At 42.2% G+C, this 60,948-nt stretch overlaps 2 protein-coding genes across 3 annotated transcripts; one reads left to right on the top strand and one right to left on the bottom strand.

The window, feature by feature from the left end:
* Positions 1-733: 733 nt before the first annotated feature.
* Positions 734-15,547, top strand: ALDH5A1 (aldehyde dehydrogenase 5 family member A1). Its single transcript, XM_083187836.1, has 10 exons — positions 734-1,555; positions 2,547-2,630; positions 3,403-3,573; positions 4,542-4,658; positions 4,741-4,884; positions 5,599-5,742; positions 6,888-7,046; positions 8,628-8,797; positions 10,769-10,827; positions 12,366-15,547. Exons 1-10 carry the CDS (start codon positions 1,283-1,285, stop codon positions 12,569-12,571), a joined length of 1,527 nt encoding a protein of 508 aa, XP_083043962.1. The 5' UTR covers positions 734-1,282; the 3' UTR covers positions 12,572-15,547.
* Positions 15,548-17,394: 1,847 nt separating this feature from the next.
* Positions 17,395-36,442, bottom strand: LOC146080481 (dyslexia-associated protein KIAA0319-like). 2 transcript variants are annotated; one of them, XM_083187834.1, is made up of 6 exons: positions 36,255-36,442; positions 22,756-22,876; positions 21,461-21,583; positions 20,397-20,487; positions 19,830-19,921; positions 17,395-18,389 (listed from the first exon to the last, which is right to left on the bottom strand). In XM_083187834.1, the coding sequence occupies exons 3-6, from the start codon at positions 21,507-21,509 to the stop codon at positions 18,211-18,213; spliced, it is 411 nt and encodes a 136-aa protein (XP_083043960.1). In that variant the 5' UTR covers positions 21,510-21,583; positions 22,756-22,876; positions 36,255-36,442; the 3' UTR covers positions 17,395-18,210. The 2 variants fall into 2 exon arrangements, with proteins under 2 accessions (XP_083043960.1, XP_083043959.1); XM_083187833.1 differs by having other exon boundaries at positions 22,734-22,876; positions 36,255-36,441.
* Positions 36,443-60,948: the final 24,506 nt, after the last annotated feature.

The raw sequence follows: 60,948 nt of genomic DNA, 5'->3' as shown, positions 1-60,948 counted from the left end.
TAAATTATTGAATATTGAAGGTACCGGTCATATACTTGTTACCAAAAATACATAAAAGTCTGACCCATCCACCAGGACGACCCATAGTGTCCGAGATAAATTCAGTGACCACTAATCTATCGGAATAACCTAACTTCTTTCTACAATCCTTAGTTCAAACTAATCGTTCACATTTAAAGGACACCTGCAGTCTTCTAAACCATCTACCCACGGTCCAGTGGGAGACAGTTTATTATTTAGTTACTGCAGAGTTAGTAGTATTAGTAGTAGTTGGTAGTAGTAGTAGTTTATTTATAAGGCGCCACAAAGTGTACACAGCGCCGTACATAGCAAACAAAAAAGGTGGAGGTAGAGCGGCGGGAGAGGAAGATAAGCCTAGCAGCGGCGTTAAGAATGGATTGGAGAGGGGCAAGTCGGACGAGAGGTAGCCCGGAGAATATATGCTGGTATTGCTGGCGGCAGGTTAGGTTAATTTAGGTGTGAACAGCATTAGGGGACACCTATGATGGGCACCATTAGAACCGGTATCTCTATGTTCACGCAATAAATGCAGCATATATTCTCCATTAGCAATACAGATTTATTGAAGTGATGACCTCCTACCAGCAGACGGCGCCAAATGTGCAAAAAAGGAATTTGGTCTACGGACACTTGATTCGGGAAGATGAGAGTGTCAAGCAGCTGATTGGAGGAGACCGAGGGCTGGAGAGCGGGGATTGGCGAAGGGGTGGTGACGCCTCCTGCACGGTTACCAAAGATTTTTCCGTGCCGGCATCTCTGAGTGGTTTGGAAAAAAGGATCTGCGCGCAGCGCCAGTGTGGTTATACAGACTCTGCTGCAGCTGCTGTCTGTGTGCGGTGCGGGACTGTGTCGCTGCAGTTGCGCCCATTATTCCATTGTCACGCGCTCATGTTATTGACTCTGCAGAGAGCAGGGGTGATCCTGTGGCTGCTAGTCTGTGCCCGGTCCCGATGATTTGTGTGTGGCAGTGAGAGCATTAGTAACAACCCTGTATTACTTCCACCCTTGCTTCCTCCTCCATGCTTAGAAATATGATGGCAGATTAATAATTACACTGCCTGCATCAGCTAGTTGCCATACATGGCCACTAACCACACTGCTGCATTGCATGTTATAAATGATTAATCTTCTGTATTTTGTCAGTTGAACACATTAACTATTACTGCTCCTTTTATTACATGTGCAGGTTGCTGTGCGCTTAGCAGGTGGAGTTTACCCTTTTGATCCCATTGCTTTGTGTTCAGGTGTGCATTGAGAGGTAATGCTGTCACATTTGCCCGTGTCTGGCATACTACACCTTCCATGCAGGATGGCCTCCTCTCTGGCCTCGGCGTTGCCCGCCTCTCTCTTGCGCCCTGCCGCCTATGTTGGGGGTTCCTGGTTGCAATCTTCTGACTCTGCAACGTTTCCAGTGGTGGATCCTGCAACTGGGACAGAGCTAGTGCGAGTCACTGACTGTGGCCCCACAGAATGTAGGCAGGCAGTCAAAGCAGCTGCTGGAGCTTTTCAGACCTGGAAAGAGGTGCCCAGCAAGGTGAGCATAAGATACTGTTCCTGGTATGTATGAAATCACTGGGGCAGGGACTGATGTGAATGTTCAAATATTCTCTCTGTAAAGCGCTGCGGAATCAGTATGCGCTATATAAGAAACTGTTAATAATAAAAAATCATGGCGATAGGGGCATAACTAGAACATTAAAGGTGTCCCCACCCCAGTGCTCCATTATGATGCATTGTTGTGCCCCCAGTTGACAGTGGTGGGCTCCTGCTCACCATGCTCCTTTTTTCTTTTTTTGGGGGGTCTGCGCCAAATCTGCTGCACACAATCCATTTTGGGGGGTCAGGCAAGTGGAAAGAGACAGTCTGCAAACTATTTTCCACTATCTAGTGCAGGCATGTCCAAACTATGGCCCTCCAGCTGTTGTGAAACTACACATCCCAGCATGCCTTGCCATACTTTTAGCATTCCCTAATAGCAAAACTGCGGCATGATGGGACTTGTAGTTTCACAACACCTGGAGGGCCATAGTTTGGACATGCCTGATCTAGTGTATTCAATACACAGTATACGCTTGGTGGGTCTTACCCTGCTGATGCCTATATGAGTAAATATTAAAATACTGAAATTATACTTAATTTACCATAGATTTGCTGCACCTCTGGTAACACACTGTAGCCCACTATATCTGCATAAAATAAGGAGTCAAGTGGGGTTTCCCACTCTTTAATTACCAGATTTTTATGGTTAATGTTCCTTGCAGCTTTTGAGACTACAAGAAATAGTGCACCCTCTGGTAATTAACTCCTGGGAATCAGCCGCTAATTGAATTAATCAGTGCCAACAATTGCTTAGCAATTAATTGGGTTTGACCCATAGTGCTGGGAAGACACAATGGCAGAAGGTCAGGAAGAATCAGTGTTACCACCTTCCTTGTGTTGCATTGCTGATGTACATCACTATTCGCCGTAATGCCTGTACGGTCATGTGAGCAGCAGATAACCCCTTGCTCTTGTCTTTTTCTTAGGAGCGAAGCAACTTGTTGCGGAAGTGGTACGACCTAATGATCCAGAATAAAGAGGATCTTGCTCGGATTATCACAGCAGAAAATGTAAGAATACGCAATTCTGTTCTTGTATATTTATGGAATATTTTGTACAGGGAACTGTAAAAATGTGTGCTATAATCCAGACGTGCTGCAATGGATGTTCCACAATCTGTTTTTGGTGTCCTTGAATTGTCAGATGTGCAATCTATTTATTGGCATTTCCTTATGGGGTCCGGGAACAATGACATGTTACCTCCTGTGCTCCCAGAATAATGAGCACTGACACTGGGGATCATGTCTTAGAAAATTCATAACAAATCCTAGAGTAAACACTACAAATCGTGCCACAATTCATGAACCATCAAATGATGTTTCCAGTCTGTGCAAATGTGAGTAAGGCTGAGCGTGACTGAGAGAGGCTGGAAGTAGTCATCGCTGATGTCACAGATTCTCCTGTAAAACACCTGGGCAGTTCTGTGTTTTTTTTCTGCCGCCCAGAAAACAGCAGGTTTCTGCCCAGAACTCCAGCTTCCTGTCAATCAAACTGCGAGTGCATAGTGGTCAGGATTGTTGATGCTATTTGCTGCTGTGCATGCGGCTGATCTGCAGTTGTTTGATAATTGGCCTAATTGCAAAGTTGCTGATCAACGAGTTTGGGAACCACCGTTGTATGTAATATTTGGTTATAAGTGTCATATACTGTACCTAGTGATTGTATTGTATAGCTCACACAGGTTTGGCTTTCATATATATGCCAGGCCTTTAAGTATTTGATTTAAAGAAACACACTGGTTATTTGCAGCATGTGCTGTAAGATGTCTGTTTTTCATTATAGGGAAAACCTACAAAAGAAGCGATTGGGGAAATAGTTTACGCTGCTGGATTCCTGGAGTGGTTTTCAGAAGAGGCTCGTCGCATATATGGAGATATAATTCCTGTGCCTATGAGAGACCGCAGAGCTTTAGTCCTCAAACAGCCAGTTGGAGTTGCAACTATTATTACGCCAGTGAGTATACGGAAGATATAGAAAATGTCATGTACTCCCATTTAATAAGCTAATGTGATTATTTCTACTCTGGGGAAATGGTTTCCAGAGCCCGAAGCTTATGTGCTCTCCAATACCAGGCTCTGCTACTGATTACAGACTCCATGCCAACATTGTTTTTAGTTTTGTAAATTATTTAATATACAATATTTGCTATTATCACAAGTTTGATATTAAATTGCCTTTTACAAAGATCAATAATGTACATGCCAGATTTATGATGGTCACTCAGCACCCATATTTGTCTTTCAAAAATTGACTTCACATTGTGCGCTTTGAATGTATTTATAGGGCGGTATTCAATCCCAGGTGCTATCCATGTCCGTTTTCGCTGACACGCCCACTTTTTGCCACTTGACTGGTGGAACAATGAATTCCTCCTGCCGAGTCTCTGTTGAGCTGGGCGAAAAAATGGCTTCCAGACAGACAAGAACTGAGAGAGGCTGGAAGTAGTCATCGACAGTCGGAATCCAAGAATGAATACCCCCAATAATCTGTTCTAGAATAATCTAATCCTTATCCCAAAGGTATTAGAATACAGATTAGACCAGGCGTGGCTAACCTATGGTTCCCAGCATGTCGTGCCACAGTTTTAGCATTCCCTAATGGCACAATTGTGGCAAGGCAGGCTGGGATGTGTATTTTCACAGCATCTGACAAGACACCGGTTGGCCAGGCCTAGATTAGGCTATAAAATTAGCTGACTGGCTAAAGATGACTTACATGTTACTAAACGCTGCTCTGCAGCTGTGGCTGACCTATGTAATAGTAGTATTTTGCTATCAGTAAAAAGGAATGATTTGCAGTGTTTAGTGGATATTAATGTATCTGGATAGCTGGTAAGGGAGATCATCATTTGGATTGAAACCATCCTATTTTTGTTTTGATATTTGCTAATAATCTATTCCTTGTTTCTCTTCTGACATCAGTGGAATTTCCCCAGTGCCATGATCACGAGGAAGGTGGGTGCTGCCCTAGCAGCTGGTTGCACAGTTGTGGTGAAGCCTGCTGAAGATACCCCATTATCTGCCTTAGCACTTGCAGAGGTATTCGCTATATGTGATTGGTTGTATTTATCAGTGTATGGTATTGCTACATGGTGCTTATCCCTCGTGTGTATTTGTATAGCTTGCTCACCAGGCTGGGATCCCAGCAGGAGTCTATAATGTGGTACCGTGTTCCCGGGAGAAAGCTCCAGCTGTGGGAGAGATTCTCTGCACAGATCCTTCCGTATCAAAAATTTCATTCACTGGGTCCACGGCAACAGGAAAGGTAACACATGAGATTACGCCCTTATGAGCGTTATTTACTATTAAGCTGTTTTAATTTAATCTTTTTGCTCTAACAATTTAAAGGTAGCCCAGAAAATGTAGTCTGCTCATATACTAGAACAAGTAGCATTAGTGAGATGCATTGTTTCTAATAAAGGGGCCGATTTGGTGTACCCATAAAAACGCCGGCTGTTCCCCTACGAATGCAGGCCTGGCGATGCCTGCAAGGGGTGGGTAGCTGACATCACATGATGTCAGTGCCCGCCCCAAATTCAGCATATCAAGGACCGAATGAAAGTCAGGCTGCAAACATACGAAGGCTAACAAACGGGTCTGAATCGGGCACAAAGTTGCTTCCAACATCGGAATGAATAGTCATATGCGAGGATTGCGTATGCACTGGCACAGTGTTAATGAAGCTCGCAACGATCATGTTCTGACCTTCATTTGCATACTACAGGTTGTTGGTGACTCCAGGAGTGCACAATCCTTAGTACGCAATGTAGGTGATATGTCGTTACGGAACGGCATATCCTGCCGACATAGATCTGCCGTCCTTGTGAGGTTATTGGTGGTATAGCTGAAAGTTAATCTGCATCTGTTCCTAAGTAGACCTAAATGAAAGGTAAACTAATGATAGGCTTGTAGTTATAGTAGTTACTCTTCATCACAGATGTGTATTGTCTCATGTGACTACATTTTTTCTTCCATGTAGATCCTGCTTCGCTATGCCGCGGAATCTGTGAAGCGCGTGTCTATGGAACTCGGGGGACACGCTCCTTTTATTGTATTTGACAGTGCGAATGTTGACCAGGCTGTTGCTGGAGCTCTTGGGTCGAAATTTCGCAATTCCGGGCAGGTGTGTGTGTGTGTGTGTGTGTGTGTGTGTACTCGTTGTTCACTATTTTGAACTTTATACTTTAAAAAGGATTATTATTATTTTTCATTTATTATTGCATTTTTTTTAATCTAACCATGCATAAATCCCCATTATTATTTTTTTAAAGCGGCAATCCTTTACCCTGGAAAACCAGGTTGATTTTGCCATGTAATTGATTGCCGCTTTAAGAAACTGGGAAAACTCCCCAAATCTCTCACTTTCTAATTCTCCCACCCTGTTACATCAGGCCCTGGATGATTTATGGTATCCAATTAATCCCTCCCAAAAGCGGAATATTCAGTTATTGGGGGGAAAACATTCGTTTTTTTGCCATTTCTCCGATGATGATTTTTTTTTTGGGGGGGGGGGGGGGGGGGGGGCGCTATCCTATTGGGTCATCCTTAAAAACAGAAAACACCGTTATACTGAAACTACGTAGGGGTTTATTTACTAAGATGGAAGTTCTATAGAAGATGGGATGTTTCTATGGGCATCCAATCAAAACTTCTAGAAGTGATAAAGAAATATATATACTAGATTCTGATTAGTTGCCCATAGCAACATCCCATCTTCAATAGAACTCCCATCTTAGTAACTAAACCCCATAGTTTGTGTTTTTCCTGAGAAGCAGACCCATTTTTACTTACAAACGGGGCTGTCTTCGTCGGGCGAAGCCAAATCTCAGAAGGCAGAAGAAACCTGATCCCTGCGGCTCATGCATACCCCCATGAGCTGTTGGATCCTCTGCTTCTCTTTTTCCAATATTGTGAGGAGAAGAAAAACTGGCAAGTGTTGCTTGTATCTGAGCTACCAACAGTGCATGTTTTGCAGGTCTCCTCACAGAATCACAAGTGAGCTAATTAGCTCCATCTGTGGATCTTTTAAAATGTGTCAGTGATTAATGAGTGCAGCTGTGCAGCAGCTAGGTTGTCTGGACAATGTGAACTGTTGGTAGCTCTCAAGGGCTAGGGTTGGCTACCACTGCTTGTATCATTCAGTGGTTATGGTGTCTGCTTTACTTGTAAGCTGGGTGCAAGGCTTCGGATCTGCTAGATCACTCCCATTTGCCTAGTGTTCTGACACTGCACTGCCTGTCTTTATATCTCTTGTTGGCTTTGTTTCAGACATGTGTATGCACAAACAGGTTCCTGGTACAGAAAGGGATACATGATGTCTTTGTGAAAAAGCTGTCTGCATTGATCAAAAAGGACCTGCGTGTTGGGAATGGTTTTGATGAAGGGGTTACCCAGGGACCACTCATTAATGAGAGAGCTGTGGAAAAGGTATTGGTTGTTGTCGCCTGCATGATAGTGGTGTATTGGAGTTATAGTGATGGTGATCCTGTAACATGAAATAACTAATAGTCTGACTGCAGCACAGTTTGTTTTCCGTATTAGCTATAGCTAGATAGACTATATTAAAACGTGTGTTACTGTATAATGATAGATATCCCACAAACATGGTGGACGCACCAGATCAGATGACTGAGCAAATCACTCCACACATGTACCCACTAGGAACATTCAGAGAGACACGACTTACAGAAAAAAAGCACATCCCTGCTTGGTCGACATGGTCAAAATGCCGACACGAGCAATAGGTCGACATGGAAACGGTCAACATTGAAATGTTTGTGTACTTGCATGGCTCGCTTCTGGTACACTATTTATTCTGACTCTATGTTCACATGGATCGTTTAAAAATGAAGAACCCTTTTTTTTTTTTTTTTGTGAAAAACTCATGACGACCTTTGACCATGTTTACCTTTTTGCTTGTCGGCCAATAGTGGTCAACCTATTGACTGCATCTGTGCACAGGACCTGACATCTATTCTCGCCAAAGATGATTGGTGCATTTGTGATCTGATCAAATAACATGAACAATTTTTTCCTTCTTTTCGGTATCTGTTTTACCCTACAACATCTCACATAGAACTATTTCAGAACAACAAGGGACCATCAGTAAGTACCTGTGTTTGAAGACAGGTGGCGTTGCTGAGGAAAGTTGGTATTCCTATCGTGTACCTAGTCCATCTTTTAAACAACACCATACCAAATTTCAGATTGATTCACCGGTTAATTTTTTTTTCCCACCACAACAATTCACCAACTCCCTCATCCGGAATTGTTGCGGCCAAATTGCATTAATTGCTTTATGAATTGTTGCTGCATTCATCGTACTTGCTTGACTTGTCTCCCTGCGACTTCTTTCTGTTCCCTAACCTAACCTGAAAAAAATTAAGCTCAAAGGAGGTCATCGTCGAGACTGAAGCCTACTTAAGTTTGACAAATCGTATTTTTTAGAGGGTTTAAAGAAATGGCAGGGATGTTGGGAAAAGTGTATTGCCGTGACAGGAGATTATGTTGAAGAAAAATTTGTTTGGTGAAAATTTTTCGTTTTCATTCTTAACACAGGTACTTATTGATTCACCCTTGTATAAGATTGATATACCACTCTTTGCTATGAAATACATGGCATCATATATGGTTGAGCTTGAATAACAACCAAGATGATTTGGAAAGTTGTTTATTAAATTAACCAAGATTAGATTTAACCTTATTAAGAATAATGGAATCTAGTATCTAGACTTGAAATGTTTTTTTTTGTTTGTTCTTTGGCGGGGCGGGGCAGGGGGGGGGGGGTGATTATTATCTGTCCAAGCAGAGCTGGGTAATTCAGCTAGTGTCTAATATTCAGTATATGTGCCGTACTATACAACATACTTGGAAACTATCAAAATGTAGCAAAGTTCTGTCTTCCGTAATAACCTCACCTATATGCTTCGTAAATATGCAATATGTATGTGTTCTTTCAGCATAATGGTGGTCGTGCTGGGGGTAAGTTTGCTATGTGTTTGCCTGTAGGTGGAGCAGCATGTAAGAGATGCAGTGTCTCAGGGGGCACATGTTGAAACTGGAGGAAAACGATCAACATTTGGGAAGAACTTTTATGAACCAACGTTGCTCAGCAATGTTACCACAAAAATGCTCTGCAGTAGGGAGGAAACATTTGGGCCCTTAGCGCCTGTCATCAAGTAAGAAAACCTTTTATGTTGGATGTTTGCACCATTATTTACGTTTTGTGGAATAAAATGCGTATTTATCAGATAAAGGATTGCGCTGATCCTTGCGATTACATATGTACATATACATAATGAGCATTTTACACCTTGCTCAATCATAAAAAAAATAATAATAATTAATATATATATATATATATATATATATATATATATATTGGTAAGTGTTAGTATTTAAGGCAATGGTATGTCACTTGTAAAATGTATCCTGATGAAGGGGACATAGTCCCCGAAACGTCGCTACACACTGGATTAAAAAGCACCTTTTTCTTTAACACCTAACTGCAAGTCTCCGAGTGCCATCTGTTTTTTTGGACTATTTATTGGCTACAGCACTTTGCCTACAGGACGGCACCGGAGCAAGGGATCCCCACGGGGGAGCAGGAGTGCAGGGAGAACACGGTATATATATATATATATATATTCCAAATGCCCGGCACTCCTGTAGATGTCACTTCTTATGCTTCACTGAAAATCCGTGAGTGCGGCCTACCTCCATCCCAGAGTGTGTGTGTGTGTGTGTATATATATGTATGTATGTATGTATGTATGTATGTCAGGGCAGTGACTTTAGTGGCAAGCATTTACTAGCATAGTTCTTACTCCTCACATAATAGATATAACTTTTTATTATATTTAATTATCCCATAAGAGGTTGTCGGCATATATTTGGCTAAAGATATTGGCCTGCCCACCAACATTGAGGTCCCTAACACCTGGGGTTCACATCTGGAGTGCAGGGAATCCCTACATTTTCCTGCTGACACCATGGTTTTGGGTTTTTTATCGGCAAACTGCCCATTTCTCAGTAAAGGCCTACTATGCTTGGCATTGAGCTATTCCAGAGTGTGGTTGCTAAATATCTTGAAAAAATAGTGTCAGATTTGGACACTTTCACCTGGTTCCGACTGATCAGGCAGAGAAATGGGGTGAAAAGTGTCCAAATCTGAGGTATTTGACATCTGATCTGATGTGTGGTACTGTGCTGCACATCTGACCTCCGACTTGGCCCACCCTCCCGGCACCAGGGGAACACTATCCCATGTGATACGTCACATGCAGAAAGGCCGAATGCAATGTGTCTCTTGCAGTCCTGCTGCCCGGGAGCTCAAGGCGGATCAACTGGCCATACACTGCTTAAGTGCATCTTTTGATAATCGTGTGTTAAGGTGCCCATACACTGTACAATTGCTGGGTGCGATGCGATACACGCTTCCGTCACACATTTCATCGCACAGCTCAAAAAGTATTTGCTGCACGTACTTTTTGTACTAGATCTCATCGCATTGTATTGCAAAACCTATGAATTGCGATCTAGTCCAAATTGTATACAATAATTGTACGGTGTATGGACACCTTTTACTAGGAGAAGAGTTTACTGTTTATGTTTTATTCCAGTGACCTCCACATTATGGTGACGTGTGGAACCTAATGCATAAAGATGTGTTTTAAATTTTGGAGGCTTTAGGTGGTTATCTTGTTTTTGTTGGGATTCTTTTTACCCATTTCTGATGAATTCAACACTTTCAGCAGTTGTGTCCAATAGAGTTTAGGAGCAGTTGGAATACATTGGGGTATTTAGCAACAATTTGAAAGGAAGCCTGATCCCAGATAATTGTTGAATAGTGGAAGTGTTGCGAAAGCGAAGGTTTGATATCCATGTATTGAATACTACTATTAGTTGCTGTCTCCTAATAGTGCTTTATTTTTCTGTTTGAATAAATCTTAACATTTGTAGAGTTTGTTTTCTCCCTGCTAGCCCTATGTAAGCATGCGCTCCTTGTCCCAATGTAATATTACAATCTGTTGAAGGGCCTTTTAATACAGTCTGGTGCGCACTGTATGTTCAAGTATAATGTAAACCAATATATACCCATATTTCTAAATAAAAATTAATGTTGATATTGTGTGTTTTCCATATGCCAGGTTTGAAACTGAAGATGAAGCTATCGCCATTGCAAACTCAGCCAATGTGGGCTTAGCAGGTACATTTCTGATTATTTTTATTTTTTAAATAGAAGGGATCTAGATGCCAATTTAAGAGCTACTAAAATGTCAAATTGAAGTTGATGATTTCATTTCTCTCGAGTGGTTTCATAAATTGTTTATGGCCTTTGAAATCACTGCAGGAGGCAGGAGATCATTCCTTCTATAAAGTATGTACTATCAACAGGCATTACATGAGTTTGGGTGGGGGACAAGCTAATTGTATGAATTCTTTCTAGGCGAGTATAGTGCATTGCTAAATACATAATAAAGGATTGTGTGCAGTCCTAATCTGGCAATGTATGTGAGAGCAAAGGTCAATTGACCATTTCCTCCCAAATACTGGAAGTCAGACAAAAATGGACATTCAGAAAAATTGGTTAAATCCATTTGATTCAAGTAATTTATCTGAATGGCTTTTTTTTTTTTTTTTTCCATTTTCCAGAATTTTGGTGCAAATTGTTGATTTTTTTTAAATTACTCCCAAACCTTACCAGATTTTCACTTCAACCAGAAAGATTGGGAAATGAATCTTATACAAGTACACGACCTATAATCCAGCACCCTTGGCTCCAGCACTGTGCCGTATTATCCATCTTGCTAGATTATTGGTTGTACATACAGTGGCATCCTGATTGTTTACCCTCCCCCCCCCCCCCCCACATCATTATTTATACCCCTTTTATACCAAAAAGGTCGGGGCGCACCCAGGTTTTTGGACCCAGCTTCCAGCCGGGTGGGACCTGGCCTTTGTTACCTTTTACACCGGACCCACCTCTTGTAGATGACATCCTCTCTAAGCACCGGTCGCCGCCGGGACCTGAACCGCTGCGCTGGGGGGAATGCCAGCACTGAGGTTATCTGCTAGGCAGCCCCCTTGCACCCCCCCAGCCCTCGTCCGGGAGGTGAATGGATGCCGCACACAGGCATCCATTCACCTCCTCCGGTGCCCCACTGCTGTCTGCAGAATATAGCAGCGGAGGCTGTGTGTGCCCCCCCCCCCGTCCCCAGTTTTACGCCCCCCCCCCCATTGATGTAAACCGGAGCTGGGTCTGATGACCCAGTTTACACAGTCCTCTACCCAGGACCTAGCCGTGTTCTAGCCAGGTCAGGACCTGGGTAGAAGACCAGTGTAAAGGGACACGGCGTGACCCATTTACAACGCCGCTGACCCGGTATAAAAGGGGTATTAGTCTGACTCCATTCTGCAGCCTATCCATGCACTCGGGTGTACTGACCCCGCCCCACAGCATGTAAAAAAAACTGCAGTGTATCCGAGACCTTTTACAGCCTATCTTCCCCCAGCTTAAAAGATAAGCCATGTTGTACTTGTAGCGTGTATCCAGCTCTATTTTGTAACAGATCACTTATTTTAAGCAGCTATCCCAGAGATAGATAGATAGAGATATATATATATATATATATATATATATATAATTTCAAAGGCAAGTTCTCTAAGCTAATGCACAAGTGTATTATACACAGTAAGTTAAAAAATATATATATAATTTTTTTTTTTTTTTATATCTGGGTGCAGGTTACTTTTATTCCCAAGATCCAGCTCAAATCTGGAGAGTGGCTGAACGCCTGGAAGTCGGAATGGTGGGGGTTAATGAGGGCTTGCTGTCATCAGTCGAGTGTCCGTTTGGTGGAGTGAAACAGTCTGGCCTTGGACGAGAAGGCTCAAAATATGGCATTGATGAGTATTTAGAAGTTAAATATGTTTGCTTTGGGGGCCTATAATATATATGCTTCATTCTATATAAACCATTGTACCGGTAGTAAGTGTGATAGATGCATACAGAGATAGACACAGTGAATATGTAATGGAGTTGTATCAGATTTGACTCCTGAATCGGTTGCCTGTCAGTTGTGTGGGGAGAGATTGTCCTCTGACTCTTGTAACCTAATTGTATGGTTTTATATATCTAAACCTTAGGGATATTGTTTAATGCATTTCAAATCTGTTTTGTAACTCTTAATGATCTTGTGAAAGTAATGGGATCTCCACAGTCTCATGTATTAAGTGATGAGTAACAGTCTGTGTTTTCCTAGACTTCTTTTTTCCAACTTGTGGTACAAAATTGGATTCAAAATATTTGCAGGACTGTTGATGCTTTTTACCTCTGTAGCTGCAGACGGCTGACCGGGAGCATCTCCACCACGTGATGTCCAGTGCTGCAGGGTGCAGAACACCAATGGATTCATTCCGTAGTTATCATACCTGACTAGTTGTATAGTGATAAAAATGCTTCAGCATATAGTGATCTACCCAAAGTACAGCAGAAGTCTTCATGCAGAGATGATAAATGATTATGGTATTACTAGAGCTCTGATAATGAGAAGAGGTTCAGTTATGTCAAATTTTATTCACAATCCATTGTGAAATGTTATTTACTATGTGGATGGTCCAATCTTTGAATTATTTGTTTTATAGGTTTTTCTTCAACATAAGCACAATTAATGTTTATTGTTACTACCTGTTTCTGTGCCAAATAGCTATTTTCTGCTAATAGGAGTCTTTTTTTTCTCAGTTGGAGCGGATAGGACAATACAAAGTTTATAACTTTTATTTGTAATGCTGTTGTGAAACTACAAGTCCCATCATGCTTTGCCACAGTTTTGCTATTGAGGAATGATAAAACCACAGCAAGGCATACTGGGATGTGTAGTTTCACAACAGCTGGGGGCGCAGTTTGGACATGCCTGCCCTAGATTGTGCACTTTTTCCTTTGCTTTGCATCCTAGGTTTTTTTTTTTTAATGCACTAAGTATTTAGGAGCAGTGTTTTGGTGCAGCTAGATTGCAAAGTCTGTGGTGCACTTAACAGGGCTATTTGGCCTTGTTGGAGGATGGGTGTATGTGGGCACCTCTGCATGTTCTATGCATATCTTCCCTTGGTGGCACAAGGACAATGCATAGAGTGCACCAGGAGAGGAGACCATATTTTGCAAACTGAGAAGTTTCTGGGGCAACAAAATGTAAGGAATCTAAAATACGTAATTAATCAGAATATGGTTCAGTCTTATACTGTAGGCACTTGGTTTTAATATAAATATATGTTTTCCTCATGTGTTGTGCCAAATCTAGCGATGTCCTGCAATTTCTAACTTTGCACATGTTTATATAGTTACAGTAGTGCCATATCTATTTCTTATTCATAGTAAAAAAAATACAATAGATACGAGCCGGAGACTTTATGGCACATCAAATTGTAAATGAAAGGAGTTTAATGCTGCGAGCGTGCCACAGCTGCTTGTTAGACATACATATAGAATTTACTTGGCACAAAATGTAATTATTGCATACCAATGAAAATGCTCAGATGTTTTGGTGTGTGCAATGCGGGTGACCCTGTATTTCTGTACATCTTCTAGTACAGTCCATCTTGAGTGTAAGTTGAGGGACTTTCTTTTTTCTTCAATTTCAAATTTATTTTGGGCACATTTATCTTTTTGCAGTCTGCACTGTTCTTCTGTTTAAGGTCTGAATTGAGACTTTGCGGCTAGGGGGAGGAGCATGGGGCCGTAATTTAATATTTGTGCCTGCTCCATTGAACAATTCAGATGCTTCAAGCCTTTTGGTCACTTAATGGCTGGATAGTGCAGCTAAGAATCTTAATATATTTTCATAGTGTGCTGCAATCATACCATTTATTGTACTGACAGCAGTGTCAGGCCTCATGCTGCCAATGGCTCGGCCCGCCACCTCATGTGCTGCCAGAACCAACAATGTGCTTAAATGCTATACACAAACTATGTTGTGCATACACCCTTATCAATACTCTACCCAACATGTCTGGCCCCAAGAACTGCTAGTAATGTCATTGATGGCAGTTTCTTGGAAGGCACATGGGCCGGTCAGTAATGTAGACAGCCAGATGTAGTAGTAATATATCGGTATTGGCTGTGCTGCAGTAGAATCACAGGTACTTGTGTAGTTTTACGGCGCCAGTAAATCGCATGCAATTCCATGTGCGATGCAATTTAGTTCCTGTTCATACTCCCACTATCCACTACGGCATGGAGTTGATTATATAGCGTGTCGAGCCACCGAGCCCGAAGCGTGGGGAGCGGACACGGATTACTTGACATGTATTCCACTGCCGCTCGCCACGCTTCGGGCTCAGTGAATACATGTCAAGTAATCCGTGTCCCCTCGCGGGCCTCGCCATGCTTCGGGCAAATCGCATGCGATATCGGGTGGCGCCGTGAAACTACACAAGTACCGCATCACACTACACCATGTTGTTTAAGCAGATCTGTGCACACCCACCGATGCAGTATGAGATATGTCGTTTGTCGACTAAATGATCGACATATACTATATTGTGTTCCACAGTCTTATCCCAATCACTGAGTTACATTGAAGAGGACGTAGTCACAGCTTGGGATTTGCTGATCTGACTGATTTATGACTAGGTTGCAGAGATGAGACTGTTTAAAAAAACATAGAAATTTGGAAATGTTGCCTTATACAGAATCTTACATCTGTATTGCTATGCTACTAAAGAACCTAAATGACTCTTAATTCCCAAATCTATACTGTAATAATGTGAAATGACAGGTATTTCTCAACTAAAACTAATTGTAGATTTATCCTTGTATCTGTTTTTATGTATGTTGCTCACTGATAAATATCTGAACTGTCATAATAAATATTATACCGTACTCCTCCTGTCTAACTATGTAATAATAAACAGATTCTACTTTAAGGATACAGCTTTGTGTATTTTTGGTTATTTAATAATAATAATGGTGTTGTCTATCATTCCGTAACATCACTAGCAAAAACCTTTCTTACAATATTTAAATACTCCCTTCTGGTCGTCCCTCAACCAGGGCCGTGGAAATTGTACTCAAAAGGAATGGTAAAATCACTCCGTAATTAGTGTATTATCAAAGTTTTTTTTATTTGGATACAAAAATATGTACCATATTTTTTTTATTGTGATTGATAAAAATTGTTCACAGCTGAAAATAGTGCATGTTTGAGAGCACACAATGATACCCATCAAATAACTGCTTTATAGTAACTAGTTATACCTGTAAATATGTGACATCCTCATTCTTTCTAGTTCTTGCACTCTTACACCCCCCTAATGCCTGTTTATAACCTGTGCTTCCCCTCCTGTCAATACCTGGCTATGCCCTCGGCTCCTAGCATCTGATTGTTTTAATAAAGGCACAAAGGGCCCGATTCTGAGTTTAATGCAGTAGCAGCCATCATTTTACTGTTGTTTCATCTGCAACTGTATGCTAATGGCGCTACAAAGCCCTCCCCTGTGTGCAAGAATGTAGATGCCTGCTTACTGTGTCTATAGACTATTTAGGTACATGATCGTTCACACCAATGAAACTTGCACCAGCAGCATTGTAGGTGCACGTTCTCCCTCTTAGTATGGCCTCCTGTGGGAGCCTCATGGCTGGTGCACGTTCTCCCTCTTAGTATGGCCTCCTGTGGGAGCGGATGTGCATCTCTTATTTTTTTAAACTACTTCCAGAAAGGAACAAAAATGGACAATTATTAATTTCTCAATGATCGGACTAGAGCAGTGGTTCTCAAACTGTGGGTTCAGAACTTCTCAGCATGGGGTCACGACTCCATGTTGCTGACCATCAGGCTGATGACTTTTCTAATCTCAGTCAGTGATTCAAGGAGTCTGACATCTGTTGAATTGTCTACTATGTTAGACTCCTCCCATCACTGTGCCTCCACAATGCTGCCATGTATGTGCTGTCTGCTAAATACACAGATGTGATGACCTTCTTCAGTAATTTGCTGGGGTCCTGTCATTATTTTTATTGTCTGATGGGGTCCAGGGGAAAATAGTTTGAGGACCCCTGGACTAGAGTACATAAATCCTGTATCAATGTGTAACTTTTTAGATGAGAGATGATACCGCTATTTTAATAGATAAAAATGGCAAAATGTGACACATGACTGTCAAAATGCGGCTGACTGGCTAAACAATCCATCAGCCTATCTGACATATACACTTATTGGGCCAGTTGTAATGTTGGACAAAGTCCACCCCCAAAGCAAGTACATCTAGCACAATTCACCAATATATCGGCATCATTCAGACATATCCGGGTACACATCTACCAAGTGCCCACGATATGTCCGCTGTTTAGTTGTATTGGCCACCCAGCATTAGTTTAAGAATTGGTTGCAGCTGTAGCATGCATTATTGTAGGACAAATGTCTTAGCATGGGCCATTCTGGGAAATGAACGAAGTGTCCAGTCATGTGCTCTTCTGTTTTACAGCTCTATAATTTAATAATGCTATTGAATATAAATAGTCATTGTACAGTAGTCCACTTTAATGATCATTGTGTGAATATGCTATGTATCAGACATTACATCACAGTATTGCCATGCAATAACCAGCTACTGTGCAATTAGTTTATTTGGAAAATAGTTGAATTATAAATCGAAGGATAATGCAGTGAAGTAAAACCATATTTATAAATAAAGGGTAATAGTAACTGGGTTTAAATACTCTGAATTTCATTTAAATTATCATAGTTTGAAATGTGCAAAATAACACCAGAGACTTAAGTGGTAACAGTACAAACTTTTACTGAAAAACACCGTCCATTTTAGCAAATACCTCCATTGGATTACACATGTCTGTATTAACATGTAGACAAATTATTCACATTTACATTTATATAGCACAATATTATGAACATAAATATGGAGATTTTCTCACATATTCCTGTAGAAGTAGAATGTTCAGCTGAACCAAATATATAATAAAGTTGATTATACTTCATAAAAATCCCCTTTTGTCTGATTTGTCTCACATGTGCTTAGCCTCTCTAGGATATTAGGAAGCCATCCATTGTCAGTCTGAGAGGTCAATGTATTAAAGCTTCTAAAACTGAAAACTGGTGATGTTGCCCATAGAGCAGGCATGTCCCAACTATCACACTATGGCCCTCCAGCTGTTATGAAACTACAAGTCCCATCATGCATTGGCCACAGTTTTACTACAGGTATTAGGGAATGCTAAAACTATGGCAAGGCTGTGGAGGGCCACAGTTTGGACATGCCTGCCCTAGAGAGGCCCCTAGATAGAGAGAATCTGGTTGCTATGGGCAACATCAACTCTTTATACTTTTTTAGTAAACTTACTCCTTAAAATGGATGTGGCCAATGCATTCAGAAGAAGCAATGTAACAGCACATCAAAAATAATAGTTCTTCTAAAATAACTTTATTAACATCAGTTGCGATGTCATCCTTAGATATTTTAATAAAATGTTTAAGCATGTATTAATGTTTTAAAAATCTGTAAGGCCTCAATATTTTCCATTTTGAGTGCGATCAAACACCTGGTCCTGAAAATCCATTTCTGCTCTCGCTAGCTCAGTTTATCTGCACTTTGAGCTAAAGTTAAAAGGTGCCCCATTTTTGAGGGCTCCGCTACTGAGATTTTTTGGGTTCTCATGTTCCACCTTCTCACGACTGAAAATTGTATCTTGCTCACTGTCGAACTCTGACTCGGATACCATAAGACTTGAGTTGTGCTCTGTGCTCCTATGTTTTATACCTGTGAAATAGAAAGATTACAGGAGTCATGATTATAACTGTAGCCGAAGGGGTAAAACGACAGACAATCAACAGTCCTCATTAACCTGAAAGTTAAGCCGTGTACACACTGTGAGAAATTGGCTTAGTGCCAATTTTGACTAAGCAATTTAGCATTAGTGCACACGCAATTTTGATATAAATTTATTAAAGATTTAATTCAAAAGGGACTTGAGTTTCAATCATCAGAGGTGAAGGTTTAGAAGTGACATTTTGGAGTATCCAACTGCTTTCTCTGAAAAATGTACTTTCTATATCTCAATATACAATTGGGAATAAAACCGTAATAACACAGACATAAGAGACTGTTTTACCAAACACCAACTAAAACTTACCATTGTATTTTGAAAGCCGTGAAATCTGATGTCACTAAAAAGAATATCCAATTAGCAGCAGTAATTTAATGCTGCTAATGGATTGGCGAGGGGCTATCTTTTTACACCCGATGCTGGCACTTTTTGGGCATTATGTTTTACATACTTCCAGAAGCACAAAGCATAATCCCCGATAAGCAGCCTTAAGAGCCGCGATAACACATGGGTCCAGGAACTTATTTCGGATGCCACGCATTCTCACTCCAAGACGGGTGCTTTTTCAGGTGTGTTTTTTCGGCCGAAAAATGAATGGGCTAAAAGCAGGGCAGTTTTGAGGGCATTGTGAGCTAGGCAAAGCAATGCACTGGGGTCCCTACTTAAGCAAAAAGAAAAAAACATCACAACCTCCAGAGATGTCTCTCCACCTGCTTATCAGCCAACCAACAATTAGCATTAGCTTAAAGCCATTAGGGTGATATTCAATGCTGCCGTCGCAAGGGTGGCTTGTTTTTGGCGAGGATCGCTGTAAACAAGCCATCTTTGCTGTTTAACCACCGTGCCAGTTGCTCGCCCCATTCAACATCTGTCCATCAGAGGACAGCAAGGATTCCCCAGAATGGTGAGGTTCCCCGCTAATGCAGCGAGCCCACTGCATTTAACCGCGAGCCTTGCCGTTTTGGTGGCTGCACTCAATGTCTCAACCTTGCTGGAAAAGGCGAGTGCAGGGGGATCACTTGAATACTGACCCACGAGCTATCGGCACTGCTCGCCATCACAGCTCGCCATAGAGCATTGAATACCCCCCCCCCCCCCCCATTAACTGTTTGAATGTTTCCCAGCAGCTCTGATTTTGTGTCAATTACAACCAAGGCAGCCAGGGAGCAATCTCTACGAGCCTCACAAGACACTCCGGAGGCACCAGCAAACCCCTGCTTGAAGGCCCCTAGAATTATGGGGCCCTGGGGTAGCTGCCCAGTAAGCCCATGCGTTAAGATTGCCCTGGCTAATAGGACTTGGCCTCAACTGTTAGAGAATTATTGGATAATGATTAAGTGCTAATTAGTTATCTGCAATGTCTTCATACATACCATACTTTGGTCTCAGTGCCATTCTTTCTTGCTCGTCAAAGTTATTCAGGATTGTATATTTCGTTTTTTTCCGTATTCTTGTCCTTTTTCGGCTGAAGTTAAACAAATATGAATTTAATTTAAAAACTGAGGTACAAATGGGCATATATTAAGTATGAAATGTAACTAAACGATCTGTGCCAACAGCAAATATTAATGTAATCGTTTCAAAATGAATTAGCCAGTTGTGCAAACTGGCTATAAGCTTGGGAGATCCAGAAGATTGAATAAAAACCTCATGAAAACTCAAAAAAAGTAACTTATTTAGGTTCTGACCACCAAATTTTTTACTGTTAAAACTACAAAACAAAGCTAAGTGCCAACAACATATTTTCTATATAGTGCTGTACACATAGTCACTAGTAATGTGACTTATTTATGCTTTTATTTGCTGTTCTTGAGTCATCTGAGAGAGAACTGACAAATCATGTGAAGATTTAAAACAAGAGAACTGTGTGTTCTGTGCTATGAGGCCTGACATTTGATTATCTAAAGTTTAGATGCAGATTGCCTTTGTATTTTGTTTACCTCTTGTAACAGCAAATGCAAAACCATGTTAGACCCATCAAGATGGCAACCAAGGCAAATGTGAGCACACTGATATAAAGGACACTCCATTCTGTAACACAAACAAACAATTATGTAAAAAATCCGAAGGGATGAACACACACCAAATGACTGCCTTGCACCTGGCGCTGGAGGCTGGGCGACCCCCCCCCCCCCCCCCCCCCGCTGCCAACATACCTGTGTGCAGCCAGCGGGGGTCCGGGGAGACTGGTGTAGCGGCAGCTTTCACTCTGTCTCCAAGCGCTATTTGCCTGGTGGCGCGAAGCGCTGATGACTTTGAAAAGACTTGCCGGACGCTGATTGGCTCAATTCAGCCAATCAGCGTCCGGCAAGTCTTTTCAAAATCTGCTTCCCGCCTACTGCCCTGGACATAGCGCTAGGAGATGGAGTAAAAGCTGCTGCTACAGTGTAGCCTACACCCGTCCCCGGACCCCCGCTGCCCTGACCTCACAGCGCCCCCCCCCCCCCCCCCATGCTGCGCCCGGTACGCCTACTGTTACAGTAGGTGGATTAACAGTCTGATGTAGCAAATACCTGTGTTACAATACAGGGGTGCCATCAGACGGGGCCAGATGTAACAAGCTTCAAAAAGTGATAAAATGTCAACCAATTGGCTTCTAACTGAAATGTTACAGGCTGGGTTTGAAAAATGACATGTAGGAGCTGATTGGCTGGTGGTTTATCACTCTCCACTTTGTCACTTTTTGAAGCTTGATACATCTGACCTAGGAACTGTTCATTACAAAGACCTGCAGCTCTGCCTTTGCACTTTCGGTTTCATTTGGACTTAACAATTGATTGTTGTATATACTCAACATTATCACAAAACTTGTTGACTGTACTGCTTTAATTTATATTTTGAACATTTAAATAAAGTTGTTTTTTTTAAATGGCTTGCAAATACAAATAGAACATGGGATGTGATTAGGAGGCAGAGGAAGACCGTAATGTGGATAAGTGCTAAGTTGTCTGGAATGGGAACAGTAGTTGGGCAGTAGCAATTGATATTAATACAATGTACTCACCACAATTGCTCTCACAATCACTTATGTAACGCTGGATCAAGTTCTCCATCCAAAACGCATAGCACAGACATGATTTTGTGATTGGATCACAGTGTCCGTGGCCTGAACACTTCAAAAGACAGACTAGTAGAAAGAGTAATTAGGGTTAATATTTTTGCTGGCATTTTGAACTTATTGGTGGTAATTCAGTTGCGTTTGGTACCTCCTGCTGGGCATCTATATGAATGGGCACCTGATAAAGCAAATCAATAGTTTCTCCATTTGGGTGACAATACTTAACATGCGTGAAAGCAATGTGTTAACCAAGCTGCTAAATGGATCTCAAGTTCATGTCTGGGCACCTCAAATCCTACTATTGGGCACCCAAACTATGGACTAGTCAAAAAATGTGTCAGCCATGGCTAATGGGTGTCTGATCAAAGCAACAACTGACTTGCTTTGATAGATGATCAACATGAGGAAGGTTGACAGTCAAAAGTGTGACATGGGGTTTTTCACTTTTTTCTCTACTGAATGTCGACATGGACACTAAAAAAAAGTGCACCGCTGTGCTCACCATGCTTCGGGCATGGTGCCTCTATGCTTGGCACACTATTTTATTCTCCCACCATGCCCTAGTGGATAGAAGGGCATGAAATACCGCCTGTCGGCTCAAAGGAAAACCCCAAGTCAAACTGTTGACCTTCCCCATGTCCACTGTCAACCTTCAGGCATGTCGACCTAATGCTTGTTGACCTAGTGACCGTATCTCCTTCCACTATAGTAAAGCAGCAAAACTGGGGAATTTGGTCCTGATTCAGACCTGTTAGTGAGGCTCCAATTTTTGCAGATGGACAAAACCATGCTGCACTGCAGGTGGGGCAGATGTAACATGTGCAGAGAGAGTTACATTTGTGGGGTGGGGTGTGTCCAAACTGAAATCTAAATCGCAGTGTAACAATACAGCAGCCAGCAAAGAAACCAAATAACTTTCCCAAATCTATCTCTGCACATGTTACATCTGCCCCACCTGCAGTGCAGCATGGTTTTGTCCATCCGCAAAAATTGCAGCCTTGCTAACAGGTCTGAATTAGGCCCTTTGTAACACACACACATATAGGTCCTTATTCTGGTTGACTTGCAAGGATACAAATTTTGCATCCTCGTGAGTCCCCCAGACGCCGCCCATACAGCCATTCCGCCCCCTGAACCCCCGCAGGCATGCAAATGGTTAATTTGCATAATCGTCCACCCCCTACATTTAGTACAAAACAATGTGCGATGCAAGTCTTACCCGCAGCATCTACTCTGATCACCTTGTAGAGTAGGAAATCTGCCTTCTCCTTCAGCAGCTGTCGCTGCAGTGTACGCGCTACTTCTGCCGCCTTTCGTATTTTAAGGGGGTGACCGCTTTGGGCATAGAATAAAATGACAGTGCTGTTGTGGAGATATAAAACAGACGCAGTCATATAGAGGTCGGAAATGCAGATAATGGAAATATTAAGCTTAAAACATTGTAAAAAAAAAAAAAATTCTCTATAGCAGTGGTTCTCGAACTCGGTCCTCAGGACCCCACACAGTTATGCTTTCTAGGTCACCTGACAGGTGCACTCATTACTCTCTGGCGGAAAGGGCGTTGTGGGCGGGCGGACCCTGTGTCCCCTGCCAGCCACCTGTATACAGTATGGTTTCTGTAGTCTGATGTGACTACCGCAAGTTTGTTGCGTTTGAAGGAAATGAGGTCTTGTTTATAAGTTTCAATTTGGGTTTTAATCTTGTCAATTAGGTTACTATTTTTGTCGGTTTTTATGGTAGCCAGATGGGCGTTACTAAATTCATCTATGTCTTGTTTCACTTTTTTTAGTTCAGCTCCTACCTCCTCGACCACAAACAACATTAGGTCGAAGGAGCATTTATTCAGAACTCCACACCAGCGACTGCAGAATGTGGGGTTCCGTCTCCCAATGGTTGGGACGTTGGAGATCCTAAAGCCCCTTGGAATTATTTTTTTGCGATAGTATTCTGATAGAAAGTGTCCGTGTAGGGACAGGTCTACCTCGCGTGGGTCAGTGGGTGACTCGGTGGGTAGTGAGTCGAAGTCAGAGAGGTCAAATAGGACTTTGTCGGCATCGTCGTCGGTAAGGGAGACTATGTCATGTTCGGCTTGTGAGAGTAGAAGGTCGTCTAAAAAACCTCCTGAGGCCATACTGGTCGGAAAAGGCGTGAGGGAAATTCAGACAAAGACAGGGAAAAATACAGGAAAAAATACACACAAACACAGCACACAAAAGTGGGAAGGGAAGTATCCTGGTAGATACAGTCGTGGGCAGCAGTACAAAGATGCTGACACCTGGTCCTATAGTACCAGGTTTAAGTGTGGTATGTGATACCTATCTGAAAAACGTAACTATCTTATTGTTTCACACATTACTTACTGCATGTTCTTTTTTTTCAGCATGATATGCAACCAATGTTTGTATCTTATGTATCGTTTGTATATTATAGGCTCCTTGATAAAGGTCCATGTTGGGACCGAAACGTCGGGGCTTATATACTTCTGATTTCCCTACACTGTGTTGACCCAGTTGGATTAAAAACTTATTTTCTTTTATCACAAGGCTGTTTTGTGATTACGGAGAGTGCTCCGCATCTACACCGCTGTGTGTGGATTCTTTGGATTATTACTAGGGGCATGCTATTGCATGTACCATTGCTGGGCACCCCGCTGCTGTCTTTTCCTTGGGCGAGAGTGTGGTCTTTCTATGTTCTCTCTCTCTCTATATATATATATATATATATATATATATATATATATATATATATATATATATACAATATATACACTTAACATCGGCACTCACCTTTCCTAGTTTTGGGGTGCCCTATGGCTTGTGACCACATTGTTTAAACAGACATTGGATGGGCTCTGCACACACTAAATTGACTGATAATAAATAGTGGAGATTTGGTTCATGAATTGATCAATGCATTTAAGCCTGCAGCCCCCGTCAAGGGACCCCACTGTTCTGCAGGTCCTACCACTATCGCTGAAAATGGCTGCAATACACATAGCTATCACATCAATGTTTGATACCAGGCATGCTATCAGGTCTGAAGCTCACAGCAGACTTTGCTTTTATAGGTGAGCAGCTACCAACACACCTGTCACTAATCATCTAGGGAAATGGTTAACATAAGCTATGGAATCTTAGTTAAAAACAGGGTGCATGAGAGAATGTGACTACAATAAGACTAATTAAAAAAAATTAATCTAATAAACAATATATATACTAAACTAGGAAAGGTGAGTGCCGATGTTAAGTGTATATAAAAGCAAAGTCTGCTGTGAGCTTCAGACCTGATAGCATGCCTGGTATCAAACATTGATGTGATAGCTATGTGTATTGCAGCCATTTTCAGCGATAGTGGTAGGACCTGCAGAACAGTGGGGTCCCTTGACGGGGGCTGCAGGCTTAAATGCATTGATCAATTCATGAACCAAATCTCCACTATTTATTATCAGTTAATTTAGTGTGTGCAGAGCCCATCCAATGTCTATATATATATATATATATATATATATATATATATATATATATATATATATATATATTGCAACCTTTGTAAATACAGTCATCTGTATGTACACACACATGCTGTATTTATACGCAAGTTGGACTTACCACAAGACTGGGGTCTGGGGAGTAGCTGTCCCAGCACTGTCTGTCTCATGTTGCTTACTCTTTATGGTGCAGATACAGTAGCACATGTTCGGATAGGAGGGAGTCTGGGTACAGAAAGAGAGGGGGGGGGGGGGGGATATTGTGGCTGCAGGGGTGAGAACATTCTCTACCTTCAAGGGGAATTCAGTTTGCATAAAGGGAACTCTGCATTGGGTAGAACAGTTTATACAGGGGAAAGGGTGGAGCAGGGCTGCAGATTACAAAACCCCAGGGCTAATAGGATTCGGGTTACAGGGGAGGGGGATTGAGTCTGCAGTGGCAAGGACGGCATGGCTGCAGGGTGTAGAAGGGTTTTTGTGTGAGGGAGGAGGGTTGCACTGCAGGAGGAGGCATGATTACGCTGCAGGGGGAGACAGGATTATGCTGCAGGGCATAGTATAGTTATGGTTTGCCTCTGCAGAGAGTGGATTCATGCTGCTGCTGCAGGGAGGACGTACTTATCACAGGGAGGGGATGCACTGCACACAGTGCTGGGCTGGCTGGTTCAGACTCCCGACACACAGCAAATCATAGGAGAGCTACACACCTTAGCTCCGCGGCGGCCGTTTCCTAAGTGAAGCTCAGTGGAGCTGCCAGCTAAGGGGACAGGCTGGCATACCTCCCAACTTCTCTGTAGAAGAAATAGGGACACTCGCGCGGCGAAGGGGCGCCCGAAAAGGGGGCGGGGTGTATGCAAATGAGGGTGCGGCTTATGCTAATTAGCCGCGACCTCATTTTCATATGAGAATAGACGATGTGCGCATGCGCACAGCGTCTATTCTATTAGATTGGGGGGTCTCCCAACTGCCACCCCCCGCAGCGGGACAATGCCTGCCGCGGGTGGGACAGGACCCGAAAATCAGGACGGACCCGAAAATCGGGACTGTCCCGCTGTAATCGTGACAGTTGGGAGCAGTGTTCCCTCTAAGCTGTGCGCTCGTACACAACTCGACAAGCGTGCGCACAGACATTACAACAGAGCGCAAAAAGCAGCAGTGGTCCCTTTTTTGCAGTTGTGGACTAAATTAATGTGTGTTTCACCCATTAACTACATCATGTGCTGGGTTTTGAATGTTTAATATCATTTTGAAGTAAAGTTTACACAAATGCTGAACGTCGTTTTCTAGTTATATATAAGTGACGCACAAAAATAAAAAATTCCTTCCAAAGTTGCACAGCCAAAATATTTTGCCGCACACAGCCTTCGTAAAATTAGAGGGAACATTGGTTGGGAGGTATGGGCTGGAAGTATTTTTAAGCATTGGGGACACATAATGAGAAGGTGCTTAAGCTGGGAGGGAGGGAAGGAGGCGCAGGACTGATGACCGTCTCTGCTGCTTAAGCAGGCAGCTCCTGCAGATGCCTGTGGGGTTAGCAGCATTCCAACCAGGCGCTCTCCGCTCTGCCAGCACTGGCTCCCCAAAGCGCCAGCAGGGTCTGTCGGCCCTTTGTTGCTGCACAGTGCCAACCACCACATCATCCCCACACAGCCCTGGAGGAAGCCAGCGGCAGCCAGGGAAGTACAACTTCCGGCCAGGGTCCCCAGCGATATTGAAGGGGTGGGGACCCGCTCACTTCTGCCTGGATCACCGCTGCTGCATATCAGGGACCCAGCTAGGGGCGGGGGGGGGGCAGTGCGGAGTCTCCAGCCCTGCTGGCTTGGAACTTCAGGAGGCAATGGAGCCAGACCAGTGTCCCCCCTAAGGCTGGCGCCTGGCGGCAGATGACTCCATTGCCTCCGGGAGTTCCGCCACTGGATAGATAGTTGGGTGAATCTCAATACCTGTTATAAAATATGTGGGTGATCCCTCACTCCTTGTGTAATAGTGCAGCTCGGCCAGCAGGGCCCTCCAACCTCTATTTCTGTCTGTTTTACCAGGTTTGGTCTTTCAGTGTTGTCATCCGTTGTAAAGCACAACGGAATCTGCTGCGCTATATTAGAAACTGTAATAACAAATAAATGGAGCACATTGCAGATGGGCTCCGAAAGTGCAGGCACTCATTGATACAGTGACCTGGGCCAATCACATATTGCAATATGAACCTTGATGCTAATGTCGCATTGAGATTAATAATAAATTGGCCCCAAAGCAACATGATTATGATGATTACCTCAATTGAAATACCATGCGCAATTTGGTGACGACAGGGTTTTCTTGAAATAAAGTCACTCGCCTCGGTTATGTGACGAGGCTGAAGTTGGCTTCTTATTCGGCCAGCTTCTTATTCGAGCTCCAGCTTCTTATTCAGAAAAATCACTTTTACAAGGGTTAATGAATCATGGACCACAAATTTCACTGCAGAAATCAACACAGGGGGGTTGCCTACATATGACCCACTTGCAATTTCTTTTGATCAACAATGATTTGGGCAGAAAATGGGCACAAAAATGGGCATGGGTCCCAGATATCATTTTGAATAAGTAGCTGGTGTCCTACAAGGGTTAAACAGCGTTGGTCAAAAAATATTACACTGGAAACCCGCACAAGGGGGTCACTTACATATGACCCACTTGCCATTTCTTTTGACCAACAAGGATTTGGGCAGAAATAGGGCAGTAAAGTGGGCATAGGTCCCAGATGTCATAATTTTGAATAAGTAGCTGGTGTCCTGCAAGGGTTAAACAGCGTTGGTCAAAAAATGTTACACTGGAAACCCGCACAGGGGGGTCACTTATATATGACCCACTTGCCATTTCTTTTGACCAACGAGGATTTGGGCAGAAATAGGGCAGTAAAGTGGGCATAGGTCCCAGATGTCATCATTTTGAATAAGTAGCTGGTATCCTGCAAGGGTTAAACAGCGTTGGTCAAAAAATTTTACACTTAGAATCCACACAAGGGCATCACTTACATATGACCCACTTGCTATTTCTTTTGACCAACAAGGATTTGGGCAGAAATAGGGCAGTAAAGTGGGCATGGGTCCCAGAATCATAATTTTGAATAAGTAGCTGGTGTCCTGCAAGGGTTAAACAGCGTTGGTCAAAAAATGTTACACTGGAAACCCACACAGGGTGGTCACTTACATATGACCCACTTGCCATTTCTTTTGACCAACAAGGATTTGGGCAGAAATAGGGCAGTAAAGTGGGCATAGGTCCCAGATGTCATCATTTTGAATAAGTAGCTGGTGTCCTGCAAGGGTTAAACAGCGTTGGTCAAAAAATGTTACACTTGGAATCCACACAGGGGGGTCAGATACATATGACCCACTTGCCATTTCATTTGACCAACAAGGATTTGGGCAGTAATAGGGCAGTAAAGTGGGCATGGGTCACAGATGTCATTATTTTGAATAAGTAGCTGGTGTCCTGCAAGGGTTAAACAGTGTTGGTCAAAACATATTACACTTGAAACCCACACAGGGGGGTTGCCTACATATGACCCACTTGCAATTTCTTTTGACCAACAATGATTTGGGCAGAAAATGGGCACAAAATTGGGCATGGGTCCCAGAATCATCATTTTTAATAAGTAGCTGGTGTTCTGCAAGGGTTAAACAGCGTTGGTCAACAAATATTACACTGGAAACCCGCACAGGGGGGTCATTTACATATGACCCACTTGCCATTTATTTTGACCAACAAGGATTTGGGCATAAATAGGGCACTAAAGTGGGCATGGGTCCCAGAATCATCATTTTGAATAAGTAGCTGGTGTCCTGCAAGGGTTAAACAGCGTTGGTCAAAAAATGTTACACTTGGAATCCACACAGGGGGGTCAGATACATATGACCCACTTGCCATTTCTTTTGACCAACAAGGATTTGGGCAGAAATAGGGCAGTAAAGTGGGCATAGGTCCCAGATGTCATCATTTTGAATAAGTAGCTGGTGTCCTGCAAGGCTTAAAAAGCGTTGGTCAAAAAATGTTACACTTGGAATCCACACAGGGGGGTCAGATACATATGACCCACTTGCCATTTCTTTTGACCAACAAGGATTTGGGCAGGAATAGGGCAGTAAAGTGGGCATGGGTCACAGATGTCATTATTTTGAATAAGTAGCTGGTGTCCTGCAATTGTTAAACAGTGTTGGTCAAAACATATTACACTTGAAACCTACACAGGGGGGTTGCCTACATATGACCCACTTGCAATTTCTTTTGACCAACAATGATTTGGGCAGAAAATGGGCACAAAAATGGGCATGGGTCCCAGAATCATCATTTTGAATAAGTAGCTGGTGTTCTGCAAGGGTTAAACAGCGTTGGTCAACAAATATTACACTGGAAACCCGCACAGGGGGGTCACTTACATATGACCCACTTGCCATTTCTTTTGACCAACAAGGATTTGGGCAGTAATAGGGCAGTAAAGTGGGCATGGGTCCCAGATGTCATTATTTTGAATCTGTAGCTGGTGTCCTGCAAGGGTTAAACAGTGTTGGTCAAAAAATATTACACTGGAAACCCGCACAGGGGGGTCACTTACATATGACCAACTTGCCATTTCTTTTGACCAACAAGGATTTGGGCAGAAATAGGGCAGTAAAGTGGGCATAGGTCCCAGATGTCATCATTTTGAATAAGTTGCTGGTATCCTGCAAGGGTTAAACAGTGTTGGTCAAAAAATATTACACTGGAAACCCGCACAGGGGCATCACTTACATATGACCCACTTGCTATTTCTTTTGACCAACAAGGATTTGGGCAGAAATAGGGCAGTAAAGTGGGCATGGGTCCCAGAATCATCATTTTGAATAAGTAGCTGGTTTCCTGCAAGGGTTAAACAGCGTTGGTCAAAAATTGTTACACTGGAAACCCGTACAGGGGGGTCACTTACATATGACCCACTTGCCATTTCTTTTGACCAACAAGGATTTGGGCAGTAATAGGGCAGTAAAGTGGGCATGGGTCACAGATGTTACTATTTTGAATAAGTAGCTGGTGTCCTGTAAGGGTTAAACAGTGTTGGTCAAAACATATTACACTTGAAACCCACACAGGGGGTTGCCTACATATGACCCACTTGCAATTTCTTTTCACCAACAATTATTTGGGCAGAAAATGGGCACTAAATTGGGCATAGGTCCCAGATGTCATCATTTTGAATAAGTAAGTGGTGTCCTGCAAGGGTTAAACAGCGTTGGTCAAAAAATGTTACACTTGGAATCCATACAGGGAGGTCACTTACATATGACCCACTTGCAATTTCTTTTGACCAACAAGGATTTGGGCAGTAATAGGGCAGTGAAGTGGGCATGGGTCACAGATTTCATCATTTTGAATAAGTAGCTGGTGTCCTGCAAGGGTTAAACAGCTTTGCTCAAAAGAAATGGCAAGTGGGTCATATGTAAGTGACCCCCCTGTGCGGGTTTCCTGTGTAATATGTTTTGACCAACGCTGTTTAACCCTTGCAGGACACCAGCTACTTATTCAAAATGATATCTGGGACCCATGACCATTTTTGTGCCCATTTTCTGCCCAAATCATTGTTGGTTAAAAGAAATTGCAAGTGGGTCATATGTAGGCAACCCCCCTGTGTAGGTTTCAAGTGTAATATGTTTTGACCAACACTGTTTAACCCTTGCAGGACACCAGCTACTTATTCAAAATAATGACATCTGTGACCTATGCCCACTTTACTGCCCTATTACTGCCCAAATCCTTGTTGGTCAAAAGAAATGGCAAGTGGGTCATATGTAAGTGACCCCCCTGTGTGGGTTTCAAGTGTAAAATGTTTTGACCAACGCTGTTTAAACCTTGTAGGATACCAGCTACTTATTCAAAATGATGACATCTGGGACATATGCCCACTTTACGGCCCTATTTCTGCCCAAATCCTTGTTGGTCAAAAGAAATGGCAAGTGGGTCATATGTAAGTGACCCCACTGTGCGGGTTTCCAGTGTAATATTTGTTGACCAACGCTGTTTAACCCTTGCAGAACACCAGCTACTTATTCAAAATGATGATTCTGGGACCCATGCCCACTTTAGTGCCCTATTTCTGCCCAAATCCTTGTTGGTCAAAAGAAATGGCAAGTGGGTCATATGTAAGTGACCCCCCTGTGCGGGTTTCCAGTGTAATATTTGTTGACCAATGCTGTTTAACCCTTGCAGGACACCAGCTACTTATTCAAAATTATGATTCTGGGACCCATGCCCACTTTACTGCCCTATTTCTGCCCAAATCCTTGTTGGTCAAAAGAAATGGCAAGTGGGTCATATGTAAGTGACCCCCCTGTGTGGATTCCAAGTGTAATATTTGTTGACCAACGCTGTTTAACCATTGCAGAACACCAGCTACTTATTCAAAATGATGATTCTGGGACCTATGCCCATATTAGTGCCCATTTTCTGCCAAAATCCTTGTTGGTCAAAAGAAATGGCAAGTGGGTCATATGTAATTGACCCCCCTGTGCGGGTTTCCAGTGTAATATTTGTTGACCAACGCTGTTTAACCCTTGCAGAACACCAGCTACTTATTCAAAATGATGAAATCTGTGACCCATGCCCAATGTACTGCCCTATTACTGCCCAAATCCTTGTTGGTCAAAAGAAATGGCAAGTGGGTCATATGTAAGTGACCCCCCTGTGTGGATTCCAAGTTTAATATTTTTTGACCAACGCTGTTTAATTCTCGCAGGACACCAGCTACTTATTCAAAATGATGACATCTGGGACCTATGCCCAGTTTTTTGCCCAATTTCTACCCAAATCCTTGTTGGTCAAAATAAATTGCAAGTGGGTCATATGTAAGTGACCCCCCTGTGCGGATTCCAAGTGTCATACTGTTTGACCAACGCTGTTTAACCCTTGCAGAACACCAGCTACTTATTCAAAATTATGACATCTGGGACCTATGCCCACTTTACTGCCCTATTTCTGCCCAAATCCTTGTTGGTCAAAAGAAATAGCAAGTGGGTCATATGTAAGTGATGCCCTTGTGTGGATTCTAAGTGTAAAATTTTTTGACCAACGCTGTTTAACCCTTGCAGGATACCAGCTACTTATTCAAAATGATGACATCTGGGACCTATGCCCACTTTACTGCCCTATTTCTGCCCAAATCCTCGTTGGTCAAAAGAAATGGCAAGTGGGTCATATATAAGTGACCCCCCTGTGCGGGTTTCCAGTGTAACATTTTTTGAGCAACGCTGTTTAACCCTTGCAGGACACCAGCTACTTATTCAAAATTATGACATCTGGGACCTATGCCCACTTTACTGCCCTATTTCTGCCCAAATCCTTGTTGGTCAAAAGAAATGGCAAGTGGGTGATATGTAAGTGACCCCCTAGTGCGGGTTTTCAGTGTAATATTTGTTGACCAACGCTGTTTAACCCTTGCAGAACACCAGCTACTTATTCAAAATGATGACATCTGGGACCTATGCCCACTTTACTGCCCTATTTCTGCCCAAATCCTCGTTGGTCAAAAGAAATAGCAAGTGGGTCATATGTAAGTGATGCCCTTGTGTGGATTCTAAGTGTAAAATTTTTTGACCAACGCTGTTTAACCCTTGCAGGATACCAGCTACTTATTCAAAATGATGACATCTGGGACCTATGCCCACTTTACTGCCCTATTTCTGCCCAAATCCTCGTTGGTCAAAAGAAATGGCAAGTGGGTCATATATAAGTGACCCCCCTGTGCGGGTTTCCAGTGTAACATTTTTTGACCAACGCTGTTTAACCCTTGCAGGACACCAGCTACTTATTCAAAATTATGACATCTGGGACCTATGCCCACTTTACTGCCCTATTTCTGCCCAAATCCTTGTTGGTCAAAAGAAGTGGCAAGTGGGTGATATGTAAGTGACTCCCTAGTGTGGGTTTTCAGTGTAATATTTGTTGACCAACGCTGTTTAACCCTTGCAGAACACCAGCTACTTATTCAAAATGATGATTCTGGGACCCATGCCCATTTTTGTGCCCATTTTCTGCCCAAATCATTGTTGGTCAAAAGAAATTGCAAGTGGGTCATATGTAGGCAACCTCCCTGTGTGGGTTTCCAGTGTAATATGTTTTGACCAACGCTGTTTAACCCTTGCAGAACACCAGCTACTTATTCAAAATGATGATTCTGGGACCCATGCCCACTTTAGTGCCCTATTTCTGCCCAAATCCTTGTTGGTCAAAAGAAATGGCAAGTGGGTCATATGTAAGTGACCCCCCTGTGCGGGTTTCCAGTGTAATATTTGTTGACCAATGCTGTTTAACCCTTGCAGGACACCAGCTACTTATTCAAAATTATGATTCTGGGACCCCTGCCCACTTTACTGCCCTATTTCTGCCCAAATCCTTGTTGGTCAAAAGAAATGGCAAGTGGGTCATATGTAAGTGACCCCCCTGTGTGGATTCCAAGTGTAATATTTGTTGACCAACGCTGTTTAACCATTGCAGAACACCAGCTACTTATTCAAAATGATGATTCTGGGACCTATGCCCATATTAGTGCCCATTTTCTGCCAAAATCCTTGTTGGTCAAAAGAAATGGCAAGTGGGTCATATGTAATTGACCCCCCTGTGCGGGTTTCCAGTGTAATATTTGTTGACCAACGCTGTTTAACCCTTGCAGAACACCAGCTACTTATTCAAAATGATGACATCTGGGACCTATGCCCACTTTACTGCCCTATTTCTGCCCAAATCCTTATTGGTCAAAAGAAATGGCAAGTGGGTCATATGTAAGTGACCCCCCTGTGCGGGTTTCCAGTGTAACATTTTTTGACCAACGCTGTTTAACCCTTGCAGGACACCAGCTACTTATTCAAAATGATGACATCTGGGACCTATGCCCACTTTACTGCCCTATTTCTGCCCAAATCCTTGTTGGTCAAAAGAAATGGCAAGTGGGTCATATGTAAGTGACCACCCTGTGTGGGTTTCCAGTGTAACATTTTTTGACCAACGCTGTTTAACCCTTGCAGGACACCAGCTACTTATTCAAAATGATGATTCTGGGACCCATGCCCACTTTACTGCCCTATTTCTGCCCAAATCCTTGTTGGTCAAAAGAAATAGCAAGTGGGTCATATGTAGGTGATGCCCTTGTGTGGATTCTAAGTGTAAAATTTTTTGACCAACGCTGTTTAACCCTTGCAGGATACCAGCTACTTATTCAAAATGATGACATCTGGGACCTATGCCCACTTTACTGCCCTATTTCTGCCCAAATCCTCGTTGGTCAAAAGAAATGGCAAGTGGGTCATATATAAGTGACCCCCCTGTGCGGGTTTCCAGTGTAACATTTTTTGACCAACGCTGTTTAACCCTTGCAGGACACCAGCTACTTATTCAAAATTATGACATCTGGGACCTATGCCCACTTTACTGCCCTATTTCTGCCCAAATCCTTGTTGGTCAAAAGAAGTGGCAAGTGGGTGATATGTATCTGACCCCCCTGTGTGGATTCCAAGTGTAAGATTTTTTGACCAACGCTGTTTAACCCTTGCAGAACACCAGCTACTTATTCAAAATGATGATTCTGGGACCCATGCCCACTTTAGTGCCCTATTTCTGCCCAAATCCTTGTTGGTCAAAAGAAATGGCAAGTGGGTCATATGTAAGTGACCCCCCTGTGCGGGTTTCCAGTGTAACATTTTTTGAACAACGCTGTTTAACCCTTGCAGGACACCAGCTACTTATTCAAAATGATTATTCTGGGACCCATGCCCATTTTTGTGCCCATTTTCTGCCCAAATCATTGTTGGTCAAAAGAAATTGCAAGTAGGTCATATGTAGGCAACCCCCGTGTGGGTTTCAAGTGTAATATGTTTTGACCAACACTGTTTAACCCTTGCAGGACACCAGCTACTTATTCAAAATGATGACATCTGGGACCTATGCCCACTTTACTGCCCTATTTCTGCCCAAATCCTTGTTGGTCAAAAGAAATGGCAAGTGGGTCATATGTAAGTGACCCCCCTGTGCGGGTTTCCAGTGTAACATTTTTTGAACAACGCTGTTTAACCCTTGCAGGACACCAGCTACTTATTCAAAATGATGACATCTGGGACCTATGCCCACTTTACTGCCCTATTTCTGCCCAAATCCTTGTTGGTCAAAAGAAATGGCAAGTGGGTCATATGTAAGTGACCCCCCTGTGCGGGTTTCCAGTGTAATTTTTTGTTGACCAATGCTGTTTAACCCTTGCAGAACACCAGCTACTTATTCAAAATGATGATTCTGGGACCCATGCCCACTTTAGTGCCCTATTTATGCCCAAATCCTTGTTGGTCAAAATAAATGGCAAGTGGGTCATATGTAAGTGACCCCCCTGTGCGGGTTTCCAGTGTAATATTTGTTGACCAACGCTGTTTAACCCTTGCAGAACACCAGCTACTTATTCAAAATGATGATTCTGGGACCCATGCCCATTTTTGTGCCCATTTTCTGCCCAAATCATTGTTGGTCAAAAGAAATTGCAAGTGGGTCATATGCAGGCAACCCCCCTGTGTGGGTTTCAAGTGTAATATGTTTTGACCAACACTGTTTAACCCTTGCAGGACACCAGCTACTTATTCAAAATGATGATTCTGGGACCCATGCCCACTTTACTGCCCTATTACTGCCCAAATCCTTGTTGGTCAAAAGAAATGGCAAGTGGGTCATATGTAAGTGACCCCCCTGTGCGGGTTTCCAGTGTAATATTTTTTGACCAACGCTGTTTAACCCTTGTAGGACACCAGCTACTTATTCAAAATGATATCTGGGACCCATGCCCATTTTTGTGCCCATTTCCTGCCCAAATCATTGTTGGTCAAAAGAAATTGCAAGTGGGTCATATGTAGGCAACCCCCCTGTGTTGATTTCTGCAGTGAAATTTGTGGTCCATGATTAATTAACCCTTGTAAAAGTGATTTTTCTGAATAAGAAGCTGGAGCTCGAATAAGAAGCTGGAGCTCGAATAAGAAGCCAACTTCAGCCTCGTGGTTATGTGGCTATTTAATATTCAAACTGTTTCTGGACTTATAGCTGTAGAGGTTTATACATAACAAATTATGCATTATAGAAAATAAATGAAAATTTTTATGAAACGATTTCAGTGGAAAATAAATCGGGCAGGAAGAGGGGTAATGTACTCCCCTGATCTAGTCCCTGCATGCATACTGCAGAAATACACGCGCCCACGTTCTATAGGGGACGTTACCTAGCAGCTTCGCTTAAACCAGTTGGATGACATATTCGCTTCCGAGTTCCGCTTCGTGTGAGTTGATGTCAGTGCCCGCACATTACGGGAGTCCAGACACAAAACCACTCGCGCGGCGCCGGCCAGCCGCCAGTCACACTGCTATCATTCATTCACCCATATTGCGCACGCTCCACCTTCCCACGTCTCTCCTCGCGGGACCCGACCAATGGCTGCGCATTTGAGCACGTGAGTCTCGCGTCAACTGAGGGGCGCGACTAGGGCAGTACTGTTACGTAACACATATTCTGTGTTGGCAGTTGGCACGTCGCTATGGTAACTATTCACGCGGCGTCGTCGTCGTCGACGGTGACCGTGGTGGCTTCACCTATGAATAAATTGTGTTCACTGCTTAATTGTGGACATACAGCCATATGTACTACTAGGCGTGCATGAGCGGAACTAAATATGCGGTATACTGTACAAGTATACACGGTCTTTAATATACTGTACAACACAAGCCAACCGTCAGACAATAGAGGCAGCATCTCAGGGACTGCCAAGCTGCACACAGCATCTATGTGAGTGTCAGTTAGTATGTTGTGTAGGTAAGAGATTATCACAGCCAGAGAAGGTTATAAAAAAAATTCCAGCGTTACAGTTTAATTATTCTGAGAATAGAATCTAGGGTTGTAACCCAGAGCTGAATGTATATTTTATAATACCACCATTCACTGTTGCTGGGGTGCAAGGGTGCCATTGGCAAGGGGCCTAGAGGATTCGGGTTATGATAAAGTTGCATACCAATTTCCAAGATTTTCATGGTAAACAATTGCATACCTCCCAACCGTCCCAATTACCGTGGGATCGTCCCGGTTTTTGGGGACGTTCCCGCTTTCCTCCCACGTCCGGCAGTGTTCCGTGTCGGAGGAGGGGGCAGTTGGGAGTTCCCCCTGTTGGTTGAAGTCCTCCCTGTTAGTTGCAGTCCAGCGGTAAATGCGCATAGCATCTATCCCCGCACCCAGAGGGGCTGCTGGAGTGCATGGCCATGCCCCCACATCATCAAAAGTGGGGGACGTGGCCTCGCGGGGCGATGCGATTATAGGCCGGGCCCCTCCCCTAATTCCAGCCATGCACTTTCAGCGCTTGCATTTGTCTCTCCTCAGCATGACGAAAAGTTGGGAGGTATGCAATTGAGTCTGTACCGGCAAAAAAACAAAGTGTACCGATGTACCGATTTTCAGCCTGGTTTCAGGAGATCTTCCTTCTTCCCTCGATCGGCCCATGCCGCGGGTAGTAAACACTAGCACCCGTTCCCAGTGGTGCTTTGCGGGCCCCGGCCAGCGTGCATCACGCTGACGTCACGAGGCTCCGGCACGTACCCTCCAGCACTCCTCCATCGGCGCATGCTCTTACTAGGCGCCATGGTGCAGGTGGACTCTGGAGTAGGGATGACCATCGTTGCCATTGCCATCAATGGTTGCCATCGATGGCAATTCTGCAACTGGCCATCAATAGTGCTTAACTATGCAATGGATGACCATCGATATTTTTACATATCGATGGTCATCCTTTGTGTTTGATTGATTGGCCTGTGGGCCAATCAAAACAGGGGGTGGGGCTTCATGGGTGTCAGGGGTGGAGCTATGGCAAAAGTATTCGACATCGGCCATGAACCATCGATGATTTCAAATCATCGATGGTCGATGGCCATCCCTACTATGGAGTACGTGCGGCGGCTGTTGGGACACAGTGAGAGGAGAGCATGGTTCAGCGGCACACAGTGAGTGGGCATACACATAGTATATATATATATATATTCTTTCTACGCATATATATCTATATATATATTTATATATATAGATATATAGATATATACACACACACACACACACACACGTATATAATATATGTATATTAGTATATTATAGGAATTTAACTTCACATTATGCATTAAAAAAATGCCCAGTACACATTCGGAAAGGGGGCGTGACCACGACCAGTTGCCAATGGCAACGCCCCTTTCTGTATGTGTACCAATTTTTGCCCTTCAAATGTTGGAGGGTATGAAATGGTAAGGGGGAAGTGTAATTAGGGATGGCCATCGTTGCCATTGCCATCGATGTTTGTCATCAATGGCAAATCGGCAACTGGCCATCGATAGTGCTTAACTATGGAATGGATGACCATCGATATTTTTACATATCGATGGTCATCCATTGTGTTTGATTGATTGGCGTTTGGGCCAATCAAAACACGGTGGCGGGGCTATGCTCCGTGTCACGGCACTTTAAAAAAAACAAAAACATAATTTTGCTGTTCCATCGATGGAGGGAAACCATCTGGTTCTCCCACATCGATGGCAAAAGTATTCGACATCGGCCATGAACCATCGATGATTTCGAATCATCGATGGTCGATGGCCATCCCTAAATGTAATGTGGCCTAATTTGAACTGGAGGCCACTGTAATCTGTCAATCTGATCTGCTCTGTGTAATGTGCATGACACTATAATATTACATAATAAGAACTAAGGCACTGTAATATGGTACAATATGAAATAGATGCACTATGACATAGCATAATTTGTACTGGAGGACACTGCAGTGAGGCACAGTATAAACAGGGGGAACTGTAATGTGGCATAATATGAACTGAGGATACTATGACAATAGGAATTGGGGATGCTGTGTAGTATAATGTGTATTGGCAGCACTGCAGTGTGTCCTAATATATAAACTAGGGCTCTAGGATGGTTCATAAAATAAACTAGGGCACTACTATGGGGCATAATATTAACTAAGGCACTAGAATGGTATTTACAGACACGGTGGACCCTGAACTGAATGTCAGGAGAAGGAGAGGAAGTGTTTACTTGGGGAAATAGATGTGGCCTCATAACTATGGGTGTGATCTCAAATGATGAATGATGGGAAGGAAGTGGGTTATGTTAGGGGTAGGCAGTGAGTGATGTAGAGGATGATGGGCAGAGGTAGCGTGCAACATTTAGATTGTGATAGGAGAGAAAGGTGATAAGGAGCATTAGAGGGAGTGAGATGGAGACACAGTAGGTGACAGGAAATGATGATGGAAAAAGGCTGTGGGTGAGAGGGAGAACATGACGGGGATAGGCCAGGGGTGGACAATTATTTCAGCTGGGGGGGGGGGCACTTAATATTTCCAGCAGATATTTGAGGGCCGCACTCCAGAAATAGGGGGTGTGGTTACTCAAGAGGGGGTGTGTCTTTGAATGTATTATAGAATACCATATACATATACACTTTTACACATCATGCAACACAATAGTAGGCCCCTTATACTTGTAGATTGAGCCAAAAGTCACGTTATGCCATACGGAATGAGTCAAATTACACACTGAAATACTAAAAATACTAAAAGTTCACATTATTCCACATCCCTCATATTTCCACACAGCAGCTCCCCCTTATTTATTCCACACACCTTCCCCCATTAGTAATGCCACACACCTGCCCCCATTAATAATTCCACACACCAGCTCCCCCTTAGTTATTCCACACACCTGCCCCTCTTTAGAAATTCCAAACACCTGCGTGCCAGCCTCAAAAAATGGCGCTGATTGCAGTCCCATGCAGTCACGGCAACTAGCCCATCCTCAGTGGCGGCGCTGCGGCTGTAGTGACATGTGGGGGGAGGGTGGCACAGCGCTGCTTTATGTGTGTCCAATGGCGGCTGTGTGCATGCACGGTGTAGTCCTGCGGCCTTTCGCGAAAGTGCCGGACTGCGCCTGGCACATGCTAGGCACAGGCTGAGCGTCGGCTACACAGGACTTCACCAAGTGCACATACATCGAGCACACATACAGCAGCGCCAAGTGGTGGGCCAATCAGGAGCTATTCGCGGGCCGCATGTGGCTCGAGGGGCCATCTGTTGCAGGCCCCTGGGATAGGCAGTAGGTGACCGGAAGTAGCAAAAAGGTGGTGGGGAGAAGAAGAGACAGAGGTTTATAGAAAGGAGAGTGGCTGATAGTGAGGCAGTAGGTGATAGGGAGAATTAGTGGAAGACAGAGAGGCAAAGAGTGAAAGTGATAGCATTGGGTAACACCAGGGGGGTTGGGATCATTTGGTCTACAGCATGATGGTCGACATTCATTAGGTTGACACCATTAGGTTGACATGGGAAAAGGTCGGCATGGGTCTAGGTCAACAAGGTTCTAGGTCGAAATGGTTCTAGGTCAAAGGGTCATTAGTTCGACCGGTCGTTAGTTCGACAGGTCGTTAGTTCGACAATGTCTAGGTCGACAGTGAAAAGGTCGACATGGGGTTTTTCACTGTTTTTTTAACTGAATGTAAGCACAGTCTACATGGACACAGTTTAAAGTGCACCGCATCCCCTCGCATCGCTCGCTGCACTTGCAATGCGTCGGCATGGTGCCTCGCTACGCTCAGCACACTATTTTATTCTCCCATTACACGCCCTAGTGGATGGCATGAAATACCGCATGCCGGCACATGTCGGCTCAAAAAACAGTGAAAAACCTTATGTCGACCTTTTAACTGTCGACCTAGACACTGTTGAACTAATGACCTGTCGAACTAATGACCTGTCGACCTAGAACCATGTCGACCTTTTCCTATGTCGACCTAGACCCATGTCGACCTTCTCCCATGTCGTCCTAATGGTGTCGACCTAATAACTGTCTACCATCATGCTGTAGACCAAATGACCGCATCCTCACCAGGGAATGGGTGACAGGGAGGCAATGGATAATGTAAGGGGATTGGATGATAGGGGGGGAGGAAGTGGGTGATGACAGGGGGAGGTAGCTTGCGGCGTAGACGTTCAAAGGGAGTGAAAGTGGGTAACAGGAGAGAAAAGTGAAAGGGAGCGATAGTTGGAGATGCACAGGCAGTAAGTGAGGGGGAGAGGCAGATGATGTGACATGGAGGCAGTGGGTGACAGAGAAATAATGGGTGAAGTGACATGGAGGCAGTGAGTGACAGGGAGATAATGGATGAAATATAGTAAAACAAGTCTGGTTCTGCAAACCTGGTGACAATACAACAAAATTGTTTACAGTGATAATACTGGACCGTAAATTTGTTATAAATAGCTCTAGACCAATGCCGCTGTTTAATTAGGGATTGCTCAAAAAAATCCCAAAATGCAGCACATAGAGAAAAATCAATTCATTAATTGGTACTTGTTTCCTAGCACGGCGCCCATCGCATACCGTATTTAGTGGTGTACGATGCGATGCGATCTTCCCGTTAAATTAACAGGAGTGCTTGTACAATAAAATATCGTATAGCAAATGGCATGCGATGCAATTTTTAATTGTAAAAGCACCCATAAATAGGCAATCCTTCCCCCCCGCTCCCCACCATAATACTCATTACATATTACACTACACGCTTTAATGCCTATGACACATTATGGTACATGCCGTAATACTAATTACATATTATACCAAACACCGTAATGCCCATAACAGGTGAGATGAAGGTGTGAGAGAGGAGGTGAGGTGAAGGTGCATGAGATGTTTAGGTGATGGCATGAGGTGATGGGTGGCGTGACGAGCTGAGGCAATGGTACACGTGAAAAATCCCAGGATTTTTGTGTATGTTTGCAATGGGTATTACTGGCACAGAATAGGATTCCCTCCAGTGTTTGCAGGCCACTCACAACACACATATCTGAAATGCTGCTGGGTAGCACAAGTTGGCACCACTGCCTCAGTACTGGGGTCTTATTATAGATATAAATATATATATATATAGATAGATAGATAGATAGATAGATAGATAGATTTTTATATATATATATATACAGGTCGAGTATCCCGTATCCGAATATCCGTTATCCGAATTATTCCGAAAACCAGACATTCCAGCAAGTGAAAAAAATTTTTTTTGCTAAAAACTCACTGGGGACATTTGTAACAGCATCACTGGGGACATGATATGTAACTGGCACTATATATGTGCAAGACAATGATTGCTTGGCATTCAAATTCAGTGCTGAGATAGTACACACATTTTGTTTCACGTTTTGAAACCTTATTTTTTGAACAAATAAAATATATTTGTGTGTATTTTATGTGGTAATAAAATATATTTGTGTGTATATTATGTGTTTATACAGCATAAATGCAAGATACTTCAAAATACATCATTGAAATATTAAAATATTCCGAAATACGGAATAATCCGTTATCCAAAATTCTCCTGGTCCCGAGCATTTTGGATAAGGGATACTCAACCTGTATATATATATATATATATATATATATATATATATATATATATATATATATATATATATATATATATATATATACAAGTCCAGGAGACTGGCACTCCAGCACTGAAAGCAGCGGCGCAGGTGCCTTTCCAAAGAAACAATGCATATAAGTCCAAATAACGGATGGCACTCTGCTATCAATAATGAATAGGCGATAGCAGAGTGCCATCCGTTATTTGGACATATATATATATATCAAAAGAGTGACCCCACGTGCGCCCTTAGAGAATTATAAGCAGCTACTCTATGTCCCCCCCTGTTAGTGGGAGGCGGAGTTTTAGAAATAGGAGGAATAGAGGTATAGAGAGCGCTTTCAACCACCAAATGGAGATTCAACCAATAATTTGTTAAAATACAAAACAGTACAAATCTTAATAAAACCAGTGTGCTTTTTATTGAAAGATTTTTTCAGAGTCACATCTGGAAGTAGTATCCTTTTCGGAAATGCAAGTAACCCGACGCGTTTCGTCTTGAAAAAGACTTCATCAGGGGTTTAGTACTGCAGATGGTGAAAACAATGGTGGTAGTACATTATATACTGATAATGCATATAAAATTTTTTACATTTTATACATACACATTTTATACATACATTTTATAAAATTAATATTAAAAATAAGCAGACCTATTGGTCCTTAAAATTCAATGTCACTTAAGAGAACGAGCACAGAGCAAAGAATAAAGAGCATGATTGTATAAAGAGAGCACTAGAAAATGTATTTGAGGAGAAATTAAAAGGGTATTGAACATACCATTGTAATATTAGAACGCTTATACCAGCGTATATTTCCTCAAATATGCGTAAATGGTGTAAAACTCCCTCAAAGGGGCGGACTTCAAAATCTGTAGGAGAACCATGTATTACAAAAGCTTTTACATTATATATTTAATGTTTAGAAAAGTGAGTCGGTTGGGAGGATGTAAGACATACCAGTAGCAATTTAGCGGTGTTTGAACCGGCTTATTAAGCTCCAAAATTACGTGGGTCGTGATGACCTCCCTCACAGGAGTGAAGTTCAGATATCTGGAGGGCAAAAAAATCTTTTTGATGTAAACGTATAGAATTTATACTCTATATATGCATGATGAGGTTATAAAATGGAAACCTACCTAAAAGGTTATTTAAATATGTCTATTGACATATAGATTCCATAGTGGTCGCTTTCACTTCAAAAGGACGATACCTAATAATTGTGGGAGAACAATGATTCACCACATGATTCTCAATACCTACCTCAATACAATACCTCAATACAATAGAATCTCAATACCTGTAATAAAATATTTGGGTGATCCCTCACTCCTTGTGTTATAGTGCAGCTCAGCCAGCAGGGAGTTGTTATCCTTTGGGACCCACATATTTTTTAACTGAACGCACTAACCGTAGATAGATAGATAGATAGATGGATGTGTAGGCACATGGATCGTAAATCATTGGATAGACAGATAGATTGGGTGGATAGGTAGATAGATGGTAAATTATTAATTAAATTGACAAATCATAGCTAGAATAGTTCATAAAGTAGATGCATGGATAAAGAGGTGAGGGATCCCATTTTTCTAAAGCCCCATAAACGCTAATCAAAAAGAAAAGTTATCGCTCAGAATGGCATTTTTGAGCGTTCTCTTTTCTTTAAAACAAATCTGTAGTATGTATACTCAATATAGTTAATGATGTGTGCTCCCGCGCATCCTTAACAACCACCCTCCTGCCCCTTCACCTGAACATACAGGTCATCTTTGGCCATATAGCCTATGACCCGCATGTTCAGCAGGTCACTGGGACATCATTGAATGATATCGGTAACTGATTTCTTTCAGTGTGAATAGTGGAACCTCAGATATAGTTGACTATATAGATGGTGCCCCTAGACTCCCAGTGTGTACAGGGCTTTAGGGTCAATGTATACTGAGAACATATTATCATGCCTATTTCCATTTTTTAGGTGAGAATTCTCCATAAAACATATGATAAGGTCATAACAGCTGACTACTGCGAAGTGACCTGGACTGCAGAATCCTCCTCAAGTCAAAAAACAAAGATTAAGCACAGCAACAGGAGACCGAAGTCAGGTAATTAATGAAAATTAATTACTGATAATATGTTTTTGGTATACATTTGGTCTTCACAAATAGGACTTCTAGCTATGAACTCTTCTATTATTGTACTTTGTGATTACTTAGTGTACAGTTAAATAGATAGAGATAGGTAGAGATAAATAGAAAGAGTAAAATATAAACTGATACCTTCCTCCACTGTCCGCTAAGGCAGCTTAACGGACATGGGGGTGGGAGGGAAGTCAGTAACCCACTTTTTTCAGTCAGCAACTTTCTTCCCTTTGTAATGTTGCAGCTTGACCAGCAGGGAGGGTGGGATCCTTAATTGGGTAGGTAGGTAGATGGTAAATCATGAAATAGAAAATGGCTAGGTGGTTGAAGCGCAATATCTGTAAAAGATATGTGGGTGATCCCTCACTCCTTGTGTAAAAGTACAGCTCGGCCAGCAGGGAATTGTTATCCTTTGGGACCCCTTTTTTTTTTACTGAGCACATTAACTGTAGATAGATAGATAGATGGTTAGGTAAAAAAATGGGTGGGTGGGTGGTTAGGTGGATATATAGTGAATATGGGTGGGTGGGTAGATAAATGATAAATCATTAGATAGTTTGGTGGGTAGGTGAAGCTCAATACCTGTAAAAAAAATATGTGTGTGATCCCTCACTCCTTGTGTTATAGTGCAGCTCAGCCAGCAGGGAGTTGTTATCCTTTGGGCCCCACATATTTTTTCACTGAGCGCATTAACTGTAGATAGTTAGATAGATAGATAGATAGATAGATAGATATATGGATAGATAGATAGATAGATGGTTAGGTTGATAAATGGGTGGGATGTTGAGTGGGTAGGTGTATAGATAGTGAATCATGAGATAGACAGATACATGGGCGCGTGGGTGGATAAATGGTAAATCGTTAGATAGATAGGTGAGTGGGTGAAGCGCAATACCAGTTAAAAAAATATGTGGGTGATCCCTCACTCCTTGTGTTATAGTGCAGCTCAGCCAGCAGGGAGTTGTTATCCTTTGGGCCCCACATATTTTTTCACTGAGCGAACTAAATGTGGATAGACAGATAGGTAGGTAGATAAATGGGAGGGTGGTTGGGTAGGCAGATTAGTGAATCATTAGATAGACAGATAAATGGGTAGGTGGGTAGAAAAAAGGTAATTTATTAGATAGATAGGTGAGTGAAGCGCAATACCTGTAAAAAAAATGTGGTGATCCCTTACTCCTTGTGTTATAGTGCATCTCAGCCAGCAGGGAGTTGTTATCCTTTGGGCCCCACATATTTTTTTACTAAACGCATTAACTGTAGATACTGTAGATAGATAGATATATGGATAGATAGATGGTTAGGTAGATAAATGGGTGGGATGTTGGGTAGGTACGTGTATAGATAGTGAATCATTAGATAGACAGATAAATGGGCGGGTGGGTGGATAAATGGTAAATCGTTAGATAGATAGGTGAGTGGGTGAAGCGCAATACCTGTAAAAAAATATGTGGGTGATCCCTCACTCCTTGTGTTATAGTGCAGCTCAGCCAGCAGCGAGTTGTTATCCTTTGGGCCCCACATATTTTTTCACTGAGCGCACTAACTGTAGATAGATAGATAGATAGGTAGGTAGATAAATGGGAGCGTGGTTTTGTAGGCGGATAGATAGTGAATCATTAGATAGACAGATAAATTGGTGGTTGGGTAGATAAAAGGTAAATTATTAGATAGATAGATAGTTGGGTGGGTGAAGCTCAATACCTGTAAAAAAATATGTGGGTGATCCCTCACTTCTTGTGTTATAGTGCAGCTCAGCCAGCAGGGAGTTGTTATCCTTTGGGCCCCTCATATTTTTTCACTGAGCGCAATAACTGTAGATAGATAAATAGATAGATATATGGATAGATAGATGGTTAGGTAGATAAATTGGTGGGATGTTGGGTGGGTAGGTGTATAGCTAGTGAATCATTGGATAGACAGATAAATGGGCGGGTGGGTGGATAAATGGTAAATCATTATATAGATAGTTGGATGGGTGAATCTCAATACCTGTAAAAAAATATGTGGGTGATCCCTCACTCCTTGTGTTATAGTGCAGCTCAGCCAGCAGGGAGTCGTTATCCTTTAGGCTCCACATATTTTTTCACTGAGCACATTATCTGTAGATAGATAGATGGGTAGGTAGACAAATGGGTGGGTTGTTGGGTGGGTAGGTGTATAGAGAGTGAATCATTAGATAGACAGATAAATGGGCGGTTGGTTGGATAAATGTTAAATCATTAGCTTGATTGATAGTTGGGTGGGTGGATTTCAATAACTGTAAAAAAATATGTGGGTGATCCCTCACTCCTTGTGTTATAGTGCAGCTCGGCCAGCAGGGAGTTGTTATCCTTTGGGACCCACATATTTTTTAACTGAACGCACTAACCGTAGATAGATAGATAGATAGATAGATAGATGGATGTGTAGGCACATGGATCGTAAATCATTGGATAGACAGATAGATTGGGTGGATAGGTAGATAGATGGTAAATTATTAATTAATAGACAAATCATAGCTAGAATAGTTCATAAAGTAGAGGCATGGATAAAGAGGTGAGGGATCCCTCTCATTTTTTCTAAAGCCCCATAAACGCTAATCAAAAAGAAAAGTTATCGCTCAGAATGGCATTTTTGAGCGATCTCTTTTCTTTAAAACAAATCTGTAGTATGTATACTCAATATAGTTAATGATGTGTGCTCCCGCGCATCCTTAACGACCACCCTCCTGCCCCTTCACCTGAACATACAGGTCATCTTTGGCCATATAGCATATGACCCGCATGTTCAGCAGGTCACTGGGACATCATTGAATGATATCAGTAACTGATTTCTTTCATTGTGAATAGTGGAACCACAGATATAGTTGACTATATAGATGGTGCCCCTAGACTCCCAGTGTGTACAGGGCTTTAGGGTCAATGTATACTGAGAACATATTATCATGCCTATTTCCATTTTTTAGGTGAGAATTCTCCATAAAACATATGATGAGGTCATAACAGCTTACTACTGAGAAGTGACCTGGACTGCAGAATCCTCCTCAAGTCAAAAAACAAAGATTAAGCACAGCAACAGGAGACCGAAGTCAGGTAATTAATGAAAATTAATTACTGATAATATGTTTTTGGTATACATTTGGTCTTCACAAATAGGACTTCTAGCTATGAACTCTTCTATTATTGTACTTTGTGATTACTTAGTGTACAGTTAAATAGATAGAGATAGGTAGAGATAAATAGAAAGAGTAAAATATAAACTGATACCTTCCTCCACTGTCCGCTAAGGCAGCTTAACGGACATGGGGGTGGGAGGGAAGTCAGTAACCCACTTTTTTCAGTCAGCAACTTTCTTCCCTTTGTAATATTGCAGCTTGACCAGCAGGGAGGGTGGGATCCTTAATTGGGTAGGTACGTAGATGGTAAATCATGAAATAGAAAATGGCTAGGTGGTTGAAGCGCAATATATGTAAAAGATATGTGGGTGATCCCTCACTCCTTGTGTAAAAGTACAGCTCAGCCAGCAGGGAATTGTTATCCTTTGGGAACCCTTTTTTTTACTGAGCACATTAACTGTAAATAGATAGATAGATGGTTAGGTAAAAAAATGGGTGGGTGGGTGGGTGATTAGGTGGATATATAGTGAATAATTAGATAGATATATGGGTGGGTGGGTGGGTAGATAAATGATAAATCATTAGATAGTTTGGTGGGTAGGTGAAGCTCAATACCTGTAAAAAAAAATATGTGGGTGATCCCTCACTCCTTGTGTTATAGTGAAGCTCAGCCAGCAGGGAGTTTTTATCCTTTGGGCCCCACATATTTTTTCACTGAGCGCACTAACTGTAGATAGATAGATAGGTAGGTAGATAAATGGGAGCGTGGTTGGGTAGGCGGATAGATAGTGAATCATTAGATAGACAGATAAATTGGTGGGTGGGTAGATAAAAGGTAAATTATTAGATAGATAGGTGGGTGGGTGAAGCTCAATGCCTGTAAAAAATATGTGGGTGATCCCTCACTTCTTGTGTTATAGTGCAGCTCAGCCAGCAGGGAGTTGTTATCCTTTGGGCCCCTCATATTTTTTCACTGAGCGAACTAAATGTGGATAGACAGATAGGTAGGTAGATAAATGGGAGGGTGGTTGGGTAGGCAGATTAGTGAATCATTAGATAGACAGATAAATGGGTAGGTGGGTAGAAAAAAGGTAATTTATTAGATAGATAGGTGAGTGAAGCGCAATACCTGTAAAAAAAATGTGGTGATCCCTTACTCCTTGTGTTATAGTGCATCTCAGCCAGCAGGGAGTTGTTATCCTTTGGGCCCCACATATTTTTTTACTAAACGCATTAACTGTAGATACTGTAGATAGATAGATATATGGATAGATAGATGGTTAGGTAGATAAATGGGTGGGATGTTGGGTAGGTACGTGTATAGATAGTGAATCATTAGATAGACAGATAAATGGGCGGGTGGGTGGATAAATGGTAAATCGTTAGATAGATAGGTGAGTGGGTGAAGCGCAATACCTGTAAAAAAATATGTGGGTGATCCCTCACTCCTTGTGTTATAGTGCAGCTCAGCCAGCAGCGAGTTGTTATCCTTTGGGCCCCACATATTTTTTCACTGAGCGCACTAACTGTAGATAGATAGATAGATAGGTAGGTAGATAAATGGGAGCGTGGTTTTGTAGGCGGATAGATAGTGAATCATTAGATAGACAGATAAATTGGTGGTTGGGTAGATAAAAGGTAAATTATTAGATAGATAGATAGTTGGGTGGGTGAAGCTCAATACCTGTAAAAAAATATGTGGGTGATCCCTCACTTCTTGTGTTATAGTGCAGCTCAGCCAGCAGGGAGTTGTTATCCTTTGGGCCCCTCATATTTTTTCACTGAGCGCAATAACTGTAGATAGATAAATAGATAGATATATGGATAGATAGATGGTTAGGTAGATAAATTGGTGGGATGTTGGGTGGGTAGGTGTATAGCTAGTGAATCATTGGATAGACAGATAAATGGGCGGGTGGGTGGATAAATGGTAAATCATTATATAGATAGTTGGATGGGTGAATCTCAATACCTGTAAAAAAATATGTGGGTGATCCCTCACTCCTTGTGTTATAGTGCAGCTCAGCCAGCAGGGAGTTGTTATCCTTTAGGCTCCACATATTTTTTCACTGAGCACATTATCTGTAGATAGATAGATGGGTAGGTAGACAAATGGGTGGGTTGTTGGGTGGGTAGGTGTATAGAGAGTGAATCATTAGATAGACAGATAAATGGGCGGTTGGGTGGATAAATGTTAAATCATTAGCTTGATTGATAGTTGGGTGGGTGGATTTCAATAACTGTAAAAAAATATGTGGGTGATCCCTCACTCCTTGTGTTATAGTGCAGCTCGGCCAGCAGGGAGTTGTTATCCTTTGGGACCCACATATTTTTTAACTGAACGCACTAACCGTAGATAGATAGATAGATAGATAGATAGATAGATAGATAGATGTATGTGTAGGCACATGGATCGTAAATCATTGGATAGACAGATAGATTGGGTGGATAGGTAGATAGATGGTAAATTATTAATTAATAGACAAATCATAGCTAGAATAGTTCATAAAGTAGAGGCATGGATAAAGAGGTGAGGGATCCCTCTCATTTTTTCTAAAGCCCCATAAACGCTAATCAAAAAGAAAAGTTATCGCTCAGAATGGCATTTTTGAGCGATCTCTTTTCTTTAAAACAAATCTGTAGTATGTATACTCAATATAGTTAATGATGTGTGCTCCCGCGCATCCTTAACGACCACCCTCCTGCCCCTTCACCTGAACATACAGGTCATCTTTGGCCATATAGCATATGACCCGCATGTTCAGCAGGTCACTGGGACATCATTGAATGATATCAGTAACTGATTTCTTTCATTGTGAATAGTGGAACCACAGATATAGTTGACTATATAGATGGTGCCCCTAGACTCCCAGTGTGTACAGGGCTTTAGGGTCAATGTATACTGAGAACATATTATCATGCCTATTTCCATTTTTTAGGTGAGAATTCTCCATAAAACATATGATGAGGTCATAACAGCTTACTACTGAGAAGTGACCTGGACTGCAGAATCCTCCTCAAGTCAAAAAACAAAGATTAAGCACAGCAACAGGAGACCGAAGTCAGGTAATTAATGAAAATTAATTACTGATAATATGTTTTTGGTATACATTTGGTCTTCACAAATAGGACTTCTAGCTATGAACTCTTCTATTATTGTACTTTGTGATTACTTAGTGTACAGTTAAATAGATAGAGATAGGTAGAGATAAATAGAAAGAGTAAAATATAAACTGATACCTTCCTCCACTGTCCGCTAAGGCAGCTTAACGGACATGGGGGTGGGAGGGAAGTCAGTAACCCACTTTTTTCAGTCAGCAACTTTCTTCCCTTTGTAATATTGCAGCTTGACCAGCAGGGAGGGTGGGATCCTTAATTGGGTAGGTAGGTAGATGGTAAATCATGAAATAGAAAATGGCTAGGTGGTTGAAGCGCAATATATGTAAAAGATATGTGGGTGATCCCTCACTCCTTGTGTAAAAGTACAGCTCAGCCAGCAGGGAATTGTTATCCTTTGGGAACCCTTTTTTTTACTGAGCACATTAACTGTAGATAGATAGATAGATGGTTAGGTAAAAAAATGGGTGGGTGGGTTGGTGATTAGGTGGATATATAGTGAATAATTAGATAGATATATGGGTGGGTGGGTGGGTAGATAAATGATAAATCATTAGATAGTTTGGTGGGTAGGTGAAGCTCAATACCTGTAAAAAAAAATATGTGGGTGATCCCTCACTCCTTGTGTTATAGTGAAGCTCAGCCAGCAGGGAGTTTTTATCCTTTGGGCCCCACATATTTTTTCACTGAGCGCACTAACTGTAGATAGATAGATAGGTAGGTAGATAAATGGGAGCGTGGTTGGGTAGGCGGATAGATAGTGAATCATTAGATAGACAGATAAATTGGTGGGTGGGTAGATAAAAGGTAAATTATTAGATAGATAGGTGGGTGGGTGAAGCTCAATGCCTGTAAAAAAATATGTGGGTGATCCCTCACTTCTTGTGTTATAGTGCAGCTCAGCCAGCAGGGAGTTGTTATCCTTTGGGCCCCTCATATTTTTTCACTGAGGGATCTAAATGTGGATAGACAGATAGATAGATAGGTAGGTTGGTAGATAAATGGGAGGGTGGTTGGATAGGTCGGATAGATAGTGAATCATTAGATAGACAGATAAATGGGCGGGTGGGTGGATAAATGGTAAATCATTAGATAGATAGATAGTTTGGTGGATGAAGCTCAATACCTGTAAAAAAATATGTGGGTGATCCCTCACTCCGTGTGTTATAGTGCAGCTCAGCCAGCAGGGAGTTGTTATCCTTTGGGCCTCACATATTTTTCACTGAGCGCATTAACTGTAGACAGATAAATAGATATATGGATAGATAGATAGATAGATAGATGTTAGGTAGATAAATGGGTGGGATGTTGGGTGGGTGGGTAGGTCGGATAGATAGTGAATCATTAGATAGACAGACAAATGGGTGGGTGAGTAGATAAATGGTAAATCATTAGATAGATAGGTGAGTGGGTGAAGAGCAATACCTTTAAAAAAATATGTGGGTGATCCCTCACTCCTTGTGTTATAGTGCAGCTTAGCCAGCAGGGAGTTGTTATCCTTTGGGCCCCACATATTTTTTCACTGAGCACATTATCTGTAGATAGATAGATGGGTAGGTAGACAAATGTGTGGGTTGTTGGGTGGGTAGGTGTATAGATAGTGAATCATTAGATAGACAGATAAATGAGCGGGTGGGTGGATAAATGGTAAATCATTAGATAGATAGATAGATAGTTGGGTGGGTGAAGCTCAATACCTGTAAAAAAAAATATGTGGGTGATCCCTCACTCCTTGTGTTATAGTGAAGCTCAGCCAGCAGGGAGTTTTTATCCTTTGGGCCCCACATATTTTTTCACTGAGCGCACTAACTGTAGATAGATAGATAGATAGGTAGGTAGGTAGATAAATGGGAGCGTGGTTGGGTAGGCGGATAGATAGTGAATCATTAGATAGACAGATAAATTGGTGGGTGGGTAGATAAAAGGTAAATTATTAGATAGATAGGTGGGTGGGTGAAGCTCAATACCTGTAAAAAAATATGTGGGTGATCCCTCACTTCTTGTGTTATAGTGCAGCTCAGCCAGCAGGGAGTTGTTATCCTTTGGGCCCCTCATATTTTTTCACTGAGCGCATTAACTGTAGATAGATAAATAGATATATGGATAGATAGATGGTTAGGTAGATAAATGGGTGGGATGTTGGGTGGGTAGGTGTATAGCTAGTGAATCATTAGATAGACAGATAAATGAGCGGGTGGGTGGATAAATGGTAAATCATTATATAGATAGTTGGATGGGTGAATCTCAATACCTGTAAAAAAATATGTGGGTGATCCCTCACTCCTTGTGTTATAGTGCAGCTCAGCCAGCAGGGAGTTGTTATCCTTTGGGCCCCACATATTTTTTCACTGAGTGCACTAACTGTAGATAGATAGATAGATAGATAGATAGATAGGTAGGTAGATAAATGGGAGCGTGGTTGGGTAGGCGGATAGATAGTGAATCATTAGATAGACAGATAAATTGGTGGGTGGGTAGATAAAAGGTAAATTATTAGATAGATGGGTGGGTGAAGCTCAATACCTGTAAAAAAATATGTGGGTGATCCCTCACTCCTTGTGTAATAGTGCAGCTCGGCCAGCAGGGAGTTGTTATCCTTTGGGCCCCACATATTTTTCACTGAGGGATCTAAATGTGGATAGACAGATAGATAGGTAGGTAGATAAATGGGAGGGTGGTTGGATAGGTCGGACAGATAGTGAATCATTAGATAGACAGATAAATGGGCGCGTGGGTGGATAAATGGTAAATCATTAGATAGATAGATAGATAGTTTGGTGGGTGAAGCTCAATACCTGTAAAAAAATATGTGGGTGATCCCTCACTCCGTGTGTTATAGTGCAGCTCAGCCAGCAGGGAGTTGTTATCCTTTGGGCCTCACATATTTTTCACTGAGCGCATTAACTGTAGACAGATAAATAGATATATGGATAGATAGATAGATGTTAGGTAGATAAATGGGTGGGATGTTGGGTGGGTGGGTAGGTCGGATAGATAGTGAATCATTAGATAGACAGATAAATGGGCGGGTGGGTGGATAAACGGTAAATCATTAGATAGATAGTTTGGTGGGTGAAGCTCAATACCTGTAAAAAAATATGTGGGTGATCCCTCACTCCTTGTGTTATAGTGCAGCTCAGCCAGCAGGGAGTTGTTATCCTTTGGGCCTCACATATTTTTCACTGAGCGCATTAACTGTAGACAGATAAATAGATATATGGATAGATAGACAGATGTTAGGTAGATAAATGGGTGGGATGTTGGGTGGGTGGGTAGGTCGGATAGATAGTGAATCATTAGATAGACAGACAAATGGGTGGGTGAGTAGATAAATGGTAAATCATTAGATAGATAGGTGAGTGGGTGAAGAGCAATACCTTTAAAAAAATATGTGGGTGATCCCTCACTCCTTGTGTTATAGTGCAGCTTAGCCAGCAGGGAGTTGTTATCCTTTGGGCCCCACATATGTTTTCACTGAGCACATTATCTGTAGATAGATAGATGGGTAGGTAGACAAATGTGTGGGTTGTTGGGTGGGTAGGTGTATAGATAGTGAATCATTAGATAGACAGATAAATGAGCGGGTGGGTGGATAAATGGTAAATCATTAGATAGATAGATAGATAGTTGGGTGGGTGAAGCTCAATACCTGTAAAAAAAAATATGTGGGTGATCCCTCACTCCTTGTGTTATAGTGAAGCTCAGCCAGCAGGGAGTTTTTATCCTTTGGGCCCCACATATTTTTTCACTGAGCGCACTAACTGTAGATAGATAGATAGATAGGTAGGTAGGTAGATAAATGGGAGCGTGGTTGGGTAGGCGGATAGATAGTGAATCATTAGATAGACAGATAAATTGGTGGGTGGGTAGATAAAAGGTAAATTATTAGATAGATAGGTGGGTGGGTGAAGCTCAATACCTGTAAAAAAATATGTGGGTGATCCCTCACTTCTTGTGTTATAGTGCAGCTCAGCCAGCAGGGAGTTGTTATCCTTTGGGCCCCTCATATTTTTTCACTGAGCGCATTAACTGTAGATAGATAAATAGATATATGGATAGATAGATGGTTAGGTAGATAAATGGGTGGGATGTTGGGTGGGTAGGTGTATAGCTAGTGAATCATTAGATAGACAGATAAATGAGCGGGTGGGTGGATAAATGGTAAATCATTATATAGATAGTTGGATGGGTGAATCTCAATACCTGTAAAAAAATATGTGGGTGATCCCTCACTCCTTGTGTTATAGTGCAGCTCAGCCAGCAGGGAGTTGTTATCCTTTGGGCCCCACATATTTTTTCACTGAGTGCACTAACTGTAGATAGATAGATAGATAGATAGATAGGTAGGTAGATAAATGGGAGCGTGGTTGGGTAGGCGGATAGATAGTGAATCATTAGATAGACAGATAAATTGGTGGGTGGGTAGATAAAAGGTAAATTATTAGATAGATGGGTGGGTGAAGCTCAATACCTGTAAAAAAATATGTGGGTGATCCCTCACTCCTTGTGTAATAGTGCAGCTCGGCCAGCAGGGAGTTGTTATCCTTTGGGCCCCACATATTTTTCACTGAGGGATCTAAATGTGGATAGACAGATAGATAGGTAGGTAGATAAATGGGAGGGTGGTTGGATAGGTCGGACAGATAGTGAATCATTAGATAGACAGATAAATGGGCGCGTGGGTGGATAAATGGTAAATCATTAGATAGATAGATAGATAGTTTGGTGGGTGAAGCTCAATACCTGTAAAAAAATATGTGGGTGATCCCTCACTCCGTGTGTTATAGTGCAGCTCAGCCAGCAGGGAGTTGTTATCCTTTGGGCCTCACATATTTTTCACTGAGCGCATTAACTGTAGACAGATAAATAGATATATGGATAGATAGATAGATGTTAGGTAGATAAATGGGTGGGATGTTGGGTGGGTGGGTAGGTCGGATAGATAGTGAATCATTAGATAGACAGATAAATGGGCGGGTGGGTGGATAAACGGTAAATCATTAGATAGATAGTTTGGTGGGTGAAGCTCAATACCTGTAAAAAAATATGTGGGTGATCCCTCACTCCTTGTGTTATAGTGCAGCTCAGCCAGCAGGGAGTTGTTATCCTTTGGGCCTCACATATTTTTCACTGAGCGCATTAACTGTAGACAGATAAATAGATATATGGATAGATAGACAGATGTTAGGTAGATAAATGGGTGGGATGTTGGGTGGGTGGGTAGGTCGGATAGATAGTGAATCATTAGATAGACAGACAAATGGGTGGGTGAGTAGATAAATGGTAAATCATTAGATAGATAGGTGAGTGGGTGAAGAGCAATACCTTTAAAAAAATATGTGGGTGATCCCTCACTCCTTGTGTTATAGTGCAGCTTAGCCAGCAGGGAGTTGTTATCCTTTGGGCCCCACATATGTTTTTACTGAGCACATTATCTGTAGATAGATAGATGGGTAGGTAGACAAATGTGTGGGTTGTTGGGTGGGTAGGTGTATAGATAGTGAATCATTAGATAGACAGATAAATGAGCGGGTGGGTGGATAAATGGTAAATCATTAGATAGATAGATAGATAGTTGGGTGGGTGAAGCTCAATACCTGTAAAAAAAAATATGTGGGTGATCCCTCACTCCTTGTGTTATAGTGAAGCTCAGCCAGCAGGGAGTTTTTATCCTTTGGGCCCCACATATTTTTTCACTAAGCGCACTAACTGTAGATAGATAGATAGGTAGGTAGGTAGATAAATGGGAGCGTGGTTGGGTAGGCGGATAGATAGTGAATCATTAGATAGACAGATAAATTGGTGGGTGGGTAGATAAAAGGTAAATTATTAGATAGATAGGTGGGTGGGTGAAGCTCAATACCTGTAAAAAAATATGTGGGTGATCCCTCACTTCTTGTGTTATAGTGCAGCTCAGCCAGCAGGGAGTTGTTATCCTTTGGGCCCCTCATATTTTTTCACTGAGCGCATTAACTGTAGATAGATAAATAGATATATGGATAGATAGATGGTTAGGTAGATAAATGGGTGGGATGTTGGGTGGGTAGGTGTATAGCTAGTGAATCATTAGATAGACAGATAAATGAGCGGGTGGGTGGATAAATGGTAAATCATTATATAGATAGTTGGATGGGTGAATCTCAATACCTGTAAAAAAATATGTGGGTGATCCCTCACTCCTTGTGTTATAGTGCAGCTCAGCCAGCAGGGAGTTGTTATCCTTTGGGCCCCACATATTTTTTCACTGAGTGCACTAACTGTAGATAGATAGATAGATAGATAGATAGGTAGGTAGATAAATGGGAGCGTGGTTGGGTAGGCGGATAGATAGTGAATCATTAGATAGACAGATAAATTGGTGGGTGGGTAGATAAAAGGTAAATTATTAGATAGATGGGTGGGTGAAGCTCAATACCTGTAAAAAAATATGTGGGTGATCCCTCACTCCTTGTGTAATAGTGCAGCTCGGCCAGCAGGGAGTTGTTATCCTTTGGGCCCCACATATTTTTCACTGAGGGATCTAAATGTGGATAGACAGATAGATAGGTAGGTAGATAAATGGGAGGGTGGTTGGATAGGTCGGACAGATAGTGAATCATTAGATAGACAGATAAATGGGCGCGTGGGTGGATAAATGGTAAATCATTAGATAGATAGATAGATAGTTTGGTGGGTGAAGCTCAATACCTGTAAAAAAATATGTGGGTGATCCCTCACTCCGTGTGTTATAGTGCAGCTCAGCCAGCAGGGAGTTGTTATCCTTTGGGCCTCACATATTTTTCACTGAGCGCATTAACTGTAGACAGATAAATAGATATATGGATAGATAGATGTTAGGTAGATAAATGGGTGGGATGTTGGGTGGGTGGGTAGGTCGGATAGATAGTGAATCATTAGATAGAAAGACAAATGGGTGGGTGAGTAGATAAATGGTAAATCATTAGATAGATAGGTGAGTGGGTGAAGAGCAATACCTTTAAAAAAATATGTGGGTGATCCCTCACTCCTTGTGTTATAGTGCAGCTTAGCCAGCAGGGAGTTTTTATCCTTTGGGCCCCACATATTTTTTCACTGAGCACATTATCTGTAGATAGGTAGATAGATGGGTAGGTAGACAAATGGGTGGGTTGTTGGGTGGGTAGGTGTATAGATAGTGAATCATTAGATAGACAGATAAATGAGCGGGTGGGTGGATAAATGGTAAATCATTAGATAGATAGATAGTTGGGTGGGTGAAGCTCAATACATGTAAAAAAATATGTGGGCGATCCCTCACTCCTTATGTTATAGTGCAGCTCAGCCAGCAGGGAGTTGTTATCCTTTGGGCCTCACATATTTTTTCACTGAGCGCATTAACTATAGATATATAGATAGATAGATATATGGATAGATAGATGGTTAGGTAGATAAATGGGTGGGATGTTGGGTGGGTACGTGTATAGATAGTGAATCATTAGATAGACAGATAAATGGGTGGGTGGGTGGGTGGATAAATGGTAAATCGTTAGATAGATAGGTGAGTGGGTGAAGCGCAATACCTGTAAAAAAATATGTGGGTGATCCCTCACTCCTTGTGTGATAGTGCAGCTCAGCCAGCAGGGAGTTGTTATCCTTTGGGCCCCACATATTTTTTCACTGAGCGCACTAACTGTAGATAGATAGATAGATAGGTAGGTAGGTAGATAAATGGGAGCGTGGTTGGGTAGGCTGATAGATAGTGAATCATTAGATAGACAGATAAATTGGTGGGTGGGTAGATAAAAGGTAAATTATTAGATAGATAGGTGGGTGGGTGAAGCTCAATACCTGTAAAAAAATATGTGGGTGATCCCTCACTTCTTGTGTTATAGTGCAGCTCAGCCAGCAGGGAGTTGTTATCCTTTGGGACCCACATATTTTTTAACTGAACGCACTAACCGTAGATAGATAGATAGATAGATGGATGTGTAGGCACATGGATCGTAAATCATTGGATAGACAGATAGATTGGGTGGATAGGTAGATAGATGGTAAATTATTAATTAAATTGACAAATCATAGCTAGAATAGTTCATAAAATAGAGGCATGGATAAAGAGGTGAGGGATCCCTCTCATTTTTCTAAAGCCCCATAAACGCTAATCAAAAAGAAAAGTTATCGCTCAGAATGGCATTTTTGAGCGATCTCTTTTCTTTAAAACAAATCTGTAGTATGTATACTCAATATAGTTAATGATGTGTGCTCCCGCGCATCCTTAACGACCACCCTCCTGCCCCTTCACCTGAACATACAGGTCATCTTTGGCCATATAGCCTATGACCCGCATGTTCAGCAGGTCACTGGGACATCATTGAATGATATCGGTAACTGATTTCTTTCAGTGTGAATAGTGGAACCACAGATATAGTTGACTATATAGATGGTGCCCCTAGACTCCCAGTGTGTACAGGGCTTTAGGGTCAATGTATACTGAGAACATATTATCATGCCTATTTCCATTTTTTAGGTGAGAATTCTCCATAAAACATATGATGAGGTCATAACAGCTGACTACTGCGAAGTGACCTGGACTGCAGAATCCTCCTCAAGTCAAAAAACAAAGATTAAGCACAGCAACAGGAGACCGAAGTCAGGTAATTAATGAAAATTAATTACTGATAATATGTTTTTGGTATACATTTGGTCTTCACAAATAGGACTTCTAGCTATGAACTCTTCTATTATTGTACTTTGTGATTACTTAGTGTACAGTTAAATAGATAGAGATAGGTAGAGATAAATAGAAAGAGTAAAATATAAACTGATACCTTCCTTCACTGTCCGCTAAGGCAGCTTAACGGACATGGGGGTGGGAGGGAAGTCAGTAACCCACTTTTTTTCTGTCAGCAACTTTCTTCCCTTTGTAATGTTGCAGCTTGACCAGCAGGGAGGGTGGGATCCTTAATTGGGTAGGTAGGTAGATGGTAAACATGAAATAGAAAATGGCTAGGTGGTTGAAGCGCAATATCTGTAAAAGATATGTGGGTGATCCCTCACTCCTTGTGTAAAAGTACAGATCGGCCAGCAGGGAATTGTTATCCTTTGGGACCCCTTTTTTTTTTACTGAGCACATTAACTGTAGATAGATGGTTAGGTGAAAAAATGGGTGGGTGGGTGGATAGATAAATGATAAATCATTAGATAGTGAGCGATCTAAATGTGGATAGACAGATAGATAGATAGATAGATAGATAGGTAGGTAGATAAATGGGAGGGTGGTTGGATAGGTCGGATAGATAGTGAATCATTAGATAGACAGATAAATGGGTGGGTAAGTAGATAAATGGTAAATCATTAGGTAGATAGGTGAGTGGGTGAAGCGCAATACCTTTAAAAAAATATGTGGGTGATCCCTCACTCCTTGTGTTATAGTGCAGCTTAGCCAGCAGGGAGTTGTTATCCTTTGGGCCCCACGTATTTTTTCACTGAGCACATTATCTGTTGATAGATAGATGGGTAGGTAGACAAATGGGTGGGTTGTTGGGTGTGTAGGTGTATAGAGAGTGAATCATTACATAGACAGATAAATGAGCGGGTGGGTGGATAAATGGTAAATCATTAGATAGATAGATAGATAGATAGATAGTTGGGTGGGTGAATCTCAATACCTGTAAAAAAATATGTGGGTGATCCCGCAATCCTTGTGTTATAGTGCAGCTCAGCCAGCAGGGAGTTGTTATCCTTTGGGACCCACATATTTTTTCACTGAGCGCACTAACTGTAGATAGATAGATAGATAGGTAGGTAGATAAATGGGAGGGTGGTTGGATAGGTCGGATAGATAGTGAATCATTAGAAATACAGATAAATGGGCGGGTGGGTGGATAAATGGTAAATCATTAGATAGATAGATAGTTGGGTGGGTGAAGCTCAATACCTGTAAAAAAATATGTGGGCGATCCCTCACTCCTTGTGTTATAGTGCAGCTCAGCCAGCAGGGAGTTGTTATCGTTTGGGCCTCACATATTTTTTAACTGAGCGCATTAACTGTAGATAGATAGATAGATATATGGATAGATAGATGGTTAGGTAGATAAATGGGTGGGATGTTGGGTGGGTACGTGTATAGATAGTGAATCATTAGATAGACA

Source organism: Crinia signifera, chromosome 5, assembly GCF_055691185.1.
Source record: "Crinia signifera chromosome 5, ASM5569118v1, whole genome shotgun sequence".
NCBI lineage: Eukaryota > Metazoa > Chordata > Amphibia > Anura > Myobatrachidae > Crinia > Crinia signifera.
This window is presented reverse-complemented; position numbering and strand designations above follow the sequence as displayed.

What these genes read in the sequence shown, in the direction of transcription:
- ALDH5A1 (XM_083187836.1), top strand. Translation starts at nt 1,283, where the DNA reads ATGCTGTCACATTTGCCCGTGTCTGGCATACTACACCTTCCATGCAGG. An exon ending in TTGCAACTATTATTACGCCA is followed by an intron (nt 3,574 to 4,541) that starts GTGAGTATACGG and finishes TTCTGACATCAG; the next exon opens with TGGAATTTCCCCAGTGCCAT. An exon ending in AGCCAATGTGGGCTTAGCAG is followed by an intron (nt 10,828 to 12,365) that starts GTACATTTCTGA and finishes ATCTGGGTGCAG; the next exon opens with GTTACTTTTATTCCCAAGAT.
- LOC146080481 (XM_083187834.1), bottom strand. Translation starts at nt 21,509, where the DNA reads ATGGAGAACTTGATCCAGCGTTACATAAGTGATTGTGAGAGCAATTGT. An exon ending in TGATTGTGAGAGCAATTGTG is followed by an intron (nt 20,488 to 21,460) that starts GTGAGTACATTG and finishes TTTGTGTTACAG; the next exon opens with AATGGAGTGTCCTTTATATC. An exon ending in TGCATTTGCTGTTACAAGAG is followed by an intron (nt 19,922 to 20,396) that starts GTAAACAAAATA and finishes GTTTAACTTCAG; the next exon opens with CCGAAAAAGGACAAGAATAC.